The following is a 70,947-nucleotide window of genomic DNA, read 5'->3' as shown; positions in this document are numbered from 1 at the left end:
TTTGAACCCGCAAATCTAATTTAAGATTGAAAAGAGGAAAACTATAGCTTTTTTCCGCAAATGGCTGCTGCACAGCCACGAAGATTGGGTTGCATTTCGCCCTGATTTGAAACTTGCAGGCTTGTAAATAGGACCCAATACACTTGTACATTAGGGCAGTTTAGACAAGATATTTCTTTAACATTTTGAGGGACTTTACTTGAGTAATTAAATGTTTAAAAAAGTTTGCTTCTTTTTACTTCAACTACAATTCAGAGGTATATCGTGTACTTTTACTCCACTACATTTATTTAATACCGTGAGACTCGTGAGTTACTTTGCACATTTGGATTAATAATGTGACTTGTAACAGAGCATTCCTACATTCTGGTACTTTTACTTTTAGTACAAGATCCGAGTACTTCTTCCACTTGTAGCTAATTAGCAAGTTATGCAATGGTGCAATATGAAGCTGTGTAATTGCAAAAGCCAATGAGCTGCAAACTAAATAAATACATTTTCAATGGGATAGCCTATTATGTAAAGCATTTGTTGACACATATTGTCTTTTGTAGCAGGTAAACAATGTTGACATTAAAAAAAGGAATCCAGAAACAATTATTTTATTATTCTGAGAGTTAATTCAACTAATCAATTGCTGTTTATCTTGATGTCATTTTGCCACCCCTTTGGTAAACTTGTGAAACTGATTGAACTAAATACGAATGAATAAAGAAAAGTACTAATTTGGCTGATCGAATCGCGTAGTTTGGAAATGTATGATCTATGTTAATGTGTACTAATTATTGATGCAATATTGTGTACATGACTTTAATTATGCAACTGTTGAAAGTGGAGCATATTTAAATGTCTTAACATACTGCAGGGTAGCTTAAGCTATGGTATTATTGTATAATGTAAATTATATTTACCACTTTGTATACAGAATTATATTTGACCTTTTAGATGAAAAGCAGAAAAGAAGAGTCTGAATGTAGGGTTTACAAATTGTATTGTCTATACATACATTTTCAATGCAACAATTATATAAAGAAAAGATGTTTCTAATATGCAAGATGTAATAGAAATATGAAATGCTTGGCAAGCAAACGGATAATACATTTAGAAAGGAGCACTATGGTTTATTTATAATGCTCTGCTGAAAGGATGAAACTCCCTTCAAGACAACACTCAGGGCACAGTGAACACAGGCTTCTCTGATGCCATTCCTGTGCGACGGGCCTCAGCACAGAGCAGTTCCGCTGGCTGAGGCAGGAGATGGGTGAGTCGCTGCTGGGGACCACCATGGTATCACTGAACAATAATCTACGGACTTGAATAACGCCGGTAAAGACAGTCAGCTGTTTCCTCCTGCAGAGTCACGGTGTTTGCAAGAGGACGTTTTTACCGACTCGCGTTTTTAGCTTTAAAGCTAGCAGGCTAATGTGAGCTAGCGGTACCGGGGCCCTGCGAAGAGTTCATTGTTTTTGTCAGCCACGCCAGATAAACATAACTTGGGCAGATGTAATAGCGGTTCGTTGTTTTAATATACAACACTTGCAGGATTATTCCAGTTGGTCATAATTTTAGACTGTTTTAATAGCTCATCAGACGTTAGCATAGCCTGTAAACGCTAGCAAACTGCATTAAAGCTAACTTTAAAATCATGACTGCCCGGAGGACAGGCTATGCTGCTGCTGGCATGGTCTCCACTCCCTCTAATAGCGGAAATGGAAATCGTAAACAGAGCTTAATAGACAGGACCGGGGTCGACTCCTGTTATGACCGGAAAGGAGCCCCGCAGGGCGGCATGACCGTCACGTCGCTGAAGACCCGGCTCGCCCCGACCATCCAGACCGCCATGTCCGCTGCAGTGGACACTCTGCTGGGGGAAGTGGTGCTGGTGCTCAACGAGACCCAGCAAGAGCTGCTGCACAAGGAACAGGAGAATGAGAGACTCAAGGTGCGTCTGGAGGTGTCTGAGAGGGAGCTGAAGACTTTACAGGAGTGTCTGTGCAGCGCTCAGAAGCTCATAGACCAGCTGCAGATCTCCTACACCGGCTCTCCGTCCATCGGGCAGTCCGTGTTCGCCCCGTCTCTCTCCTCCATGGCTTCAATGGCCTCAGGCTTGGACCGGGACCACCAGGGCGGCCGGAATGTGAACGGAGCCGGGGTGGACTTGGGTCTCGGTGGGTCAGTGGATGACTCCCTTCACGGGTTTGAGACAAGAGATGACTACAAAATGTGCCAGCTCTCTATCCAGCCCGACGGCTCTGTGACCAACCACGCGCTGGACACCTTTACCTCCAACACATCGCATATGTGCTCCGATAGACCAGGTAAATATGCAATTTGAACTGTGTGTATTAGGGCTAAAACTAGCTGTTATTTCCATTATGGATTAATCAGATGTTTACTTTGTGTTGTCAGTCCCAAAGATTAAGTTGAATATGAAATAAACCAGATAAAAGCTGTACCTCCACATTTGAAAGGCTTAGACCTCAGGTCTTCTATTTTGCATTGAAAATAACAATAATCAACAAAGAAGGCAAATGCTTTTTTTCTGGTTGACTCATTGATTAATCTAATAATCCATTAAACTCTATTCTGTTTTATTTTTTACGGTGTCCTTTGTCTTTGATTGTGAGTCAGAGCAAGTAAATCAAGGAGTTATTTTAAATGGACATATGGATTCATAGTTGTGTTTTAATATAGTATTCCTTTCACATTAACCATCTCTGCATGTTTGAATTTGTCTTTCAGATGAGAGGCAGACTCAGGGACAAGGTGGAGCTTCCAGTTTTGAGATTAAAGAGGAGCAGTTGCCCGGTTCAGGCTCCGGTCCGCCCGGCAGGAAGGACAACAGGGTCGGGGAGAGCGATCTTGGCTACGTTCAAGTTGGGGACGAGGGTTCCCAGCGTTCCTTTACTCATCCACTGCGTCACCAAAGACCTGTGCGAGAATGTGGCAGTGACTTGCAGCAGGGAGGACTTGATGGACAGAAACAGTTGGCTCGGACTCCTGGAGCCGGGAGAGTAGACGGCGTCTCACCGGGCAGAGCAGACGACTCTGCTGGACCTTCAGCCTCTGACACCCCAGTGGAGCCCTCTTTAGACCGGCCTCACCACTGTCTGGAGTGTGGGAAGACTTTCCGTCTGATCTCCAGCCTGAAGAAACACATCCGCATCCACACTGGAGAGAAGCCTTACCCGTGTGCAGTGTGCGGCCGCCGCTTCCGCGAGTCAGGGGCGCTTAAAACCCACCTGCGTATTCACACGGGTGAGAAACCATACTCTTGCTCAGAGTGTGGGAACTGCTTCCGCCACTTGGACGGTTTGCGCAAACACAGGCGCACGCACACCGGGGAAAAACCGTACGTTTGTGCCATCTGTGGGAAGCGCCTGAGTCGCCTGCAGCACCTGAAACACCACCAGCTGATCCACACCGGGGAGCGGCCCTGCTGCTGCCCCTTCTGCAACCGCAGCTTCAAGGAGCCCGCGGCGCTGCGCAAACACATCCGCACGCACCGGGAGGAGGGCGGTCACATGGGGATTGTTCCCGTGGACGACACGGAGCAAGAAACTCTGGACGACATTAACAACCTCCACCCGGCAGCGCCGTCCCCTCAGATGAGGTTCGGGGACTGGGGAGCTGACGAGGACGACAGCTCGGTGGTGGATTGTGTGTAGGAGCTTATACATATAGGAATAACTGTCTGCTGGCATTTTACCTATGAAACCTTCTCCGGGTGAAAAACATGGAACAAGGTGTTTGTGTGGTTTGTAAACACGATGGATAAGGTATCTCTGTTACATGCTGTCGAAGTGTGAGGCTACATATAACCCAAGCCTTGGAGCCTCGTTTATATCTGGTGTTTCCATACTCTTAGATGTAATTATATAACGTTTTAAAATATCCCACGGTACATTCTTCAACAACAACTATATTTGTTGGGACATTCATCAAGCAGCAGCGCAGGGAGATGCAGGTTTGCTAACTTCTCCTGCAATCATTTAGGAAATTGATAGCAGAAGTGTAGAGCTGTTTTCTCATTTAAAATAAAAGTGCCTTGAACACTCAGTCAACCATCAACTGCTGTTCAAGAGTTAAGTCAGGACAAGAGTTAAGTTACCACTCTGGTCATGAGTTTTTTATAGTTTCGCACATTAGAGATTGGGTAGCTGTTGAATTGTCCCGCAGTTAGTGATTAGGCACACTGGTTGAAATGGATCCATGCGACTGGTTCATGTTTCATGTGTGGACAAACATGCAGGAGTTCAGACCGTTTGCATTATGTTGCTTGTCAACGTTGACTAAACCAAACTTTACAGTATTTTTGGTCAACCTTTTTAAGTCTTTATCATATTTAAATAAGGTTGCTTGTGCTTTTAAACAATGTAAGAGGTGTATGAACAAAACAATGTGAATTTGTTTCACTTAATTGCGTCTTTAAAGAGCAGGAAAACAACTTTTTAAATGGTGGCAATTTGAACCCTTAGAGAATATCTGTCTCCTTTCAGGATAGCGATGTTTTACTACCTCTGTTTTTATCTTTGTTGCACTGCTTATCCTGCGTGTAGATATTTCAGCACTGTCTTTTCAAAAGTGCATAATGGCCGTTAAAAAATACAACAAATATTGAACTATAGTTCTCTGGTATTTTCACCAAGTTGAGATTAAAATAGCTATAATTGTTGTAAAAGATACGTTTGCTGCTATATGCATACACAATAATATTGAATGACTACAAAAATAGCATTAATAATGGATTCATTCAATTCAAAAGGGTTGCGTGTCCTCTCTCACGCTACCCAAATCCGTTAGCTTTAAAGCTATTTAAATATAACTACCTTTGCTCTCTTGTGTTTGTGTCTTAGGCGCCGTTTACACGAGGAGAAAACTGCTTGTATCTGCATAGTTTCGCGTGCGTATAGCCCTATTATTTACACGAGGCCGATAGAAACTGACCCCACAAACAATAACGGGTCCCAAGGTGGATAGATTTGCAAACGAAACGCTCTGGGGGGTCAACCGAGTCCGTGTAATCACCTCTATACGAATATTTCCTGAAAAAATAACGATAGCCCCGCCTCTCCCCACCTCTCCTGCTCACTGCTGTAGCAACTATCAAAAATAGCTGTGTTAATTAAACGCACAAGGGGTTCTTGAATGAAATAATATTATAAAAGGCAAACCAGAATTGTTAACGCCCAATATACTCCTTAAACAAAATAAACAGAGTCAGATTTCATGCATTGATCCATTATATTGACAAAGGAGGATCTCACCCGGTGTTTGTAGAGAATATCTCTCTCTTTCTGAGCCGTCCTCTCCACGGAGACGTGCTTCTTGGTCGGGATGCAATATCCACAGATTCGGTTTCTTTCAGTTTCTTTCAGTTTCAGTTTCGGGGCTTAAACAGAAGGGTAGCCATGGCAACATTGCAGCGGGGCTGCTCGGTTGCTCTTCTTCGCGGCTTTTGGTGTATTTTGGCGGAAGTTACAGCGCCACTTACAGTCCCAGCATATGTACTACAGCGTTTCCAGCGGCCTCGTTTGAACAGACACGTTAAATGAAACAAATGCATGTGAACGGAAGACTTTTTTGAATACGCATACTGTGCATAAACGCAAACGGTCCCGTGTGAGCGGGGCCTTAATGAATCCTGAACCAGTCCTAATCTTTACCTCTCACCTCTGCAGAGCTCCTATCAGTGACACAATCATAATGTGGTAAGTGAAGCTGAAGTGTGAAGAATATCTGAAGACATCCGACATTTATTCAGTCATTTCCAGAGCACCCAGATCAACAGCTTAGACTTTCTCTCGTTCTCTCCAGCTTTGACTCTAATTTCTCTCTTATGGACCATATGTTAGCATTCCCTTTTTTTTTTAATGCTGCTACTGTTTTGTCCGGAGAGCCTTAACCTTTTCTGGACTTGTATTACTGTAACCGGCCAGTCACTAGCGATCACTAGCGGACAGATTGAGGTGCTTGCATGTGCATATCTGTTCTTCCGCTAGCGTCTTATGCCTTCCGGCTGTTTCTGTACATAAGAATGTAGTCTTAGCCATTTTATCTGGATTAATGAGGGTTAACATTTGTTGAAAAGTTTATGTGCGAAAAAAAAATGAAAGAGTATGTGCTTTAAAAAGATGCTAACATGCTGTGTAATAACTTGTAATGTCATTCTTCCTGATGTTCTTCCTGTTGTGACACGACTGATGCATCAGGGTTTACAGCAGAGCATTAATCTTCTCGGCCTTTAAACGTAGGTCTCTGGTGTCTTTTACCTTGTATACTACTATAACAATCTTCATGTAACGATTCTATGTACATTTACAAGTGTAGGGTATTTTTAAAGGCACTCAAAATGTTAAATATATTACTGTATAGCCAGAAAAAGATTTGCCAAGGTAGTCTTGACCCCAGATAATCATATTTATTGTTTTTTGTATTACAAACAAAAGGGGGCCTTTGCATGTAGGTTTGAACTGTAATTACATTCTTCCTTAAAAGGTCAGTATTAAATGTGAAAACATATTTTTTAATGCATCTGTGTTGAACATATATCCCCCCTCATCACATTCATCCCGTTACCTGCTGTAAATGTTATTATATTAAAGGGCCTTGTTTCTACTTCTTGTCTTTCTGTGGCTTTCAAAAAACTAAATTAAGTTATCAATTTCCTCAACGATTCGGCAACTTGCTGAAACTTGATAAAGCCAAGAGTGCTTCCTAATTTTAGTTTATCCTAGCGTTATGACTTCAGTCTCACTCCCTTCGTATCGTGACAGGAGAACCGCGTTAACCCCGAAGGAGAGTTTTCTGAAGCTGTGCCAAACAGATTGTGTAGGTGCTGTCGACACGCCCAAAGGCCGGTCTCAAATAATACCCTTCCCTTCTCCAGATGCTGAGTAATGGCAGCTGTGTTTATACTATTATGCTATTTAAGGTGGCTCTTGGTATGATTACAGGAAACTGTAGTTAAACCTTTTTGTCTCTGTTTTTTGCTAATGCACCCTTCCCAGTGTTGTTTTAAACAATCTCATGTGATTGTAATAATGCTTGTGTAATCAAGTAATTTAATATGAGACAAAACTATTGTAAAAGTGAGTCTTTTAGGGGGAGAAAAGCTGCTGTATTACATGTTGATAGTCTGATTGATTTTATATAAACATCAGAGTTGCTGTTACCTACATGTGGATTATCTTTAAATATAACATATTATGCTTATTTTCAGGTTCATATTTGTATTTTCTGCCTCTACTGTGACATGTTTACATACTTTAATGTTCAAAAAGGTCTTTATTTTTCTCATTCTGCCTGTGCTGCAGCTCCTCTTTTCATCCTCTGTCTGAAACCAGAGCCCAGTCCTTTGCAGACCATTTAAAGGTCACCTATCTTGGGTATAAAAAAAAAATTGATAACAAACAAAAAAGGAGGGGTCTGAGCTCATGCGGGACCCGGCAGCTACTGTCTAAACTAAATACTGCCGTGATGAAACGCCATATCATGGATTATCAAGGATTATTTCTGAAACAGTATGGAGCTCAAAGGCTTTCTCTCTTGCCGGTTATACCACAAGGTGAGTTCCTTTTTATTTCCTGCTTCTTCACACACATGCTCTCCAGTACAGGTTAGCTCTGAGTGTTAGCGATGCTAATGTAAACATGCACCGACCATATTACGTCCAAAACAGTCGGGCATTGTTTCTGATAGCAACGTTTCTGATAGGGCCGTGGGTGTAAAGCCAGCCCACATTCCCGATATTACCTCATATCGGACGCAAATCTGGATCAGCTCCGTTGTAGCCCCGTTTTTAGAGATGTGGGTACGGAGGAAAAGAGAGGGTTTTATTTTCTGACGCTGCGTGAGTTCCCTGACACACCGGGGACACATAGTTATGTATAAAAGACATAAAAAAGTGCATTTTGTATGATAGGTCCCCTTTAAATGAAGAAAAACCTATTTAAAACGAAAGAGAAACCCCCCCCCCTAAAGAACCATAGGATAGGACCCCTATAAACTCTTCCCACTAAAACTGAATTGATTAAACCTGAAGACTTACTTAAGGGATGCAAACTTGTCCACAACAGAACTGATCACAAATGGGAGTTGTGACATCAAGTTGAAGCAAGTGCTGCAGAGAGCCCATAAACATATTTCCCTAAACGCATCAGTGGAAGTTCACACCTTGCAGAGCTTGTGATTCCTGAGAAAAAACAACACGTTGGTTAGTGAGAGAGAAGCATCTAAACAAGTCACAACAGATAGAGAGAAATTGTAATCTCACAGAAAATACTGCTAAAATAAATGCTCTTCCCTGCTGCAAAACAGGCCTCACGCTAAGACTCCATATATTTCCAACTGCAGTATCTGATGGCTATTATGCTCATAGAGAGTGGCTGATGTAAAAAGAAAACACGCCATCTTTAAATAAACATCTAGTACATTGCAATTCTGAAGTAGTTCTCTACTGAAATTGAGAGGGATATAATTCTTTTAAAACTACTGGTGCATATGAATACAGTTGTTAACTTCAACAATATATAAAAATGTTTATTTAGGGGCCATCAGATGTACGGTAAGTACTTTTATTTTGACTTTGACACTATGAAAACATCTTGATGATCTTTCTTCTGCACTTTTAATTTTGACTCGTAATGAAGTGTTATTACATTGTGCTGGTAATACTTACGCTATCGAACTCAGATAAACAGAGTTCCTTCTCTCTGTAAGCAGCCGTTTTTTATGGTGTGTAATTCAGATGCTTATTTCTCTTTTCTGTTTGTCATCAATCTCTGCTGCAATGACTGACATTGTTTCAGGTTTCAGGTTTCAGTTTTCAGAAGGGAAGTAATTCAATTGCACTAATAATAATCCTCCGGGAGGGTTTATGTGTGACCTACAGTGTGTGTGTGTGTGTGTGTGTGTGTGTGTGTGTGTGTGTGTGTGTGTGTGTGTGTGTGTGTGTGTGTGTGTGTGTGTGTGTGTGTGTGTGTGTGTGTGTGTGTGTGTGTGTGTGTGTGTGTGTGTGTGTGTGTGTGTGTGTGTGTGTGTGTGTGTGTGTGTGTGTTCCTTGGCAGCGGATGATGCAGTGATGGCTAGTAGCGGAGGCGGAGAGAAATGTGAGAGCGGCCTGTGAACTCTCTGCAGGCCCATGCAGTCATTTCCTCAGCGACTGAAGGTAAACACTTTGGAGAGGAAGTGACTCAACTCTCTCTTTTGCTTTCTCTCACTTTCTTTAGTCTCTTCCTCACTCTCACCCCTTGTCCCTGTGACCCCAACATTTTCACATTTTTTATTGTTAACGTCGTGTGATTGACGTTTCCCAGGCATAAGTTTAACATATGACTGAAATTAGGTTTTTAGAGGTCTTTGGAACTTTTCACCCTCTGTCTGAAACCACAGCCCAGTCTGCTCTGATTGGTTAGCTGGCCGGCTCTGTTGTGAGTGGACGACTAAAGCTAGCTACACACCAACCCGATTTTGGGAGTCAGAGGCCGTCAGAGGCAGTCGGGCATTCGCGGCGCCCTACTCAGGTTGGTGTCCCCCGCACCGTCGTTTCTTTACGGCACCTTTTCACACCTCCCGCGGCCATTCAACATGTTGAATCGGCCGCGGGAGGTCAGAGAAAGTCGGCCCAAGCAATCACTCTGATTGGCTGTTCACACTACCGCTGCCTGCTGGTAAGGACAGTTATTGCCACTCGTCGACTGAAGTATTTGCGGTGTGTTCGTAGGCGGGCGGCGTAGCGGGCGACGCAGGCGACGTAGCTGACGTAACATTCGGGACGCCTTCGGTACGCGTTCTTTGGTCTCAGGTGGGTGTGTAGCGGCCTTAAGAGATTTCCCTTAGCTTAAAATGTGTTGGAGCGCTAGCCAGTAAAAGTGCAGGTGTTACATAGTGATGTCATTATGTTACGGAAGAATGGAGGCGTTTCAGGCAGGGGAGGGAACTTTTGGATTTTAGGCTTTGCAGACCATTTACATGCATACAAACCTAGATAATACTTCACAGGAAAGGGAAAACCCCAAAAAGCATAATAGGGCCTCTTTTAAGTGTTGACAAGGACAAGAAAAAAGCAGTTTCCTTGGTATCTGATGGTGAATTTGTACATTTAAAGTGCAACATTTTCGATAGATGAACTGACATGATGTGTGTGATAGAAACTGACCTGTGGAACTCATCACATCGTGTAACACACATCTGTAAAGCTGTAGTGCAGATGTCACATATTTTTCTCACTAAGGGAATACCTACATTTTGAACTATCACGAGACAGAAACCAGATGTCCACCTAGCTGTGTCCTTACAGGTGGAGTAACCCCTGATGCTGACCTCAGCACGAACCCCATGACCTACCATAAAATGTCTACACATTTTTCTATGTCTGAAACTTGGAAAACGTTTTTATTGACATGATATAGTGATATAGTTACTGTAGTCTGATCAAATAGTAAGTTATAGAGATAATGCAGGGTCTATATTGTATCTGATATATACGTTTCCATAGCTAAGACAAATGCACATTGTAATACTTGTGTAGCCTATATCAGAAACTAATCAAACACAATACAGATCAGTATTTCTTAATTCTCAGAGTGACACACACAGCTTTACAGACTTGATTTGAAGAGTGTGTGTGGAGAGGAGAGGAGGGGGTGTTAGTTAGTATGGAGAAATAATCAACAAGGAAACCACTTTCAGCTTCGCTGCTGCACCGCCTGGCTGGCCCGCTGCCAGCTTTCTCCAGAGAGGGTTGGCTCACCCCTTCTCCTCCTCTCCTCCTCCCTTCTTTCTCTCCCAATCCCACATACGCACTCTCTCCAAAGCAACTGGCGAGAAGAAGGAAGGAGCGACACAAAAAGCGAGGGCAACTTTTCAAAAAAGTACTGCAACGAGGGAAACTTTTCTTAAAGATGTCCAACGTGTCGGTTTTGCTGACGGATCACTTGCGAGGGAATTGATATATTTTTTTTAAGGAGAAATCAGGAGGGGACGCGCTTTTTTTCTTCTTCTTCCACCGTATGAAACGTCAAAAATCTGCCTGGGTTTTTACAGAGCAGGCGCTTCTGAGCTGGAGTGATTTAATGTCCCCGGGTCTCTGTGCAGGGCAGTGAAGGATGCCAGGATGCCCCCTCTGATCGCCCATCTGCTGGTCATCTGGCTGAGCGTCCACAGGCTGGTGTGGTGCACGGAGCGCTCCTCCACCCGGGAGCGCTTCAAGGTGGTCATCTCTCCTCTCATCTGCAAGAGGATCTGTGTGAAGGGCCAGTGTCAGGATACCTGCGAGCAGGGCAACAACACCACGCTGATCGCAGAGAACGGCCAGGTGGCAGACACGCTCATCGGACAGGGCTTCAGGGTCGGTGAGTGGAACACTGTTTATTTACAGGCGGATATAATGAGGCCGCCGAGATTAACTAATAGTGCTGCTCTGACCTCTTAGTTTATCCTCTGTGGGGAGAAAAGGGAGTCCTGTTTGGTTTGCTTATAAATGGTGCTTTACTGTACATTTATTAAAAAAAACGTGACATAGCCTATTAAGATGTAGCCTACGTTATAACTAGCTTTTTAACACTTTCAGACATTATTATTGGACAATAACTAGCCTATACTTTGAATCGTTAATGGAAACAATAAAAGTGCCAACCATGAAACTCTCCATAAAATGCTCAAAATGGGCCCTGTTATAACAAGTCAATGGTGGAAAAAGTATTACAGCAACTTCCTAATTAACTAAAAAATAACTACTTGACTCTATTGCAAGGAAAAGTCTTGCTCAATGCTTGTGGATTGTTACTTCAGAAAAAGTACATTAGTGATAGAAAAAAAGTACATTAAAGCGAAAGTATGCTTCAACAAATTGACCCCTTATAATGTCTCTGACTTAGATTGTCTAGCATTTTTTAACAGTTGAGGAGCTGTTTGGTTTGCAAAATGTTAGAAAATGTGTTTTGACATGTGTTTCCCAAAGCCCAATATGTATTTCCCAAATGTTCTGAACAAGTCAAACATATACAGTTTACTGTCACAGTCACAGAAGAGTAAAGAAACCAACACATATTAACATTTGAGAAGATATTTTGGACTTTTTCAAACAAAAATACTGCATATGACCATGAACTGCAGAGTTGTATCAACATATGTTACAAAGTCCTTTAACATTGAAATAGAGTACAAATACTGCCACATAAAAATGACAATGATCCCTTTAAAGGTCATTATCTTCTTTATAATTTACAGTACATCAATTTGACACCAGCCTATTAATCCACCTTGAATACATGTCATTAAAATGTATGCTGAGTGGGAATGAACTCTGCTCTGCAAATAAATAGGTGACTACTATGAGGTGAGCTGGGTTTACCCTCCACTGCTGGAAAATGTTTCCATATTACACTTTAATTACTGAGGCATGGCTCATTACATAGCATATAAATGTACTCCTAAGATATATACTTCCCCTCTGACTCCAGTGTCTAGTTGGCATGAGAGGAGCCTTTCTGCCGTATCAGATCAGCTGTGGTGAGACGTGGAGCCACACAGTCTACGTCAGGCTCCGGCCCAGAACTGAATTTCACTGCTCCACTTCTCTCTTACTCGCTCAGTGTACAGAATAAGAAGCTAAATAAGAAAACGATGTGTCTGAGTTGGTCTGTTGTGAGTAAAAAGGAGCTTCTTCTGTGGAGGACAGGAGTGGATGTTGTCTTTTGTTCACCTAATTTGATATAAACCCCATATTCAGATAACATTTAACCCATCGCAGCATAATGTGATCAGGCAACAGCTTTATTTCTGTGGTCCTCACACTGGCGTCTTCTGTTTCTGGAAGATAAAAAGTACAATCAACTGAAACACTCCCAAAAGTTATATCCGTCTAACTTAAAAACAACTTGTTTTTCTCCTAAACTGTCGGCGGTGATTGCGTCCAAAGTTTAAAGCGGCTCTGGATGCTTACACAGGTTTGGATTATAAAGGGGAAGCTAAGATGCAATGCTACTGAATGAGGAATATATAGATATAAATAGGCCATCCAAGGCTATGGAAAGCCGGGAGAGGAAATCATCAGCAAATATTTGATAATTGCTGCGGGGTTGTGTTGCTTTTTCGGTCATACTTGGTCATACAGATCTCCAGATGTTTTCATTGGTTTGCTGTAGTGGAAAGAAGCAGGCTGCATTTAATCGAGGTCAAGTGAATCCTCCTTGTTTTGCCTTGGCAGGATTCTTCCTCCTTGACACCATGCAGTGCTGTGGAGTCAGAGCATTGGCTCTGCTCCCTCTTCTCCCCCGACTTCTTTGTGGTGCATCACGTTTTGGAGCTTCTGTGTCAAATCATTTAGGAGAGACATTTTAGATTCCTGGAATGCCTCATGCTGCTTTACATTGGCTCTGTGCAGTGAAGCTCTTCAGTCACCTGTCTCCTGGGTTTCACAGGCAAAGCATCTGAAAGAGATTTTAAATGGGTCTATTAGTTTTTTTGTGGCAAAGGGGATAGAGGGTTCATCTTGGATTGGAGAGGAGATGTGTGTTGTTCAGTTTGAGGGCTGGAATGTGGTGTGGACAAGTGGAAATGTCTCTCTCCCGTGTTAAAACGGCCATGCCTGTAGCAGAAACAATATGAAGACTTTTCCATATTTGTGCTGTTGTGACGTCAGCACCGCGAGGCCCAAACTAAGTAAACCTTTCCTCCACAGAAATGTATTTCCTGTCAGTGTGTGCAGAATGCCTTTCAGTGCATGAGCTTCAATCTGTTCACGGTTTTTCACAGACGGTAAAGTTCAATACTGGAATTTAAGTGGACAGGCAGGCGAAGGATCAAGAAACAGTCAGTTTTGAGTAGATATCTGGGATTTCTGCCAGCAGATGAACTATTTTTTGGTCCATTACTTTGAGTCATAGAGAGAGACTTCATTGGGCAGTTTAACATGGAAAAGTGACCGAAAGCTTGGGAATAAGAAACTGGGGACATTGCTGTTACATGGTATACATCTGCTCCGAACCATTTTAAATCCTAACGGCATGTTTACAGGATCATAAATAAATGTAACCTTACATTTAAGTTGGATGGGGGTTAAACATCTGTAGAGCAAAGTAGAGGAGTCAAGATGTCCGTGTTGGCAGATGATCTAAGGAATTGTTTTGCCATTGTTCACGTATTCATCCACAGCACATTCTCTTCACTGTGCTATGATACAGAGACAAGAAAGCAAAGATGTAATGTTTACATATCTTTTTGTCATGCTAGCCGCTCTTTGTATTGCAAATATTTGTCTGTAGGTCAGTCCTTTTGGATCCAAACTCAAATATGTCAACTATATTGAATGGATTGCTATGAAATTTGGTACAGACTAGTGTTTGAAGGGTTTGTGTTTAAATGGACTATGCAGATATTTAGAAAGCAGGGCGGACAATGTATAATGCTGATATATCGTTACATTTTGTTGCCCTTTTTATTTATTTAACACTCACTGTCTGCAATGTCTCTGTTTTCTTAAGTAGATCTGCACTCTGCCTGCCGTGCACTTATTTTTTTTAAATTAACAATGTGCACAGGTTGTCAAAGCACCACACTTTATGAAAAATAACAAAAACTCATGAATGAAAAATGGGTTTAGGTCACTTAACAACAGAACTTATAACCGGAAGCAACATCTCTTAGTCACATATGTAACCCTGCATACATAAATAACACATTATCATTGTTAGTGTAATGGACTTTATTGGTGTTGGCACATTGACATTTTTAAATAGTGAGGGTGACATTTGTGGTTATGTGTAAAATACCTTCATAACAATCTGATGGGTTGCTATGAAACATAGTATTCAGATATTCGTGTCCCCCTCAGGATGAATTAAGGCTTTTTAGAGGGACCCTAAACAGTAAATGATTACATTAACAACATTCACTCGCTACAGGTACATGAAGACAAATCGGCAACTCTTCTGCACTTTGTGTCCTATGTGAGAGATCTTACACACACACAGTCAGGGATTACAGAATATCTGTTCTGGTTAAGTAGGTAGCAGTTAGACTAAGTACTTGGCTATTTAATATATAGTATACAGCATACATCATAGCATAATCATTATTTTACACATGTTCTCTGAGCTCAAGCATACACTGCAAATAACATACTACATGCTTTCTCCTTGAGTGAACACTCACACAACATATGTAATCTACATTCTGCAGTGAAGATGATATATGCCTGATATGCTCCGGTCATATGTTTCCAGGGATCCACATGACATGTCATTGATATATCCATATATCAAAACACACTTCCTAAAACTGATGAAAGCACGGAAACTTGAAAGCCTCCCAGCCATGTTGGCAGGCAGATTCAAGTTGGCGTTTACAGCCTGATTCGACTTTTTCTTGGATTCTACATCATATCAAGTCATCTTCGGATTCGGTGGGGGCAGTATCAGCATTTATGTCGAGAATAGGATGAATGATCTTGCAAGTCTCATTAGTAAAACATTGTAAAAATCTTATCGCATGTCCTCCTCCATGTCTCTACTGTATGCAACCTGAACCTGTTTACCGACAGATAACAGGCCTGTCTTTGTAATTATGTCCATGTGTTTGGCTGACAAAATATCCAACGGCCAACCTTTTCAATCCTTAGCACGTGGAAGCTTGGTGTAAATTGCAGGATCGGGTGAAGTAGAGAAGTTTTTCTGCTCCTTGGAGACTGAGTGTTTTTGTTTATGTGCGAGCATCTGCCTCACACTTTGACCACTTGTAAAAGAAGTAGTCCATTTTTTTTCTTGCCGTTGCCAGCAGAAAGGCATCCCATCCATCAGCCTCACTGACAGCTGCTGCTCTCTCTTCTGCATCTCAACACCATCTCTTTTCTATCGGGGCTCCAGACATCCAGGCTACTCTAGATTATCCTTTTTTTTCTGGAATAACTTAAAGCATGGGGCCTCACGTTGCACAGGAAGTGGTCTTGTCATATCCCGGTCTGGTCTGGTCTCCCCTAAAATGGGCATCATGAGAAGTGGATATGGCTATTTCAGGATTTCCCATGTGGTTCTTTATTTAGAGTCAAATGACAGTAGTAGCCCTGTGGTTTGTTTTGGTTTGCTGTTGGCATGGGTCAGAGGTCCATGGGAGCCTGAAAATATAGACAAGTTCCTTAAATACAACAGACATAGCCGGTTGTGCTTTCTCTCTGTTTAGAGTTTATTTTACCTTTCATAGCCCTCTGCTCTTCCCCACACACTCTTCTTTCTCTCATGCCAGAATTTGGAGAAGGCGGTCTAACACAGGCAACCAAAAACCTGCAGCACTCCGTATTTCTGCCACAGGTTGGACTGAGCTCAGAGGAGAAGCTGGGCCCGTCTCCCATACTCACAACCCCTCAATCACAAACCCATGTGCGAGAGGTTCGTGCACATTCATATGCGCCTTTGAAATTAGGAAAGCTTCCACCTTTTGATCATATGCGCATTTATCATGACTAGTTATATGCTGCTCATTACCTCTTGTTAGGGGAGTTAGGGAGTTTTAATATTCATGGATGCACATTCTGTCACCTATCCCTGTCTATTTATGCATGTTGTGAAAATAACACAAGGGTATTTGTGATCCACCAACCTCATTAACCCTTCTATCACTGTGTCGAAAGTGGACACTATCACTAAGTAGACAAACTATAAATGCTATGGGTGTATGCATATGAACACAGTCTTGTATGTATGAATAGTTGAGTATGATCTTCTTGGAAATGCTCCAGGTGCTATTCAAAGAATAATTTTCATGTGAATAAATAGTATCTCCCTCCATACTTTAAAGCAGCCCAACATTGTGATATATGAATTATGTTGTTAAAAGGGTTAAATCCACAGTCTCGTCCATCAGGATTAGAGAGAAAATCCCCCTGATCTGAGCAGGGGTTTCTTAAGATATCATACTCCTCTGTCATCACATCCTGCCCCAACAAATACATTCATTACATTATGGAAACAAAGCAACAATTAGTCGTTTTTTTTGTAGCGTCACAAGGGAACAGTGTGTATATTTGCATGTGTGTGTGTGTGTGTGTGTGTGTGTGTTTGGTGCTCAGGAGCAGTGTACTAAACCCGGCTCAAACAAACAGCCTTCTTTGCCATCTTTAACACTCTCCTCCCATTTGCTTAGCGAGGGGGAGAAACGGAGCAGTTATTTAAAGCCGCGCAGAGGAATGCGAGAGCTAGGGACTGCACCCACACCGTGCAGGACCTTGTAGCTGTAGCGATTAGCCAGGGTAAACAGAAAAACATGAACTCTGCCAGCGCCTGGGAGTGAGCAGCCCAGAGACATTACCTGCCACGCGCTGCAGTGCTGAGTATCTCTCAGGGCAGGTATCTCACATAATCTCAGCAGAGCACCGTCAGCACTGCTCTACCTGCCTGCCCTCCAGTTCCTTTCACTGAAGCTTTGAGACACTCATTATATGACATCATCACTATCTGTGCCGAGATCCTGTCTGACTCTCTGGCTCTCGGAGTGACAGGGTAACGCTGGACTCGTGCCCACCCAAGAGCTATGGAAGCCATGCCGCATATTTCCATGACATGTGAAAATCGCATTGTGCAAGTTTGATTTTGATTTGTATAAATGCAAACCTCCTTCCTGAGATTCCTTCTTCCTCATGATGGCTGCTTCGGTTTCTCAGGATTCTCTGCTCATCGTCCCGTTTGTGTTAGGGTTAACAAACTGTTGTTTTAGGCGCACTGGGAGAGGTAATGGATGCCTTTGGTGACAGTGGTGGACTCTGGCGAAGGGCTGCACCATTGTTTGGATAGCCGAGGCCAAGGCCGCTCAGCTTTCTGGGGGTTGACAGAACGTAGAGAGTTTAAGGGGAGGAGGAGTGTGTTTGCAGGTTTGTGTTTCAAAAGGCAGTGATTATGTCATTTACTCCCAACGTCTGGCTCAGCTGCAAGAGTCCGACCCACTTCATGCGTCGCTCTCTCTCTCTATCGCTCGGTGTGGTATGTGGTCTTTCGGTGCCAGTTGATGGTAGGCGTATTTGGGGATGCGGTTTCCCACTTGGAGCTGATGGTAAAGGGAAGCACGTCATATGATGATAGCCATTCTCTTTCTAAACAGAGACTCCAGCAGCAAAGTGTTTACATTTGTGGGACTCAGCCGTGGCTTAGTCACGGTAGTCTAAGGTCATTAAAATGGCGTTGGATAGCATAGAAAGACTGTTTATAAAAAGTAGAGATACTCACTGTGACGGCATTTTGGCTGTCTCCATTTTGTGTTTTTGAAACAAGAAATGCTATGAGAGGATCCAGCAAGTACTACTGTAGATATGTTTAGGCGACTAAAATGTTACAATGAATCTTTATGAAGTGAAAACACTGTGAAAGGGTTAAAGTTCAAAGACAAAAACACAGAGAGCTCCCAAATAACACTGTGGTTGGGAAGTGTCAATCACAAGATAGCCACACCCTACAAATATGTAGACTTATTATCAATTTTACTGGAAATTCCCAAAATGAACACCATGCTGAATTGAAGAAGACATACAGCTACAGAGCAATACAGCTTGAGGCAATAAACTCTTTGTTCAAATGATTACTGAGGTAATAAATCAAGTAAGAAGCATTTTTTCTTTTATACAGTATTTTCAAGCTTCATTTCTTCCATTACAACATAGGTTGCCGATTCCAGCAAGCTCAGAAAGGTTGCATTTATGGTACATGTGCCAGAACAAAAGCTGAGGGCAGGAATCAACAAAGATTGCAGATATTGTTGTTGAAAATCCGACAAAAGATGGCTTTTCATTCAACAACTCTCTAAAACTCCCTTATTAACAAGATAATATCTTGTTTGTTTTAGATGTATAAAACTTTAAAGGTGGGGTAGGTAAGTTTGAGAAACCGGCTCGAGATACACTTTTTGTTATATTCCATAGAATGCTCTTAACATCCCGATAGCAATGAATATCTTAAGTAAAAAATCCATAACAAAATGTCATCTGTGGAAGCCGTAGTACTGTAAAAGCACGACCAATCATTTTAGCTGGCTAAAATAACTGGATGGCCTACCTGCCTGTCAGCCTTCCATCTGTGCACAAACTTATCTCGTGCCCTCATTGGTCATGTGCGCGTTCGTGTGTGTTGGAGGAGGGGCTCTGTAAGGAAGTGGCAGATTTTTTCCGGCTGTGTATTTTCAAATTCTAGCGATCTCGAGCCAGTTTCTCAAACTTACCTACCCTACCTTTAACTTGTCAAAAGAGTTGTTGAAGTTTTATTGGGTTATATTTGTCGAACCTCTTCTTGGCCAGGAACAGTGACTTCCTGGAGACGACATGTAAAAGTGAATATTTGTGGAAGTATCATATCAAAATATATGTATCTCTACTGAAGATTTTAACTACTGTGGACCAAAACTCTTATGGCATCCATTTTTTAATTTCAGAATGGGGTGGTTCTGACTGAATCAAAGTGAAACTGATTGGTCAGCATCATCCGGTACATTTCAATTGTTGCCCCAGGGTTGAAAGACAGCGACAGATCAGGCCATTGTAACATCTGTACGTAGGGAGATATTGTCTGCAATAGCTTTCAGCTCTGCATGCCGGGGAGCTTCTGAGCTGTGGTTTGTAGGACTGTAATTTGTTGTTTCTGAGCTGGGAGGGTGCGGCTGCGGCGAAAAAAGGCCGCTGTGGAGGGAGGGGGCTGAAGATGCGTCATCTCCAGACAGACTGACAGACAGGAGTGGGTGGGTGGTCACAGGGCACTTAGAGGGCAACCTTTCCCCCCTTTGTCTTCTTTCTTACTAAGTATACTCATATTCATGGCTGTACAAAGACATTCTTCTGTTCTGCTTGCAAAAAAAAACACAGATCAGTTTAATTTCCCCCACTACCTGTATTTGGTAAATATACTTTAAAAATCGTTCTCTTACTCTGTCTCCATGTGGCATGCATGGTATCTTTTTGTGTTACACCAGCCTAGCTTACATAGCAGTTGAGGAATGCACAGTATGTTTTTCCTTTAAGGAAAAAAGAAAAGGTCTGGGAATCACAATGATCCCACTGAAACGTCACATTATTTTTTATTCCACCGATTTTTACATCTCTGCCTCGTTTAGCTTCATTCACCCACTTTCCCAGATGTATTATACAGTCTATGAAACAGATATGTTCCCACTGTCATTTCATGCTGTGAGGAGATCTGTCTTTCTCCTCACTCGGTGAATAATGACCTCATGAAGAAGGGGCTCTCACTCGTATGTCACATGAAACACTCTGACGTGAAGAGATGGAAAACAAAGACTTTTCTTCCCTAGTCTTTTTGTCTCGTTTTTCACTTCAGTTTTCTCTTGGAGTGAGCGCTGCATGGGAACATTATACGCTTCCTGACTGTCTTGGAAAATACCTTTGAGCCAACGTTCAATATTATATTAGGTTTCGGCAGACAGAAAGGATAGTGTCAACTTTGAGTATTTTCTTAGCTAGTTCACGTTATTGAATCACTTTGTGGAGCTCTAAATACCACAAATGAAAGATGAATCATCTTCAAATGAGATGCTGGATTTTTCTTAACTTTCTCCCTTTTTTTTCATGGAAAATAATACTCATAGTAACAAAACTACTTCACTCCCTCTCTAATCCACTCTGCTTTTTCATGCCACAGTCATTCAGACCACCGAATAACTCTTAGGTGCGTTTGATTTTTAATAACACACCACCTCTAGACTCAGGAATGCGTTAGATCCATAAAGACAAAGGCGTGGTATGAAAAGAGTGAGGCGCTAAGCTGACTGACGGCGAGAGTCAATGAGCAGTTTCTGATCATAAATCCTGCTAATGAACTCTGAGTTGATGATTTAAAGGGAAAGTCCGCTGGAAAGTAAAGTTCTTGTTATGATCTCAACTTTAAAGCGTTTTGCTCTTTTCAGTATGTAATGTGGTGCAGTCGTCCAACCACAGCGGCGCTCCAGGAGACAGTACACCCTCCACTTAATAGCTCTCTCACACACATGGAAGAACACACCCGTTCACATATGAGATCTGCAGAAAACATTAGCCGCTGCATTGCCAGTATTTCTCAAGCTAAAATGAAGGAGGCAGATGTAAGGGGGATCGGCCATTGTGTGTTATGACATCCAAATGATTTATTCGTCTTGGAGCTCTGCAGAAAAACCGACATGAGACACATATTTTATATAGCATCCAATAATCAGGAGAATAAAGGAATAAAGGGCAGTGGTATTAACTCCTGTTGTTGAGAGATTTAGTTTGATCTTGATTTGAAACAAGAAAAACAGTAACAAAAAAAGAAAAATACAAAAAGTGAAACTAGCTTATTGATATATGAGAAGTGACTTTATTTGATTGTCTAATTCTGGGTTAATAACAGCATTTAGAACTTTATCAATAATGTTAAAAAATATACAATGGGTAGCTAAGTTGGAACAGTTGGAATATAGGTTTGTGTGCATGTAAATGGTCTGCAAAGGCTAACATCCCTGTATTTCCTCCAGATGGAGTTTCTCTCACACACACAAACGCCTCCATTGGACTCCTTTGTTTATTTCTGTAACACATTGACATCACTATGCAACACTGGCGCTTTTATTGGCTACTATTCCAACACAATGTACGTGCTAAGGGGCGGGATCTATCTAAGCGGTTGACCAATCACACCGGAGCCGGCCAGCTAACCAATAGAGTGGCGAAGTCCCTCCCCTTCCGGTGGACCTCCATGGGACCTTATTTCGGAAAAAGTATGTATTGAAGTCAATGGGGAGAGAAAGATTGTCTTTCGATCCCGTTTGAATTGTGCCACGAATTACACATATGATGTTTGTCAATTTAAAAGATAATTTTGCAAGTCAAAAAAAAAAAGATGTGTCGTAAAACTGTGAAGTAACACATTTGTTTGTGTGAAACGCTCAATGAACTACATCTCTGGTCTCACAGAGCAACACACATCACCAAGATGGCCGTCACTACTGTCTTGTCAACAAAACGATTGACTACCCTCACTATCACCACAATGAAACACGTCCTGAAGAATGTCATGCAAAGCTGCCTGCCTGCCTTCCTTTGATTCTCTCTGAACTGCCTGGTCGTTTTAATGTTTAATGTCAACCATTTGTGCAGATAGCATGAAGTAGAGAAGATCGCCGATGCTAGCGTTAGCGTTAGCATTTCTCCCCCGGGCTTAAATTGTGTATTATGGAATGATCACACCGGTGACAGTACTATTTAAAGGGTTCACGAAATATGACTACTACTCTTACTGTTTAACATTTTGGGTTACTTAATGTTACTTCATGTTAAGGCTAATAAAAATGACAAGGCTGTAATGCTAACTAACGTGCTAGCTACTAGCTAGCTTGATCCAGACACTCCTGGTCCTTTCATCAGACGGGAAGCGAAAGAACGAGCAAGACCCATTGCTGGTATGATAACAACCTGGTACTAAGCACACAGGCATCTTGTTAAAGTTATCTTATCTTAGCCAGCTGCCAGCTGATCTTAGCTATCTCTTAGTGGAGGAAAACAATTGTGACATCACTTACGCGACTCTGGGATTTGTAGTCTTTCTAGTTGCGTATTTTTCATAGTCTTATATTTCAACAGTTTTACGACAAACTGTGACTTTTTTGACATGGAAATGATTTTTTAAGATTGACAAACATCATATGTGTAATTCATGGCACAATTCAAACCGGATCGAAAGATAAGTTTTCTCTCTCCATTGACTTCAATACATTATTTTTCCGAAATAAGGTCCCATGGGTCGGAAGTAGATGGGCAGGACTTCGCCACTCTATGAGAGCAGACGCCAATGCAATGGTTTTTTAAACAGCACTTTCAGAAGTTGGTCTGATTTGATAGAAGTCTATGAGAAAATTAGACTACTTTTTATTTATTTATTACCTCATTAAACATTTTCCTAATGAGCTTTTGGTCTTGATTGCTATTTTCAAGTTTTCTTCAATAAAGTGTAATGTTTATTTTTTAAATGATGTTCCAATTTTAGAGTACAATAAGGATAACCCTGTAAATTGTTTATGGCGGGGCTACCTTGTGAAGTGTTGTCCCGGTCTGGGTGTTGTCCCTTTATCTTCCTAAACTTGTACCCTAAAAGTTAATTAGAACATTTTAGTGGCATAACACTAACTTTAGCTGTACTCCACCCTCTTGTCTTGGGATGTCATTGACAAACTCAAGGGCTTAAAAAGCATTGTTCACAAACTAATGGCTGCTGTCACAGTGACTATGTCCACTTCTTATGTCGTTTTTGAATGTTACTTTAGATAATTAAGTGGGTTCCAGATTTTAATTTTGGGAAAGAGAAAACAAGGGTATGAGATTGACGCTCTGTTTCTGCAGAAGCTGGTGTTTGTCAGGATTGTAGAAGGAGGTGTGCTGGCAGCTGTGTATTGTACTTTGCACTATGTTTCATGTCATCAAAGTGACTTCATTTCACAAACAGATCTCTTTCTCACGGCCCGCGCCCCTGACTCCACCCATAACATCTGTAATATGATTCCCTTATTTTCCTTTTTGTTCATTAGCATTGACCCTGACCGTTCTTCATTCAGACACCTTTTCATCCAGACGGGGCCTCAGCCCAGACTTTCCTTACAGTGCGTCCTCTCTCCAGTCTCTGTGGGTTCAGATTGTGTAATCACGTTTGGAAAATACTTTATTTTCCTGACTTTCTGTCTGCTATCCTTATTTTCAACCCCCGCATCTTTCCCAGTTTCCTCTCGTTCTAAATCCAGTACTGAGACGAAATCTGAACCCTGGAAACAAGCTCTTAAATGTTCCGCCTCCACAGTCTGTTCTGCTCACCTTCTTTTCTCCGCCATGCCTGAGACTTCAGTCTGATTCTGCATGTTGCTGCCTGCTCTCAGTCCTGGCGGTTAAAGACCACTGTCACATGCTGTTAGGCAGTGAAAGGCTGCTTCTGAAGTATCCATTTTGCTTCAGATTTAAACATTTTAACCCACCAGTCGGGTGTTTCATTGATGTCCTTTTAATTTTCCTGCCAGACTTTCACTATGCAAGGATGTCCCTGCTGTGTTTAAAGTGATCTTGTCCCCCAATTACGCCACAGCCCAGACTCCCTGGCAGTCCATGTCTAATAACTTCCATGTGCATACACTTGGCGCAGCAGCAAAAAGAGGCCTCCTATCCTATTTCTCCTCACCTCTTCTCTCCTCTCCTCACCTCTCGCCGTCTCCCTCACCCCTCCTCTGTCAGGATGAGGTTTTGTGTGCGTGTTAAAGCTCAAACTTCACCGATTAGCAGATCGAAATGGCAACAAGAAGTACCAGCTTGAAAAAAGTGAAGATGCTAAATGTACCTCTGTTTAGAAGTGTTTGTTGTCTTATGGTGCTTAATTGGAATGCAGATAATTACCTGAGCATTGTCAAAGCAGTCGACTGGTTGTAAAGCAAGTTGTTGTTAAAGTCATAATATTTTTGTTTAAAACTTGAGAGAAACTCCCTCTGGAGGGAACTTTGGGATCTTTTTAACCTACATTTTAAGAAGGAAATTTTTCTCAGGGATAATGGCTCAGGTATCCCAAAAATGTTGAATGTATGTGTAATCTCACATACTATGAATGCCGACATGTCGTGGACTTTAGTAGTGCTATAGTAGCATTGTTTGGTTTCAGTTTTTTCTTTTTCTCTGGATTCCTTCCCTGCAGTTTCCCCCACAGTATTGCTCGCTCTCAATTTCCTCTGATTGTTCTATTGTGGATATTTCAAAAACAACTGGACTCAACAAAAGCTCAATGGGAGACCCCATAAAACGGCCGTGAATACTGTACTTGCCATGAATCTCTCTCCAGCTAGCTGCTTTCCCATGCATTTCTAGATCTCTCGCATATGTCAGAATAAAGCTGTTGAACAGATCCATGGCTCTACCTGCTGCTGACTGGCTGGAGGGACCTCTTAGTCTGTTAAGCTGATGTGACTTTTACAGTGGTACAGCTCAAAGTGAATCATGCCACAAACCTTTTTATTTTGTCTGTCTGCCGTATTTGTGTGATATATAACACTAAATCATCAGCCTGAGTCTCTCCCTCGGGTGAATGGATACAAAATCAGCAATTCCACTCAGACGAGACTCATTAATAACTTCCTTTTTTTGTGTTTCATAACTTCTTATTTACTTATGATGTTCGAGTGTGTGTAAGCCTTTCCTTTTCCTCTCAACAGATGTGATTCATAGCTCTGAACTGCTCACCCCTCGGTATGACAAATCTCCCCCTGTCTCTCTCTGCAGTTGTGTGTCCCCTGACGTGTATGAATGGAGGAGTTTGCAGCTCGAGGAAGCACTGCCTTTGCCTGCCTGGCTTCACCGGGCGGCTCTGCCAGTTTCCACTCCATCACACGCAGCAAGCTCAGGCAGCGCGGGGCAACAAGCAGCCCATCTACCCCCTATCTTTGAAGCCAGACATCCATAAGCAACTGGAGCATTTAAGCATATCGCGTACACAGTTGATGCAAACCCACTCAGTTTTCACCCTACCCATGTCACACTCTTCTGAAGGTATCTATCATTCAATAATACAGATAATGTTAGAGCTTTTGCATCTTCCAATTTGATTTAGTTAATGATTAAATATGTGTTTGTGATGCATTTTGTTCTCCCAATGTCTTCTTTTCCTATGTTTTCAGTGCAGTTAAATGTACGTGTTCACCACACGCCAGACACCTCTGTAGTCATTCAAGCTCTCGACCAATCAGATGTCAAGCCTCCTCACAAGACAGGGCCTCGTCCGATCCCCTCCAGACACAAACCGAAGGGACGCTGCTTCCAGGAGACCACACCCAAACAAGCTGTGAGTTCACGCTGCAGTCATAGACAAAGTGAAAAGGTCTTTTATTATTTTTATTTCCACTAATAGCATTTCTGTCTCGTCTCGCTTTAGTGCAACAGCACCCCACTTCCTGTTCTGACCAACCAGGAGGATTGCTGCGGCAGCGTCGGGAATTCATGGGGACAACACAAGTGTTACCAGTGCCCCAAACTGCCAAGTGAGTTACAGTTTGGTTTGAGGAATTCATCTTTTGTGTACCTTTTAAATTTCAAGCTACTCTGATTCACTTTTTCCAGCTGTTTGGAAGTTTACACGATCTAGTTGTTTTATTCCAATGTCAAAGAACAGCAAATTGTTTACTGAAAGAAGTCCTTTGTTGTTTTTTATCCGGTCTACATCTCGTGTGTTCCTGGGAATACATTATTGTTTATTGAGCCAAACATTTCAAACATTCCCTGCAATTGATCCATTTCAGCTTATAAAATGATGGCCCTTGATTAAAACAATTTTCATACCTATAAAAATATGAACATGAAAGTTAGTGGTGAGGCGGGGTAGGGTGTGTGTGAACGGTTGGGAATGAAAAAACCGGAGAAATTACGGGAATTACACACAGACGGTGAGACAGAAAAAGAGAATGTGGAAAATAACCCTCCACTTAAGCGTGTTCCTTTGGGCCTGCCCAGTGCAGGACTGTCATCACATTGCTGGAGATTGGATTTCAAGAAAATCTTGGCTACTCACGTTTTTCCACTCCGCTATTATTCCGTCTCTCAGTTCTGACTCACACAATGCAGCCTTTGACAAAACCTGATATACTGTACGTCTGGTTAGTCTTCAGACAACTGGATTCCTGCCCGGAGTAATGTCTGTTTTGTTACATTCATTGAAAATGGTTGATGTGATCTTTACCCTCTTTTCTTTGGCCTTTCACGATGTGTGTGTGGGTGCAGGCTTCCCACAGCGCTCTAATAAAACTGCCTTACATGTTTTTACTCCCTCATGGAGAGAAGAACAACAGTGTTAGATGTTCAAAGCTCATTTAGGGTTAGAATAATAACATAATATTGCATTGTTAGTTCAAACCTCATGAAAGACTTTCCTAATCTTTGACAAGCTACATTTCAACAAAGGCCTCATTAAAGCTGGCATTATTAAGTACAAAGAAAGGCAAAGACAGAAGAAAACAAAACATTTGGTGAAATTGTCCAATCATAAAATCAAGCAGAAGTGCTTATTCACATTTTGGGAGGAGATTTTTAAGAGAATAATGTTGTCATCTAACTCAAGCAAGTGTCTTCTCAAGATGTCAACTATTGCTTGTCAAGGTTGACATCTTGTGAAGCTTCTACACTCAATGAAAAAAGGAATGGGTGCTTGAGAGAGAGGTTCAAGCCTTCTTTTCTTTAACATCTCTGGAAACGTAGCCAGTGATTGTGTAAATTACTTGTTGTTCAATTGTCTGTTTCAGAAAGTTATCAAAATGGTTAGTTTTACCTAAAATGAGTCTATTCAGGAAAACACCATGTGGAAACATCCTGTAAAGTTTTCTGAGATTGTCAAAGCTGAATACTAACAAGAGCTGCAATTCAATATCTATTGTGTTTGTTCAACAACTATTTTTCAAGGGAATTATCGAGTAGAGCTGGTTTGTACGATCCAACCTCAGGCCTCCCCATTACAGAAACTCACTCGCGTTTTTCTCCCCTTCCCCTCCTGTGCTTTGCCTTGTCTTCTACATCCTCAGATGCATCAGTCAAGCATACCATTGTGGAAGAGTACGGCTCCACCTGTCCACAGGGCTATAAAAGATTCAACAGCACTCACTGTCAAGGTAAGGATGAAACTAAAAGCTCTGTAGCAAGTACAGGCTGAGTTTGAGAGTTGTTTCTGCTTTATAGAGGTCCTATTCTGCTAATTATCAGGTTCATAATTGTTTGTTGTGCCTCTACTGTGACATGTATACATGCTTTACTGTTCAAAAAGCTCCCTCTTCTCACCCTCTGTCTGAAACCAGAGCCCAGTCTGGCTGGCTTTGTTTTGATTGGTCAACAAGTTAGAGATTTCCCACCCCTTAGCCTATCATGTACAATGTGTTGAAACGCCAGCCAATAAAAGCGTGAGTGTTACGTAGTGATGTCACTTTGTTACGGAAGAAAACAAAGGAGTTAAAGTCAGGCCATCAGGCAGTCGGGGGAGTGTGTGAGAGAGAAACTCCCTGGAGGGAACTTATGGATTTTAGCAGTGCATGCTCAAAGCCTATATAATGGCGCATTTCCACTACACGGCCTCGCTCGGCCTCGCTCGGTATGGCTAGGCCTCGTTAGGACTGGATCACTTTATGGCGCATTTCCATTACAGTTTAGGAACTGGGGTAGTATCTATAGTAACGCAGTGTAGGCGGAGCCGTGACGTCATCTTCAATGAGAACCCCAGAAAAACAACACAGCCGTTAGCTGTTAGCCCTCAGAGCTCACAGCTCCTCATATATGTTCAGAAACTAGACAAAAGTTAAACAAGTACAAACCACAGACTGTCTGTGTCATGGCGAATACAGTCGCTGCTTTATTTATGTCTGTATAGGCCGTTGTTGTGAGTGTGGACGGTCGGAGCATATACTGCGTTAGCTTAGCCAATCTCCATTTAGAAAACACGCATTTTAAAAGGTTTTTCGCCTGCCGTCTGTCTGCAGACTTGTCAAAGCATTAATTCATGGTTTTTACTAACCGGTATCAGTATGTTGTTACTTCGGCATCATTTTGAAACGTGTATTACAATTCAATCACGGTCAAATATGTCCATCTTGTTGTAGTTGTAGCCCCCTTGCCAGCGATTCTCTCTCTAGTTTAGCATACTCAGCCCGACTCAGCCTCGTTGTCTCTGGCCCTAGAACCACGATTTTATGAGGCCAGAAAAACTGTGAATTAGGACCCGCCGGCCGGTACTAGGCCAAGTGGAAACGCAACCAAAGACGGGCCGCTGACGTCACAGCCCTCTTAAACCGTGCTCCGCGCTGTAGTGGAAACGCGCCATAACACACCCCAGAGAGCCTAATAGGGCCCATTTAATTTTAAAGTCCCGATGTGACAAAGATCTTGTAGCAATAATAAATATTTATATTTAAAAAACCTTTTTCTTCTTTTTTTCTCACCAACCTGGTAGATATCAACGAGTGCTCGATGCAGGGCGTCTGTCAGAACGGAGACTGTCTGAACACACTGGGCAGCTTCAAATGTACCTGCAAGGCGGGTTGGGTGTTTGACAGGAGTCGATGTGTTGGTGAGAAAAGAGGCCTCTCACTGGAAATCCACTTGAATAACATTATAGTTTAGTTCCATAGTGGGATTCCCAAATGATTCCCTTTTGTCTCTCCTGTCAGAGTCCCAAGCTGAGCAGGCTCAGTGCTTCCTGATAGCGTCTGTTGTCCGGGGCTGCGAGCACGCGCTGGCCACGCCCCTCACCCAGGAGATGTGCTGCTGCACGGTGGGAAAAGCCTGGGGCCGCAACTGTGAAAGATGTCCTCAGGTGGGCACAGGTGAGTGGACGGAGAGGAGAGGTTACTGACTGAGAAAATGTCCTACTTATTTTAAACAATTCATCAATCAAACTTCATACATAAAAGGAAAACAAAGTGCTTAAAAAAACTATTCTAACTTCCCCCCTTCCCAGGCACTGAATAAAATAAATAAAATAAATCAAATAAATCAATCAAATAAATCAAATAAATCAAATAAATCAATCAAATAAATCAAATAAATAAAATAAATAAAATAAATAAAATAAATAAAATGAAATAAATGAAATAAATGAAATAAAATAAATACTCAATATGTCGTAATACTGTCCTCTGTCATACTGTTCATTTAAATGGCATATTGGAAATGTTTTGATGTCATATTGGAATATTTATACAATTAATGTATTGTAAGAAACAAGGAAGTTGAGCAATTCAGTAAAAATCTGGAATATCTTTAAACTTGCTTCCCTAAGAATTGAGATTATATAAAAGTGAAATGAATTTATTGTGAACTCCTCTCCTCTCTCCACGTGATGCTCAGTGGCCTTCAGTAAGATCTGCCCTGCTGGGAAAGGATACTTGCTCCAAACTACAATAGAGACCATGGCCTTCCCTCCCATCATCTTCCCCCCTAAGCCCGAAAAGGAGGGTGAGTCCTTAAATATGCCTCACACCACTCACTCTTCTCACCTCTCAAACATTTCTGCTTCTGGTTTGTTTAAGACGGATTATGTATATTAACAGTTGCTATCTCTCATTTATTTTAGATCCACATCCAGAGAAAGTGACTGAACAGCCTCCTACCAGCACTACCAGTCGCCGTGTGCCCGGTAAACTCCCCTCTTCACACTCCATATGGACAATATTAAAAAAAACGCTAAATAATTTATGTTAACTACTGGTGCTTAATGTACTCCACCTGTCAAAATAAGGGGAATGTTTTTGCAACTACTAGTGTAGATAAATGTTCCCCATGTGTGGTGAAGAGAAAAACATCAGGGACTAAAGATCAACATGTCATATTTCCTCCTAAAGTCTGCCCACTTCATCTCTCCTCTGTTGAATCCACAGTTGTTAAACCCACCCCGCCAACAATCGTGAGAATGACCCCAGGCAATGACCCCTTCGAAACACAGACAAAAGTCTTGCGTGAGTTCCTTGCAAACAGACTCAAACATGTATTCTGCTTTAACCTCAGAGAGTTTCTTCTGTAAAGGCTGGTTCATGTTTCATGCGCCTCGAAACTGGAAAACCCAGCTCTCATATTCCCCAGTAAGAGAAGATATTGTGGTCCTTCACTCACAAATGACATGTTGACTTTTTCCATGTAACAACATCATTTATGAAAGCATGCAAAAGAGTTTTTTGGACCTTGAGGCAATGTCTCCTGATAGAAATCAATAAAGCAAGTCTAGCTTAACAGTGAGCAAAGTGTAGTGTGATGCATGCTTCTTAAATCCCTAACAGACGGTTGTGCATGCCTCGTGCATTCAACCATGAAGCATGAATCAGCCTTAAGGCAATGTTCACACTCTTCATGTTTAAGTGTTGACATAACTATTTTTTCGTGCTGGCATTAAGAAGCAGGTTATGTGAGACACTTCATTTTCATAAAAAGAAAAATACATTCTTAATTGAGTGTTGGATTTCTTGTCTTCATCAGCCTCTCTTTGTATTTCTGACTGACACCTGTCATTGGCTTTGATACAAAGAAGCCAGATGCTTTTAAAAACTTGAATAGTGTGAACATGTTAGCAGCTGAGTGTTACCAGCTTTATATATATATTAAATAATGATAATATATATTCCCACATACATCTGCTATGTATCTATATATATGTATGTTTATATAAGATGCATGTGCTCCCTCCTTGAAGCAGAGGCAGATGAATGCAGGCTAAGCAGGAACATTTGTGGTCGCGGGGAGTGTGAGAACAGCCTGAACGGCCACATCTGTCACTGTCACCCTGGCTACCATCTCAACCCGCAGAGGAACATCTGTGAGGGTAAGAGACAATGGTAGAGACACGGTGATGGATAGCAAAGAGACATTTCTCCTGAGGTTTCTAATGCATGGATGTCCCCTGGCAAGCATACTCAGTTAGATATATCATTTATAGAGAAGGGGGAATTGTAAGCAGTGGCTCTCATCCTGTCTACTGGGTTGTATATAGATAGTGCTTTTAGATCAGCATTAAAATACTTGTTCTGGCTCTTGGGTGTAATCACTCTCAGTAATGGTTGTTTTCTGAATCAAAAATAGATAAATTATAAGAAATGCTGTGTTTCGGCTGTGGAGGCCCATTCACTCGTGAAATCAAAACTAAAAGTATAAATAATAATAAAAGCTCCCATGGAGAATACCTCATCTTACGAAAAACAGTAAATGCATTTGGTGGTTTTGAAGTAAGTTTTTGAGGTATAAAACAAGCTCTCACCTAGGACTTGGAGATGCATCATGGGAAATGTAGGATCCAGCGATGACAGAGTCTCTAAGCTGTATTAGAGACTGAAAGTCATCTGCTGCTTTGATTTGGATGGATTTAAGAAGTGTGACCCCTTTTAGAAACACAAATGTTATTTTAAAACAAGAAAGTCATTAAAGGTCCCATGTCATGGCCATTTCTACTGATCATTATTCCATTGTTGAGGTATACTAAAATAGATTTATATTGTGCAATTTTTCAAACTCACATTGGTTTCTCATACAGCATCTCTGTATAGTATGTGTATTCACTCTCTGTCCTAAACGGCTTGTTGGAGCTCCTGCCCCCCCCCCTCCCTGTGAGCCCAGTGGCCGTCTGCGAGACAGCGAGACACAGCGAAACCCAGCCCGAACACACACACACCCGCAGCCTGGCTGGGAGTTTGTGTGTGTGCCCAGGCTGAGTTCCGCGGTGTCTCGCTGTCTCGCCGACCCCACACCAGTGAGCCAGCTCACAGTGTCCCGCTCCTCGCAGCAGCGAGCCTCGCAACGTCCTGCCAAGTGTGTGTGTGTGAGGAAGTCCGCGGATTGGTCCGCGGAGCCGTTACGTTACGTTACGTCACTATACCCGAAATACGTCACTATACCCAAGAAGTAAACAATGGAAAAAGAGAAATGTCCAACGAGGCGTTTTGGGGCAGCATAGACAGGTATTTTCTGTCTTAGAGTTTTACTCGCTACAGGGTGTACTTTGAGGGTTTGTGACTCTGCAGACTGTTTACATAACACACAAGGGGACGGGTAATAACCAGAAAAGCATGACATGCGACCTTTAAGACATAAATCACATTTATAGTTAAACAGTGAATTCATTTCTTTGACAGCTGTAATTTGATTAGTTAAACATAACGTCCCAGCATGTAAAATTCCTACAAGACTTAAGCAAATAGAATTACAGTTTTGACTGATAATGCTTCTTCTTATGTCTTCTTAGAGTGCAATATATTACTATTTAAACTTAGCTGTGTGTTTTTTATAACATATGTGAATGGATCCGGTAGTAGGTAAGAAGTACTTGATCTAATACATGACACATACATAATCACTGAAGAAACAATGCTACAGTCGGTGCTTAAAAACACTTCCTGGAATCGGGGCATTGTTTCCCCTGAGCTCTCCATCCATCTGTTTTCTGTCTAAAGTATTCAGCATTTTTTTCATCATGTGTCATCATCGCCCTTCTCTCCTGTTGTCCAGATGATAATGAATGTGATTCAGAACCGTGCGGCCACGGCAGAGGCCTTTGCGTCAACATAGAAGGATCTTACAAATGCCACTGTCGTCAGGGCTATAAACACATGGTGCAGCATGGGAGACTCAAGTGCGTCGGTAAGTCAGGTTGGCTAACTTCCATGTTAAAATGTTTTGATAAAATTAGATCCTGCATTGGCTCTATACTTGCTGTTTTACAGACGTGAATGAATGCTCCAAGCAGGACATCTGTGGTGTTGGGGGAAAGTGTGTGAACCTGCCCGGCTCTTATAAATGTGAATGTCATGGCGGCTTCAGGAGCAAGTCCCACCGTCAGCCAGCATGTGAAGGTATAAGACACTGATTATTAAGACAGCTGTGATATCAGTGCACAGGCTTTCCACCTACAAAACACCTATTATTCAGTGTGTCACTATAACATGCTTGCGTCTGGTCTCTGCGTGTGTGCTTGTCAATACTTCTTCAAATCATGGGTTTGTGACACTTCTTCCCACTTATTTCAGACATTAATGAGTGTTTGAGCCCTGACACGTGTCCCAATGAGCAATGTGAGAACACACCAGGCTCATATGAGTGTGTTCCCTGCTTGCCTGGACACGAGGCCCGCGGGGGCATCTGCTATGGTGAGTGCATCCCTGCCGTTCAGCAACATTCATCACTTATTAGCTGTTTTTTATTCTTCATGTGTTGTTTTTTGAGGGGCACTGCCACATTTAGGGCTTTACTATCATGCTTAGCATTTAAACAAAAAATGTACTTGCTCCATCAGCGGATGGTTTTGCTTTTAAATCAACCCATTTTGTTATCTGATTGGTAATAGTCATAAAAAAGGGCTCTGTGGGAAATGGACATCACTGATTTATCCACCCAAAGATACTCATTAGTTACAGAGCAGGATAAATCAGTCAGTTTATCAGTATGGTGTAAGGCATATAACAGGGATTCTATTTTAAAAGAAAATGCTATACCTTAAAATGTTATGTAAATATTGCGCATTTTACGGTTACACATTTGAACTTCTTCAATGGTTTAATGCGCTGTGAATATTGACATCATGTAGGGTTTGTTAAGACTTTATATGGCCATAATCCAGACAAAAATCTGGTTTTCATGTCTCGTTCATTCAAAGATTATTATTAAGGCATTATTGTCATATGCACGATGGCTACAGTGTAGTTTTGACAATGACATCTAAAGTGCCAGGCTCTTTTAACAATGCAACATAAATATACGTAAGACATACAACTTTATACACTTTTTTCAGAAATAAAATAGTGCAAGAGAATGTTGCAAGTAGCCAATATGCAAGTACATTCAGAAATAACATGTAAATAAGAATAAGTAAAACAGTAACTGTACATTGCATTAAAATACTGCTTATTGTAATAATAAATAAATAAGTAAGTCAGCTGTTTTCTTTTTTTAATTTAACCTGGAAAAATCTAATTGAGATTAAAATCTCTTTTAAAAGGGAGTCCTGGCCAAGAGGGGCAGCAGCATAGTTACAACAAATTAAAAATAACAGAGAACATATCATAGTCATAATCAGAAACATCCTCATACAAAGCTTCTACAGACAGAGTTGCCTGCTTTTTGATCATTAAGTAGTTCTTGCATCTGCTAAGAGAGACCGGCCCCCTGAGTTTCAGCTCATATTACAGCTGGTTCCAAGCAAATGGAGCAGCATAACTAAACACTGTAAAATATGAATGCTGTAATCTGCTTCATTTTCCACCAGACATTAATGAGTGTCAGAATCCTGGCATCTGTCCTAACGGCCGCTGTGAGAACCTCCCTGGTTCGTACCGCTGCATGTGCAACGAGGGCTTCTACAATACAGACAGCAAAGGCTGCAGTGGTGAGTAAACCTAACCTTTACATCACATTAACCTGACGTTACATGCTGTTTGGTGCTGAAGTTGTAATGAGGGATTTTGAATCACTAGTTTTTGGGAAAATACTGAATGTACTCTTTCAATAGTAGCACATGATAACAAAGGCCCTACGTAGCTGTGTACATGACAGGATGTATGATTACCTAGAAGAGCATCAGGACTGCTTTTAGGAATATGATAGCTAACACGATTAACATGATGATTCAGCTGAAACTGAACTAAACATTGTATACTCCTTTGAACCGGTATTCCTCCACCTTGTGACTGTGTAACACCCTCTCTTGTATATAAGCATGTGAAGGACACTGTTCAGCTAGTTGTCCCATATGCTCTGTATGTGATGACTACTTCCATTCTTGCAAGGATAATAAATACATGTATCCTGATTATTGAAACTCAAGCCGGTGACGAGTGATATTTTTCTAACGCTAGTTCAAAGTTCACACATTTTGCCTTCTCCCAAACAGACATTGATGAGTGTGAGGACTCCAGGCTGTGTGCTAACGGCCGCTGCATCAACACAGAGGGGTCCTTCCAGTGCCAGTGCCACCCGGGGTACCAGCGCACACAGGAGGGCAGCCACTGCGAAGGCATGAAATATTCAACAAACCATTTATTTTAATAGTGTTCATGCATTAGTGGAAAACAGAGTACATTACAGTACAGTACTGTACTTAAGTACAATTTTGAGGTGCTAATACTTTACCTGAGTATTTGAATTGTATATTGCCTTATAATTCTACTCCACTACACCCTAGAAGACAATTTTGTACTTTTTATTCCAGTACATTTATCTGACAGTTTTAGATTTAGATTATATAGAGATTCAGATTATAATCTAATACAATATAAATAAACACTTTGCTGCCAGATTATATGTTAAAATACCCAGCAGCAGGGTATAAAGTAATACAAAAATAGATCTGTCTTTACCAGCTAGGATAAACACATTAATGAACCAATAGCCATAATCCAGTCATATGATATTTATGATTCTGAAATGGGCCTTAAAGCATAATGAATACTTTTACTTTTGGAACTTTAAGTATATGTTGACGCAAATACTTTTGTACTTTTTGAATGGAGCCCTTCAAGGTTCAAGGTTCAAGGTTCTTTATTTAGTCATACGAACATAGATACAGTGTAGTTATGCCGATGAAATTCTTAGGTCACAGGCTTCTCCAACAGTGCAACACAAAACACAGATAAACAGAAAAATATAAGTAAATAGTAAATACAAAAAGAAAAATAGTTTAAAGAACCAGGCCCGTGAACGAGTATTTTTACAATTTTATATTGCTACTTTTACTTAAGAAAAATATTTGAGTACTTCTTACACTACTGTTACACTACACTACACATGGAACAAAAATGCAATACTTAAAGCACGAAACTGGTTTTACTCTTGATAAGTAATCAGCACAGGGCTATCTAAACAGAGTGTGAGTGAGTGCAGATCGGTTTGGATCCATTCGTAATATCCTGCTCACATTCCCACATTGTTTTTGTTTCCTTCCCTTCAGATATCAATGAGTGTGAGAGGCCATCGAACTGTCAGAGGGGCCGCTGCATCAACAACATGGGCTCGTACCACTGTGAGTGCCAGAAGGGCTACACACTGGTGGGAGGAAGGAGATGCCAAGGTCAGCCTCTACACATCTTATTCGTTACCTCTTTATTATATTATAGGATGTATTCTATTGTTTTGCTATTAACATGCAACAAATCACATTTTTTATAATCTCTATCTTTTGAATTATCATTGTTTTGCATCGTCACGCTTATTTATGCAAAGTTTGTTATTTTTGTATTGCCACATAAGTTGAGGCATAGCACCAAAAATTGCTGTGGATATTTTAAGAACAAAACGAACAAAATCTATTTGTTTGCAACTCAGATGGTGTTTGAATTTATACAAATACCCAGAGCGCCATGTGTGATTTCCATTACAGACATAGACGAATGTGCCGAGGACAGGAGTCTCTGCAAGCCCTTCGGCTCTTGTGAGAACAGACCGGGCTCGTATTTGTGCGCCTGCAACCACGGCTTTGTGCTCTCAGAGGACAAACACAGCTGTGAGGGTAAGCCTGCTCTGAATCCTCCCGTCTTACTGCAGACCCACATTTATCCCGGAGCTTAAACCAGGCCTGAACATTATATCCCTGCTTGTTCCAAACCCAAAACACTTTGGTTCAAACCAATCTGAAGGTCTGATAGTCAAACTATTTTTAATAAATGGTTATATATTGTCAAATCGTATATTCTACTGTATATAAACTAACTCTCAAACTTAACAATAATTAAAAGAAAGCCCAGCTTGGTGAGCCCTTTTCAGTCCAGTTCAGTCATTAGTTGTGGACAAACAATCCTCTGTTTCCTAACGTTCATCATGTTTGCTCCGCAGCAGTTCGAGTGCAGGTGGATGAGAAGAAGGAATGCTACTTGAACCTCGACGACACTGTGTTCTGCGACAGCGTCCTGGCCACTAACGTCACCAAGCAGGAGTGCTGCTGCTCCATTGGAGTGGGATGGGGAGACCACTGTGAGGTCTACCCCTGTCCTGTCTCCCGTTCAGGTACAGTTACAGTACAGAGTGCATTGTGGAAGTAAAAACACATTCAACTAAGTTATAGGTGGGCTTGAAGTTCAGTGTGTTGACAGGGTTCCCGTGGATCATCCAAAGGTCTTAAAAGTCATTTCAATAACCTACGTAAATAAAAATAAGAAAATCCATCTTTAATCATTAGTCATGTGAAGTAACATTTTATAGATCGTTCTTTTTTTAATGGTTCATTGTAAAATCTCAAAATAATTCTTTTTCTATTTTTATAATTTATCTAAAGCCTCTCCCATTAATATAAAGCAGATCCATAAGGTGGCAATACAAAGTCTTAAAAAATGTCTTGAATCTAACTTGTCCTAAGCTTAAGTAACCCTGGTTGAATATGTTTACTTACAAGGTTTTGGACAATAATTACCATAGTTCCTTTCTTTGTATTAAAACATTGATATAATACTGTATACTGTGAGAAATGTGGCCATGACAACTGTATGATTATTTTTGCAAATGTGCTCACACCAATATAGAGATTGTTTTTCTCTTGCGTTAACCAGTGATAAACGCATGCATCTTAGTGAAAGTTCACCACATTGTAAACATTATGTCATATTGTTTATCTACTGTATATGTTGATCTTTACTAACCTTTTCCTTGTCCTCTTCACCCAGCCGAGTTCCACTCCCTGTGTCCTAACGGACAGGGCCTCTACTACGATGAAGGACTCATGTACAGCCTGCCTGTCTACCATGGTAGATATTATACAACTTGAGTCACTATATTAACATGCACCATGGCTACTCAGTGATTGCAAAGATATTCCTGTAAGATGTTCCTGCATTTGCACTCAAATCATTTGCTTACATTTAAAATATAATAAGTTACCAGTTTCTTATGAGATTGGGAAATTGCCCTTGTTACATTATAAAACAAACTTTGGGTAGGTTGGCATTCTGTTCTGAAGAGACTTTTCCTTGGTTCTCCGCAGATATCGACGAGTGTTTTCTGTTTGCTGATGAAATCTGCAAGAAGGGTCGCTGTGAGAACACGCAGCCTGGCTACGAGTGTTACTGTCAGCAGGGCTTCTACTATGACGGCTATCTACTTGAGTGCATTGGTAAGTGCTTAAAAACACAAAGGCCCTAATGCTGTAAAGAAATACTGTAACAAGGCTTTATAACATGTTAATGTTGTTCTGAACGGTTGCACATTCTCCCTCAGATGTAAATGAATGCCACGACGAGTCTCTGTGCAATAATGGTCACTGCGTCAACACCGAAGGGTCCTTCTACTGCAACTGTAACAGGCCCTGGACCCCAGACTCCAACAAGAAGAGCTGTGTGATAGCAACAGTAGCCGGTGAGTTAAACAGTGTCAGCCTGTATGTGGCTAGCTACTGGAGGAATTATCTTGAGCTTTGAGCAAACCTTTTCTTTCACCACAGATGTGAATGAGTGTGAGGACCCAGCCAACTGTAAGAATGGCCACTGTGTGGACACTCCAGGCTCGTACTACTGCTTCTGCGCCGTGCCGTGGACCCTGGCCACCGACCGTAACAGCTGTGTGACCCCTGAGGAGCAGGCTGGTGAGTGCAGACCCTGTGCAATGGGAGGGGGGGACAACATCAAAATGACAGTGTTGGCTGTATGTGCTTATGAAAGTCAGTGTATGTGAGACATAACTGAGTTAGTGCTTAGTGAAACACAGATGGTGAAGATCTGCTAACCTGGAAACAAACTAAACAGACAAATAAACATTTACGTACCCATGTAAGGTAAACATTGTTGCATTCAGATTGTGTACCTCTAATATAACATCTGCAAATAAAACTTTACCACTCTGTTCCAAATGACATATCTGGGTTTGCTGGTCAAACACCATGTTGTGAAAAGTAGTTGTTGTACTGTACTTGTTTCATGAAACCTGAAGCCAATGCTCTTATTTTGTGTGAGTGAAGATGATCCGGACTGATGGTGATGAGTCGCATTGGATACCAGACAGGACAGGTTGACCAAATATTTCAGGCAGGGTTTTCTTAAAACTTCTTGTGACGAAATCCTTCCTATGAAAATGAATGCCCAGAGGTTTGGGACATGACAGTTTAATTTCCTCATGATTAAAGAGAGGAACGCTGCAGGCCCTATCCTTGCTGGAGCAAATGCAGTAAGGATTAAGTATTCTGAAAAGACACATTTTAAATGGCCCTTTTGTCGGCAGTCTTTTGGGAAGTGTTTGCAAATATAGTGAACTTTTGTCCTCTTACACTTAGAACAGTAGATGTGTTTGAAATGTTCAAGGTGGGTTCTGTGTGTCCTTGTCAACTCTTTGGTTAGTCTAATTGATGGACTTCACCTGAGCCAAGGACTGGAAAGCTCTGGTTTGGTGACAGTGAAGTACCATTGTTGTAATTGCAGATGTTTACTTTAGAAGTTTGCAGCTGAGTTAGGCAAAGTTATGACACAAATCTACTTTGATACTTTGGTTCCCTCCCACAAAGGAAAGCATTACTCACTCCAAGTGACAGCGTAAAGTGTAGTTCAGCTAACTTGGAATGTTATTCATCTTATTTATTGGCTGTTATAAAGCAGACATTGTAGTTGGCTATGATGTTAAAGGCAGAAGAAACATTTTAAGAGCTGATGAATCATTCGGAGCTTCACCTATAGTCGCAAGTAGTGACTCAAGTGTGAAAATAAGCAGCCAAAGCAGGATTTCCTGACTGTTTGGCTTTAGAGGGACCTTCTTATAAAACAGCTGCATCTTGAAATTGAAAGGAGCTGCTTGAAGTGCTAGAGTTGAAAATCCTTATATATTTAGACATGACTGAAATGGAAGAGATTCAAACAATCTGACCTGTTCGTCCAGGATAATTCCTGAAAACACATAGTATGAATGTCTCTGTTCTCCCTGGTTAAAACCACGACATGACCCAAATGACTAGTAATGTGTGAGTGGATAGACCCTATGAGCTTTAAACCAACTTACGTGGACACATGCTTAATTTTAGGGACCGCTTTGTCAACTCAAAAAATGATGAGAACTTCGCTCTCATCATAAACCCTTATGCTGAAGATGGATTCATGTTCGTCAAAGATTTGCAAACCCAGTCCAACCAATTGTTTCAGATTGATATGTTTCAGGGGTGGAACCAATGTGAATATGGCTTATTCTGTAATTGCCTGGATTTATAACGGTTATAAAAGAGTTGGAAAACCCAGTAATGGTTTCTGAATATGTAGTAGACACTCATTATTCAGGATTTCAATCCTTCATGACGCATTACTGCAATGAATGCTGCTTCCTAAAATGTTCCACTTTTGTTGACGTTGTGTCGGAGTTTATTCAAGTCTGAAGTTTAATTAACATATTGAATTACAGTAAACTTTACAAAGGGAGTGTTTATTACAGGTTTATTGTACTGATAAGTGAATGTCATTATGTAGCACAAGTTTTTCTTTTTATTATTATTGTGTCCACCACCTACAGACAAAGAGCTGGCCCCAAGCAGATGTTCATACTGTAACCAGTGTCTGTGGTGCTCTTTGCAGATGTGAATGAGTGCCAGGACCCCTCGTACTGTAAGAATGGGAGGTGTGAGAACACGCCCGGCTCCTTTCACTGTTTTTGCGACCCTCCCCTCACCTTCAGTGCAGCGCTGAAACAGTGCGTCTATGACGGTGGGTAAAATCAGCATCGGCTCCCCTGAGCATGACCAATCAAAATGAGTTTTGGCTTACCTTGACATCTGCCACTCGTGTTGCTCTTTGTAATTCCTCCCAGTTTGTGTCCCATCTGGCCTCTAATGGCTTTATTTTCTCCCTCTTACCAACTTTATTGTGACAGTTTCCCAATCTTTGGAAAAATAGCACACTGTGTAGTTATTAGATATACATATCGATGTTACCCTTTCATGCACACAAAGCATTATCTGAGCATGTTTAGTTTGAGTAAAAGTGATTGCTTTAGGCATTTTTTTCTGCATGTCTTTGTTTCCCAAAAGCTATTTGTGTCTGTGCTGTTAAAGATGACAAACTAATTTCTTCTGTTAGTGAAAAGACAGACTATTGTGATCATTCTGCATCATGATTCACAGTACTTTAAGGCTGTTTGAGTGTGACGCTTTGTAACCAGCAGACCAAAATGACTTTAAACACGCTATTTTAAACACAATATTATACGCTATAATGCATACTGAACTATAAACAAAGAGCTCTTTGCTTAATGAGAGTGAACTGTCAGCTTATCCTCATCATCCATGCTGCCACTAAATCACATTTATCTGAAACTCATTGATGCATGCCTGTGATTTTTCATTGTAATTTGCATAGTTTTGTATTTTACTTAGGTAACTATAACATTTTCCCCTAGATTTTATTAATGAATAGTTTAATTGTGTGAAAGAACTCCATAATGTACAAACCAAATTAAATAGGTTTAGTAAGCCATTTATTTTCCTGTATCTATTACTAACCGAGGACATCTGCTGTATGCCATGCTTGCTAAAAGTAATGGCTTGAGGCTATACAGGAAACCACTGTATTAGATTTTCTCCTGACCTCTCTTACCCCAAATATATTGAGTCTGTGTACAGAAATTGTATATTTATGACTTTATGCCCTTACTTTACTTTAAAATAAACTCAGATTTACAGATTTTTTGTCCAAAAAATATGAACTGATGTACTAATTTTCCTTCAAGCCAAATAGTTTTTTAAAAGTATGTTTTAAATATTTATTATGGCATTCCAAATACAGAATACACCTGCAATAAAACGTAATCCTAAAAGTTACATACTTTTAAAATGTTTCTCTGTTGACATCTTCCACCGACTTGCATACAGCTGTTTTACTTCTTTTTTTTACTGATAATAATCTTAGATTTCAGAGTTCGCTGAACATGTCTTCCTGTGTAAAGAGCTTTTATGAAGATCTCAAAGTGCCTGAATTCTTCTTATGTCACTTTTTAATTGTTGAACTACAGTTTGTTTTTTTCATCCTCGTTTCTTACCCAGATCGCACTGCAGCCCACAAGGACGTGTGTTTCCTGCAGGTGGACGAGGGCCTGATCTGCAGCGAGCCCAGGAACGGCCTGGTGGTGACCTACTCCGAGTGCTGCTGTCACTACGGGCGCGGCTGGGGGCCCGAGTGCAACACCTGTCCCCCCAGAAACTCAGGTAACAGAACCAGACCCCATATGCAGCTCAGCTTTCAAGTTAGAAGTTTCAAGGCTTTATTGTCATATGCACATTATCTACAGTGTAGATATGGCAATGAAAAACTTAAATCACAGGCTCCTCCAACAGTGCAACATGAATATTTATAGGACATAGAACAAATAAAACAGATAAAATAGTGCAAGAGAATGTTTTGAGATGTGCAAGTAAATACAAATACAATTGAAATAGTGCAAGAAGAGTCTATATACAAATAAATGGAATATTAGATAAATAATTAGCAAGATGCAAACAGATGGATGTTCTTTAAAAAGTTCAGGTGTTTATGTTAAAGTCTTATGTCCTGTGGAATGAGTCTGGTGGTTTTCATTACCAGCTTCTGCTTTCCCTTTCTTTTTACCTGAAAATACATTTACTTCTTGTGTTCAGAGATGTTCAGTCGTCTGTGTGAGATGCATCTGGAGACCGAGTCTGATGGGGAGCAGGATTTCCTGGCAGCTTTCGCAAACTATAACCCAGGTAACACCATCTTTGTTCATATCCAATCATATTTCGGACACTCTTGTGTTTTTCCCCCCAACTAAACATTTTTTCTCTCCCTACCTTTCCCCTGCCTGTTTGTATGTAAAAGGTGACAGTTCAGAGGAGGATTCGGACGAATGCAGCTGTGCAAATGGCCGCTGTGTGCGCTCCTACCTCGGCACCATGTGTGAATGTAACACAGGCTTTAGGCTGGACCACTCCCGCACCCGCTGCACAGGTTTGCACAAAAAATGCTTCAAAATACTTCAATAATTCATTTCTTAGGTATATGCAGTTGTCAATAAAGGTATATGGAAAGATTAATGTGTGTATTTGATAACGTTGTGTTTTGCACTGTTAAGAAATGTTTGATCTCTTTCTGCAGCTTACACTCATTGAAAACTGTTTTCCTTTCAGACATCGATGAGTGTGCAGGAGTCAATCCATGCAAGAACGCTCGCTGCGTGAACAACGCCGGCTCATACAAGTGCTACTGCAAAAACGGCTTTGTGGCCACGCGCAGGCCGAACACATGCGTCCGACGCAGAATTCGGTAACCTCCGTGTGTCCCTCCGATCATCCATATCTAGTATGCAATGCACACAAAAACACATGCTGCACACACAAACACACATCTGTCTCACCGTACGAACATGGCGGAGCATGAAAAGGCAGTTAACCCGAAAACATGAATTCTCATCAGGAGCCAAATCATAGCAATATGAAATGTTCAAAACATTGTCAGCTCCTCTTTCTGCCCTCATTTCACATTTAAAGAAGCAATCAATACAGACAAGGAATATCTTATTATATATTTGTTTGTTTGTTAAACTTTTTGTAATTATTGTTTTTGAACTGTACTTGGTAAGTTTAAATTGTGATTTTGTTGTTGTTTTGTTTTCATTTATCTCCTTGTTACATTCATTTGTTATTCCTTATTTGAATATCAGATCTCAAGCCCTCTTCTGTTTTTACTTTTAAATAATCTGGTATTCCGGTTCTCTACTTTTGCCCATTTAATATTTACAATTACAGAGAAGCCATGAGAACATTTACATGTGACTGTATTCCCCTTTACATTCCCTTTTAAGTCTGCTTTCTTTTTATGTTAAAATCTAAATGTATGTCAGCTGATATTGTATTTTCTAAACCACACATTGTTGATTTTGTGTTTTTGTACAGTTTGTCTGATGGATCAACAGCTTCTATAAGAATGGTCCCTGTCCTAGCCCTGTTTATTTGTTGATGTAAAATATGAGAAACCTGAAGTTTTTGTATAATTTGACGTGCGCACCTAAGTGACTTTGAGCTAGAAAATAAATGTCATGCACTTAGCAATGAACATGGTGGGAATATTTGCTAAATGTAGCTTATTCCAGAAAAACAAGAACGTTTGACATCTTTTGTCAGAGTATGAAATATTTAGAAATCCAAAGACGCTTTTGAGATGAGTAGAATTTGATTAAAAAAGAAGAATCTGTCATGCATTTGTTTTTTATTATGGGATGTTTTGTGTTTTCAAAAAATATAAAACCTGAGCAAACTGACATTTACATAAGGACAGCTTAAGGAGTATGGGAGACTGCACTGTGGATCTTTCAGTGCTGCATTTTAAGCACGCCTAGAAAGTAAATAAACCCGGCACATGGAGGGTTTTCAGTGTTCTGTTGGCTTTACTCTCTTGCTTGTTACTTCAATGTACAGATCTGTAACTTTTTATAAACTGAATTAATTTAACAAACGTTGTTGCAAGCATGCCGTCTTAATAAGTGTTATTTTGCTTCTTCAAATATATCCTGAACCACAGCATTGTAGTGGTGTTTACATAAGACATTTTGCAGCATAAAAAGGGGGAGGATTCAATTATCAAGTATGCAAAGGGTCAACATTTGCTGTTCCTTCAGTGCTGCATATTCTTATTTGTAGGATATATTCATACTAATGAGTGCTTACAAATAGTTGATTTTAACTCTAGAGCACATGGCTAAACTGTGATTTTCTTGATTCCGAAATATTGGTACTTTTTTACTAAGATATTTAGGATCAACAAGTCTTACTAACTAACTGATTTAGCCCATGGCAGACACACAAGTCTAAAAGTATACTTTAGATAGATAGATAATGAGTAATGGTGTTTTCTTTATCTTAAGTTGTCCAACACAGCTGAAGTTGTCCTTATTGGTCCATTGGATCAAGTTAGATTCACATTTCCTTGCTTTAACAAGACTGTATTGTTAAATTGTCTGAATGATCTTAATGTCTTTTTAGCAAAGTCCTATATCCATGCCAGCTTACTATTCATTTATACTTATCTCACCTAATCTCAGTGTGCTTTTGACTGCATCCACATGTGGAGAAGTGAAGCATGGAGTGTGTTCGATCGATCTAACTTCCTAAATCAAACCCGAAATATGCTTTTAATTTGACTTCATCAGTCAAAAAAAAAAAAGTTCAAGCCTAGACATGTCAACAGTAACAATATGAATACGTTTGGTTTGGTCAACTTAAAAGTAAATGATAAAAGATTACTGATGCTGAATATGGGAGGGTAGAAAGGCCACAGAGGACATCAGCTACCTGAAGAACAGCACCATCTTGTGAACGTTTGTTACTGTAATTCCCACCAGAAGCCTCAGTAAACACAAGCTGCTGTGTTCAGCTTTGTGGAAGCTATAAAACCCATCTCTCCAAAGTTAGCAGATATTTCTAACCCCTGCACAAGGAGGGCCGGAAAAAATCTTAAGAAATACTTTTTAAGAATTTATGTTTTAATGTAATCTTCTACAGTTATGTTTATAATTGAAAACATCATTATATCCAGTCAATTTCTTAATGAATTGATTTTCCACAATAGGTTCCCCTATGCCACACGTTATGTCATTATGGGCATTTGGATGTCGGAGCTAGGCAATAATCTAGGTTATTTTTCCTGTGAATGTTGCCTAGATTGTTTAAAAATACTAACGCAATGTTTTTTAAATTGTCCTTGATTGACATAACAATTTATAAAGCCATCACTTCTATGCAAATCAATGACTCAATTCACCATTGGGTGTCTTTATCACAAATTGTAATTTGTGTTATGCACACCACACTACAAATCAAAATGTGTCCTTTTCCACCTTTCCTCTTACTCTCCAGTTTCCAACTTTATCTGGTGATTTAGTTACAGTTTAAACTAGTTTCGGGTCAACAAATTAAAAGTAGGCCATATAAAGGCAGACACCTGCAATAACAGAGGAGGCTACACTCCTGCTCAGACATGAGTCACAACACCACTGAGGCATTTTTCAGTTTCTCCCTGAGCTGTGACTTTTTCATTCAGATATTTCATTTTGGGTCAAACTAAAAAGGTATTGTTCTTCACACATTATATCATATTTTGATATGTGTTGTCTATGGAGTGAACATCACAACATATGTGTGCATTGCCCTTACTATCTATAGGTTTTACACCTGCTTTCTGAGTGAAATTGTATTACAGAAGTCCAAAACGAACTTGTACAGCTCAACCTTAATAGTACTGTGACATTGCACAACTACACAGTGTCGTCCTCTTATCACTTATACTTCCCTTTTATTTCTTAAATGTTTTCAGTGAAAGGCAGGCAGTTAATGTTCATATTTTTTAAAGATTAAAAACCAAATCTGAAGACTCATTAAGAAGAATATTTTCTACATAGTGTTCCACCTAGACACTATGCATGCATCATTCATAAAACAACAGAGCGTAAAACCTTTTAATTGCCTCTTTTTGCAGCCCGTTGGAGCATGCATGAGATTAGAGGGAAAACGTCAATGAGGAGGATGCACATTGCTTCCAGCAAGCTTGTTCTTATGGAGACATTAGAGGTGTGAACACAGACCATTTATCAAGTACAAACAAACCTGATGCGCTCAATTACAATTCCTTCTACTCAAAGCTGTGTCAAAAAATCTCTCCCAAAATGTAAAAACTTCATATTTTATTTGTTTAGATTTCTTTATATCGATTTTTCTGACCAACATGTAAGCGAAACTGTAGTCCTCTTGTAGATTGTATCATATTTGTTTCCACACATTATATTTGGCATGTCATAAACAGATATGACCATTTATAAAAAGCGGGGCAACAAGTGATCCTCCACTAGAGGGAGCTGCTTGAGTATACATTACTGATTATGCTTTCCATCAGTTTAACTCGGTCCTCACCGTCATTATGTCTGTGCCATGGTGTAGTCAGTTCAGGTTGCGAATGATAAGGGTTATATATCTGAGGTTTGTGCACAGATAAATCTCATTGATACAGTGTCAATATATTGGTCAACATACAGAATGCTACTGCTCCTGTATTATAATACATGCATCATTACTACTAATTGTTCTTTATTTCAACCTAAAGGAAACTATTTTTTATCAATCAATTAATACAATTAAACCCCCAGCTTTAACAGATTACATATACTGTACACTGCTGCAGTTCCTTTTTGTAGATCTAGCAAAAGCTAACGGTGACTTGTTGCCATATCTACTGTACATGGTCAAAGTAAAAAACGGAATACTATTTAGATAATGTATGAAGTCATGAAGTCATAAGGCATTATCCCCATGCTGTGTTAAATAACTGCATTGTGCAATGGGCAAAAGAAGATAAAAACAACCAACAAACACAGTTTCAATATGAAGATATAAACCTTTTTGAAATTAAAGTATTTTATACTTCTGGGCATAATAATCAAAATGGGTCTGAATCTGAATGCTTTCACGAAACAAGCTCTCAGGCTGATGTTATAAACATTACAGTTAAAGAAGCAAAAAGTTATTAATTACTATTATTTTAAATGAGCATATGTTTCATTCTCTTGTGTACAGGAGCTACTGTATGTGGATTGACTACCACACACCTGTTGTTTCTTCAAGTGCTCTCAAGCAACATGTAGATGAAACCAGGTTGTGATCATGTGATCCATGTTGCATGCATGTGAAACATCTTGTCTGCTGATTTGCACGCCCAGAAATGGGTGCAATAACTCACAAAGCTGTTTGTCCCCCTTTATAGATTATCCTGTGAGCTCAGAGAGTCACGTTGCACCGTAGTGGCACCACAGCTCCTCACTGTCCTGGTTTCATTCCGTCAAATTATTATATCATTTCAAACTGGAACAGCAGGGTGACCTCCAGCAACTAGTTTAGGGAGAAAGAGAGATAAGAAAAGGGACAGAGAGAGAGGGAGGATGAGCAAGAACCTGGACAGAAATAGCATATGTGTCCTTGGGAGATGACTCAAAAAAGTAGTTGGGAGGATATAAATATCTTTTAGTAGGTCGCATTGACCGAACTATAACCCATAGGTACCGGTGGCTGCAGACTGCAGCTACCAAACTTTCTTCTTTGTTGCTCAAATACAGCTTTAGGTGGCTCAAAGTTGAGGGACAAACACTTTACATTGCAAGATAAGGATAATTCACATCTAACAATTTAAATTGAGTCTTGTAGTCACTTCATTTAGGTCCAGTTCAGACATGAATTTCTCTGTCATTGCAATGGTCGATTTATTCAAAGTGTGTAAATAAATTAGGCGGGCTGTTGAATTTAGTAAATTAAGTAATTTTCTTGCTTTTCTCCTTTTGTCTTTCAGCTTCGGAGGTTTTTTTGTGGGATACAAATTCCTGGAACAAAAGAGCAGATAAAACAGGGAATTTCTAACATGCATTTTCAGATGTATGAGCAGATAAAGTGTTACAAACCATTTGAACAATGAGCCAAACATGTGTTGTGTTAACAAGGAAATATTTCCATGCCTGGCCAAATTTGGAGAAGGAATTGCTATCAGAGCATCGGAGGTGTTGCTAATAAGGAAACAAACCCAGCGGGACAGCCATATAGGGAGGAAGCACATCTATTCAAATAAAGCACCATTTAAAGGTGGAAAGTACTCATTGAAACAGGAGTCAGATATAAAGCAATCTACTTAGTGGTGATAAGTATCTTTAAAGTATAGTAAACCTTTTAGGGCTGCAACATTAAGCCACAGGAGGTATGTTGATGGTGTATTATGCTTGTTTCAGTTTGTGTCCGTCCGTGCCTCAGACAGTTATTGGGATCAGCATGGAGACCCCCTCCATTGCCCCAAGATTGGTCTCATGTGATTCAGACTTAAGGCTGGGAATATCAGTCACATTGTGCTGGAGGGGAAAAATAATAGAGTTCATGTCCACCCGGCTGTGAAGCTATACAGTCACATCAACTTTACCAAACACAAGCCCCCCAACTCCACCCTGGTCACTGAACACACTAATAATGACCCCACCCACCCAGGTCCCGTCTATAGTGAGCAGACAGAGAGGGGGTTTAGCTCAAACTGCTGCAATCTGCAGAAAGCACTGTGCTGGACACACTCTGGCAGCCAGTGGCAGCCTTATATCCTGCACTCAGCTCTTTCCCTTTGTCACGGTGGATTGTGGATGAGCTCTCTGCTGGGTGAGGGTCTGTGAGCAGGGGTGGGGTCTGGGGCCGGGGGCGTAAACAGGTTGTGTGTGGCTGCACAGCGCAAAGTGATTTTTAAAGGCCTGGAGGCTTTCTTTTTAGCCTTAAACACTACTGTACAGCTTTGCAGTCAGCCATGTGTATTTTACACTTTATCCTTCAATCATTTTAATGAGGTTTTTTTTCAATTTTACAATGAGAGGTGTTACCAGACATTCATGTCAATGTACTGTAATGTTATTTCAAAAATATGAACTTGTATTTACATGATAAACGGCAATAAGGGGCTTTTTTTAACAATCATTCTGGCAATTAAATTATATTTAACATCACTAACAGTATTTGATGTTTCAATTAATCATTTACAAGAACAGAACAGATTTGCAATAGATCCCAAAATGACCAACTAACTGACCGTAAAAAAAAAGACATACTGTAATGGCAGTATAAACGAGTCATCAATACCGGTAATGCATCTGAGTGTATACAGTTGGGTGATGGGCCCTAAACTTTATATTTGTTATACTAATGGCATCTGCAAACTCTTACAACTATTGCAGTTTTTGTTCTTTTCAGATGAATTGAAGGTTTGATTTAAATATGCTCAGACTTTACCCTCTTGGCAGGATTTGGTGTCACAAAACTTCCCAAATGAATAGTTGAGTTCAAAATGAATGCTGTCTTTGCAGATGAGTCGGATCCAAGCAAGGGCGCAAGATAGGGGTGGCAGGTTAGGGTCAAGGGGCAATTGACCCCCAACTTTATTCCCCTTAACATATTTGGCATTGCAGCTGGTCTGATTCCATTGCAAGACGGTCTCTAGCTTTATTTGAGTTTATGTTATCAAGCTTCCACTGAAATAATTATTTTAAGTGAGCTGTTTATAATGCAACACATCTTTTTCCGCAGTGCTACATGTAATCAAATGTGTTGATAGTTTAAATTAAAAGCAACTTTTTATGATATAACATTTGAAATGATCCTGCCCACACGGAAACCTTCAACTACAATAATACACTCCGAGCAAAACAGTGTGGAACCGCACTAACAACACAGCAGAGCATTTTCATTACCACTAACTGCTCATAATGAGTATCCTGCTCCTTTCCCAAACTGCTCAGCCCTCTCCATGAGACCCATCATCTCGTAAAGCCCTTGCCACTACCACTTTGTTGGTTCAGCACCACCCATGCTCAAAGATACACACCCTATCAAGAGACAGACAGAGAACAAAAAGACACAAATATCATTTAGGTGTTGGAATGTGGGTGCCTTCCTTAGTGCCCGTCTACAGACCACCAGCATGAATGAGGCCCTCTGTATGTGTCTGCATCTTTTTTAACTTAACTGCAAGCACTGGGAAATCACCCCTCACATTGCTATACCATGCCACTGAAAAAAGCACAGAGGAAAACACTTATCTTGGTCTTGAGGGTCTCTTGCACGAGGATCTTCCAAGGCTTTATGAATAACCCAGATCTCTATGACTTGCTTGATGTCACACACCAACCAGGTGCTGTATAGTGTCTCAGGAATAATTTAGTGCAATGGCAGTTCTGCTAAAAACCAATGGAGAATGGAAAACCGTTTTTTTTTTAAAACATCAAGATTGTGGGTTTTTGATTTATAGAAAGTATTTTAATCAAAAACAAGTGCTTATATGGGGGTGATGTATCAATGGATTGCTATAATGTAATTCTGAAGTATGATGCATGGTTATAGCAGGATATACTGTAGGCTACACCATGTATTTTAATAAACTACCAGGGATGATTACTGTGTTTAATGAAATCTAAGGAGATGACACAATCTTACAGTGATAACCCTCACCAGTTAATAAGGAGATAGTTAATGAATTTGAAGCTGTGAGAAATGAGATGCTAAAATGGGCAGCAACCATACAGTAGGCTCTATAGCTGCAGCCCCATGTGGATTGAGAGTGATGCATTCAATGTAAGCTAGAATTTTCCCCTGCTTGCATTTCTAAAATGTCCTCATGTCCATTTAATTAACTAATTGCAAGCAAAAGGCTCTCTTGAGATGCACAACTGAATGTGAATGTTTTAGTTTTAGCACCAGGGACAGCACCAGATACAGAACATGGGGCAGAGCATCCTCTTCTCACAGTGATTGTGAGAATACTAAAAATGTGCATAGGGTTTTTCATGTGACTGTGAAGGGTCAGCACCCACCCACCCACACACACCCACCCGCCCCCACGCACACCCCTAACTACCACCACCAGCACGTCCACTTTTTTTCCCTTCTGCCTGTTTAACAGGACTGAGTGAGAAACGGACGGGCCTTCTGATGCTCGGTCACGGGGAGAGAAGCTGCTGCGGATATCCGTCTCATACCTGCCTCACAACGGGCTCCTCTAGTCGCCGATTTTCCTCTTCCCCCACTGACCGTTTTTTGTGAAAGCGATATAAAAAAGAGGCTGGTTTTGGTTTCGTAACACGCTGCACCGGTAGCAGCGCGCGGAGGAAAATATATGTTTCCGAGGATGCGGATTTAACGGAAATACGTTATGTGTGTTACCTGGGATTCTTAACCGTTAAAAACCGTTACATTTTGAATGAGCTTAGTCGCACGCATCGAGATATTTTACATGTCTGCTGAGATATCTCACACAGTGACGCGGTAGTAACAACATCGACAACAGAAGACAAAATAAGAGGTAAGCTTTATTTTAATTGTGTATATTTATTCTCCACCACCGGTAGGCTACCGATTAATAACAAAGCTAATGACAGACTGTGATATGCAGGTGACTGCTGTTAGCTTCCCACGGCTACTAGCTGCACACACAACGTTATTGTATCTCAGCTAAAGCCATTTTTTGAAACTCTGAAAGAGATGCTGGCTCAATTTAACTCATTTATAATTCTGGTTTGTTAGCTGCCTGGTTGAGAAGTGTATGCTTTCTGAATGCAACGCTACGTTAGTTATTGGGAGCCATCCCTCTGAATGTGTGTCTTCTTGCCTTTGTCTAAACCGATGTCAAACGCAGCCACATTTTATCTGTAGAGCCAGCCTGTGGATCTCTGATTCAACATCTGCTGGTAAAACAACCAAGCCTTGTTGCCTGCCTGCTAGCCAGGTTATCATTGCTTTCTCACCATGGTGTGGTGTAGAGCTGGCGTTTTGTAAAGCTGCAGTTTTTGCTTTCGACATTGTGGGCTGGTTTATGTTATGATAGGACTGAGATTTATACTGCGTGCCCGGCCTAGACCGTGAGTCATGGCAGGGATGCATCAGGTAAAAGTGTGTATAAAAAGGTTGGTTGAAACTAAGGCCAGTGAACACGTTGTTTTGAGGAGTGTACTTTTGCTACATGCCCATCAAGCGTTTTAAGACTCCATCCTAATGTTGTGGGTATTGAGAGCTGACATTTGCCGGCTACCACGTGTAGAACCATGTTTCATTGCCCAGAGACCCCAGCCCATTGAAACAAATGTCATTGTGACAGAGAAGAAAACCACATGGGCGTGCATACTAATGGTATTACATTTTAAGTGCCATTCTGGATGAGCTGTCTGACATGTGAGGGTTTTGCATACAATAGATTGCAGATATCACATGATTAATGGCAGGTGATGTTTGGTTATATTCTATGATGCTCAACTTGTTTTGGTCCTTTTCTGAAATGCATAGGAGAAATCTGAAAAAGACAGCTAAAGTTCTGTAGGACCAAACTTTACAGGTGTTATGGAGCAGTGGCATAATGTGAAAAGCCCCTTTTTACAAGGGTTGACTGACTTTTATCAGTGAAAAATGTAAACATAGTATTCGACTACTCTGTTTGACCATAAAACCTAATAGTGGGTCATGAAACGTTTAGGTGTTTTGTAGGAGGACATTTTAAAGGCTTTATCTGTTTTTTTGGACCTAAACCTATTTCCTCTCCATTACAGGATGGCCCTTACTATCATATGTCAGTGGTTCAATACGAGCATCTCAGGCTTTTAGCCCGCTTTATATTAAGTGACTGATTTACACATTGATGAATGCAATGCTTTGCTTTCATTTAGATTGTGGGATAAAAGCCAGGGATTCAGTCTGTCACGTTTTAAAATACCTCCTCCTTCTTCCAATAACATCTCCTTTTCCTCCATGTTCAGGAAACTGCTTTATATGGAATAGTAGACTTCAAATCAAGGGAGATTGATATTGAAAATAAATTAAATTTACTTTGAAGACATGACTAATATAAACAGAAAACTGAATATTATTTCCAGAGTTACCTATTGCCTTTATTCATTTATATATATTCTCATTATGAGAGTAGGTCATGTAGTAGTAGATGTCCATTTCTATTGGACCGGTTTTATTTATCGGATATACACATGTATGTACAGTCAAATCAAAATAGTAAAATGCTCTTAAGACAAACGATAAAGGAAGACATTGCTAAAATATACACACATCTCCCCAAAGAGAAGCCAGGCCTGGTGTCATTGGGCTTGAATGGAGCCACCAGAGGGCGACATGATGACTTCCCCTTCCTGTTCACCTTGCTGAGAGATGCTCATGGAGCATTGTCTGCAGGCAGCATTAGGTGGACGGTCAAAGCGGGCCACATACAGTATATTTAATAATGTATGTCCCTTAGGAGCTGTGACTGCAATCTAGCCACCGAGGCCTGCTGGGATATGAATCGACTCCAAATAGGGAACCAAGGGGAAATAATTCAGTGTAATTGTGCATCAAAACACGACACCGTGTTCTTGGAATAATTTATCAGACACATGTTTCTTTGTCTTTTTCATGGCTTACCCAATGTTCCTCTGACAACAAGGAGCCTTCCTTAGATTTGTATAGATTGTCTATACAAATCTGAGGAAGGCTCCACACACACACGCACACACACACGCACACACACACACACACACACACTTAATTTTCCTGTGACTGAGGAGAAAATAATTTCATAGTATTTTATAAACTTGCGGTTGCAGATTTATCAAATATATGAATTTTAGCAGCTCATGTCAATCAAACGCATTATTTGTAAGAATATTTAGTGTTGATTTTAAAAGGTGTCTTTCATAATATTGAATGATGTGTTCATTGCAGCGTCAGAAGATGAGCACTTATTTGCAGGATGTCTGTTGTTTTGGTAGCCATTCTCTCTGTTATTGTACATAATGAGAAAATGCGTATTGATATAGTTAACGCTGCATAGTGGTCCCAGGGAAAAGCATGTACCAAAACAAACGAAATGGATGCACCCGCTTACTTTTTATTACACTATATAGTGTGTTTGTTGATAATTGTTGCCTTGTTGTTGTGTTCATGGTTGGAATAACTGAAGAGCCTTTTTGACAGAGAGACAGACGGGTTGTGATGATAGATGGATGAGATATGGCTGTTAGCAGCCTGGCTACATGGGCAGCATTCAACAAAGGAATGGGGCTGTGAATGTGGGCCCCCCGTAGTGCTGATTCTCAAAATCCCTCTTGAACAAGCTTTTTTTTTTCAGTTCCTGCCATTCACACTTTCTTTGTGCTGCAGTGAACCATATCACTAACCCAGCATACGCCTTGTGTTTCTCTCTGATGTGCAAAAATAGTACAGTGGAAATGATAACATTTATTCATTCAGTCTTTTACATGCAGTTGTGTCAAATCTAAACTCCCTGAAAGCAATGTTGTTGGCATGTGCACCCTGTGTTGTGAAGCCAGGGCTGGACAATGATGACTTTAAATGTGATCAAATAACCATTCAAAAGGCATTTGGCATTGGCACGCCATTCTTAACTGTTGAAGGCGTTAACTGTTTAACAGGAAAATATCCACAAAGCTTTAGAAAAATAGAAAAAGTCTGCTTTTGGTTAAGAGTTTTTGCTATTCTGTGAAAGATGCTATTCAAGGTGAAAATCCTACAATCTGTGGGGTTTATTAAATATTTTGATATGTTGGATCTATTCAGATCGGTTTGTCAAGATGAGATTTATAAAGTGTTCATTCTCAAGATACATTTGAGGTTTTCCCTCACTAGACAATACAGATTTTTTTCAGAATTTTCTAAAGTAGGTCATCAGCAGAAATATGACCGCATCTTTATGACAAACGGAGGCAGCGTGTATATCATCAAAAGTAACCCCATACAATTGGAGCTTATTTCGTGTGACATAAGATTTTGTTTTATCTAAAACTAACTGAGGCCAAATAAACAGAAAAATTGTCCTCACCAACTGTGTCATTTGCATAAAATATGCATGTAGTTTCTTTTGGATAGCTGTGTCATTAATATAAATGGCAAATTATCTTGCATCTATAATTAAACAGCAGTCAATTAGAAAAGTAGATCATAAGTTTTTTTAGTGCTTTGAGAGTTTTTACATTTTATAGTAAAAGATAGCTGTCATGTAGTTTTCTGTTCCGGATTTAAATTATTTGTGTGCATCTTCTTTCATAATAATCATAACTGTAGTGAATTGTGTGTGAATCCCACAGAACAGTGTTTTGTGAGAGGGCAGTCCACTTATTTCCACTATTATCAAGAATGTGAGAAATATAGAGCAGGAGAAGAAATGAGAGCGTTACAGGGCAACATCACAGCGGCCTGTAGCTGGACATGTTAAACAACCTTTGCAAACATGCTTGGTTTTCAAATTTGATGTATTAGTTAATCTATTTACTGTATGCCCCTGAGGAATTAATCTCTTCTATTTTTAAACATGAGGTCATTGTAAGGCCTTTTTTTGTTGCATTCAGTGCCTCTTGTGTGGGCAGATCCAGTTTCATGCAGAGGCAGAGATTCTGAGCAGTTGCTGCACCGCTGCTTTACAGGGTCACACAATTTTGCACACCCCCTCAGATATCTAAAAGTCGAATATATCACTGCCAATTTAATATTGAGCGATGCTAGGCAAATCTGACATTCTGATTTATTCATAAGACAGTTTTTCAATATTTTGATACCAAAAAATATCAACTATCTCCAAACGGAATAAACATCAATCATTGTTCGGCTTGTCAATCCTAGCTTTTTTGGGATTGACAGCATTACAAACTACTATTATTACTACTACTACTCAATGCTGCAAGACTAACTTCTTTTTTACCTGCCAACATGTGCTCTGTATTTGGCAGGCGGCAGGTGCTAATTTAACTCTCAGTCTCAACCAATATTTGCTGTTTTATTCTACTGTGAACTGGCAGCCACATTAACATATTCTTTCAAATTGTTAAAGTAGTCATTGTGTGGATTTGATAAACTGTAACACACACCAGCAACACTGGCATTATGTCACTAACAGCCAAAAACTCTTTAATATTGCACTTTTTTTTATTTCTAAAAAAGAAAAAGGGAATGCAGAACAAAAAAGAAAGCACCTCTGACATCAAGTAAAAAAGACCTCCCACACATAAACACTTTTTATGTTGGGTCATGATTATTTGTTGGGATCAACAGATTGTTAGGACAATCAACAATGCATCAGACTCATTACACAAACAGATCAGACCCGTAGGCATGCTGACAGCACTTACTCTTGCACTTCTTGTCCTGTGTGTTTTAAAATGGAAAGATCAATCCACAGTGGATTAGCCACCAGGATTTGCATGAATATTTAATTCACTGATGTTTCTTTAATTTGGATTTCTGGCTGCCCAAGAGATTGATGCAGCCACTGTTACATCCAGCCCAATTTACATCAAAGCACAGGCTCAGAACTGTACTCATTCAGGAACATAAGCAGCACTAGCAGCAACCTTTACTTTTCTCTTGCTATGACCCATGCTGTAGCAGTTGCTAAAATTGCCACAATGGGAATAAGGTTATAAAGATGAGTCATGTGTATTTAAAATTCCCCTGTAAAGTATTGTTACTTGTTCATGTTGTTTATTCATTCGTACCTTTCGTTGACACAGATAAGTAGTGTAGCTTGAATGTAAGGTGCAAGACCAACATTGTTTACAAATCAGATGCTCCTTTATTGTCAATATCGGAGTAGCTACAGGAATACCTCGATGATATATTGAGGAGAATGGTATTGTCTTTGTGACAAACGAGTACATTTGCCACCAATGTTGTTTTCTTGTGATTGATTTAAATATGATGTTGTTTGACGTTCAATTTGTACCATTGAGCCGGTGTCCCAAACTGAAGTAACATGTCTATGTCCGTGCGTGGAAGGGGTGCTGACCGCTTGAGTGTTTGATGAATGTGATGCTACAGGTCAACAAAGGACCTCTGCTGTCCTATTCAGCAGGGCATTCAGGCCGGGATCAGCAGGCTGTGTGTAGGGGCCTCTGATGCATATATGCCTCTGGCTGCCTCCTCTCTGCAAACAGGAAAGGCTCGCCGGCTGGCCTCTTCTCTCTGCTGACTCCTCCATTGTATGGGGCCAGTTTGGCGGAGCAAGCTTTGTGCGATGCATTTTAGGATCTGACTCCCCAGCATCCAGGCCTGTCTGAGTGTCACGTGCAGGCATCACAGAGGTGCCACCTCAGCTTGAACTCAATACATTTGTTTACATAAAGCTAATAGAAATGGATATTGTTTGCATTGGGATTTACATTGAACATCAATATCAAATTTGCATTGGATTGTTATTTGGACAACTGGTTATGTTCGGAGTATTGCATGTGTGAATGAATGGTCAAAACAACAACAGCTTGTTCCTTGTACCATCTTCTGCAAAGTATTACATTTGCCACACGTCAGCCCCCAGTGCAGGCTAACTTTTGCCATTAACTGGCACAATGTCTTTTTTGATTGGTTTGTGACTTCTTATATTGAAACATTATCTCTATTGTATGACATACAATGGTTAAAATATAAATAAGTTGATCTATGGAGAAGCCTACACAATATATAACAATGATACTAGTTAAATGTGTTGATTGTTATGAATATTCAACACTATGGATGGACTGACCAATCAGCATAGAAGATGTTTGCTATATCTTTTAAAATATGTTGAATACCAGTGCTGTGGCTTTTGGTAAGGCTTGATATTGGGTGATGGCTTCTTTGTTTGGCCATACAGGGTGTGGTTGTGTGTTTGTGTGTCTCCCCTATTCCCCTGGTGCATAGTGGCCGTGTGGCTGGCTAATGTGCACAGGCCTAATTCCCTGCGGGCGATGGTGAGCTCTGATTCTTTTTTTCCTCTCTCCCTGATTAACGGGTGCACTGACAAACAGACCAGCTGGGTGAAGAGAAGCAGCTCTGCGAGGGGAGGAGGGGGGTGAGACAGAAAGAGGTGGCGACTGTACCCATCATGCTGCTGGCTGCCCTGCTTTCTTCACCGGTGTCGCTCTGCTCTGAGCGATTGTCTGATGTGTGTCTGCCCAGTCAGAAGCTGGGTTTATTTGCCTTGAGGCATTCCCCTGTGTCCCATTTACTCTTCCCTTTTTGAGAAGCACTTTTCTTCCGAACAGACACACTTATTGTACATGTCCCGCTTTCCTGTGTGAGTTCAAAGAAAGCGTAGTGGTGTAATATTTGAAAAGGTTAGACTACATATAGGCCATGCTTTGTAACCCATCGTGAGGATATTTCATTACAATATTGCAGATTTGACTGAATCTGTGTTGCCTTTTAGTTTACTTACATTTTTTCTAGGTGTTCACACATCTCTGCAAAGTTGACCAGTTATTGCGATAATAGACTGATTGTAAAAGCAGCACTAATTTTTATTTGTATTAGTTTTTGATGGTTTTCAATTCAAGTATTCAGAATAATTTTTTCAAAGGCATATCAACATAATGAAAGATATGTCCCATATCCAAATCTTTCATTACATTAATGTGTGTCTTTGTTATTAGTGGATTAAACCACAAGGGGATTTTCTTTCATCAAAATGCCCGCCCTCTTTTGTGTCACATCTGTCTGACTGACTGTCTGTCTTTTCTCCTGATATGAGCAGTATAATGGTTGCTCTGGGGTTCATGTATGGAGGAAAAATTAATGTCTGTTTAGCTTTGTAGAGCGAGGTTACAGTTGAGGGGCTCTTTTCTGTCTCTGATTTGGTTCTTCTCTACGAGGCATTTGAACGTATCTCAGGCTAGTGTGATTGTAGGCGTTGAACCGACCCACTTTGTGTTCTGAATACTGATACACACATGCTGAGTGGGTGGATGTGTGTGTGTGTGTGTGGCTTTTAGAAGCACTGTGGGCATGTGTGTGTGGGTGAGGTTTGGTGGTGATGGTTGGGGGTTTGATATGTCAGCTCAGTGTGCATGTGTAGTTTTATGCCTGTCGTGTGCGTGTGTATGTGTGTGTGGAGAACAATGACTACAGTAGGTCGTATCATAGTAGGTCACAGGATTGTTTGTCTGATCCATTAAGGGGCGATTAGAGAAGACACTGAGCCGAGACCTTTTTTCCTACAGACAATAAGGGGAGGATTGCCCTCGATTTGCCACTGCCAGACTCTTGTGCCCTCGCTGGTCCCGCCTCCGTCCAGCCCCCACCCCGCTCTACTCCCACGGACAGATTGTCACAGACTTCTTTACTGCCAGGTCTGTCCTGGATAGTGTGTCCTCTTTGTGACTCTTGCTTGCATGCCGTGACGTTTTGGTTAGTTAAGCTGCACGGAAATCCTACCACACCACATTAGCGCATGGTGAAGGCCTGCCTGTGGGTTTTACAATTATTGTTTCATGGTTTGACACGGTGATGTTGAAGAAGATAAAAAAAGGCTGAGAGTTGTCAAAATGTATGTCTGCCGACGTACTGTGTGATCATTTTATTTCAGAGAATATTCAACATTATAAATGAGGTTCAAAAGAATTAGCATACTGACTGCACACACACACACACACGCGCACACACACACACACACACATACACAGGCCACCTCCGGGGGGTCAAGACATTACCCGAGTCCTGGGGGTGCCTGTGGGGAGGAGACCGGTTGGGGGGTAGTGAGGAGGCGTTGCTCTGCCTTCTCCTCTAATCCCTGCATTTAGTTTCTATTCACAGCCACTTCTTAATCTGCCACTAATAGGATTTGCCAAGCTTTTTGTTTTATTTTTTATAGCTTGAATGTTTGTCACTTGTTTGACTTCTCTTAACAATAACAAGGTGTATCCTACTTTAGGATGTGGCTGTAGCACACATAGTCTGACGTTTATAAAAACTAAAGCCATCAGTGATGTTGGAGGAATATAATGCCAAGGTTTGTAAATGTAAGTCTAGGGTAGTAGGCTGTGAATTCATTTTCACATAGCTGTATTGCAGATTGAGCGATGTTTGTTATCCACAAAATGTCAGCATCACTGGTTAATAAATACTGAGCACTAAGCTAAATGGCCCAATGTATCTAAATTACAATGTTCTACACTATGCTCAATGACGTGATTGACTGTCTATTATGCATTTTTACATTTAATGTACTGAGCACTAAGCTAAATGGCCCAATGTATCTAAATTACAATGTTCTACACTATGCTCAATGACGTGATTGACTGTCTATTATGCATTTTTACATTTAATGACGAAAGGCATTATACCGTATATGGGCCCAACACTGGCAGTGTACAGTACTGATGGCTATCAGTTCTGGCAGTTGTCCGTTATAGATTTCCAGGTCTGATTTAGTGGTTGCATTGACTTTCACAACATGATTGTTCCAAGAATGGTCCAAGCAGACACATTAGTAACAGTCCTACTTTCAACCAGATCAATCTCTGTCCTTAGCTGTTATCGTGTCTTTCAATCACACCTCCTGGAAGAGGACAGAGAATGAATACAGTGCCTAATTAATGTGCAATGTGTTGAAGAGCTGGCCTACTTAGACCCCATTTACACGCAAACGCATTTCGCGTTTCCGTTACGGCCTCGTGTGAACGAACGGGCTATACGAAAGAGAAAAGTAGTGGATACAACCGTTTGCGTTCTCGTGGAAACGGCACCTTAATCTCCTCTCTAGAGTACCTTGTTTGTTGTTGTCTTCCTTTCAGGCTCTGACTGTAGTACAACATAATCCAACCTAGACTAGACTAAAATAATGACAAAAATAATAACAATAATAATACATTTTTATTTTCAAGCGCTTTATCAGGTGCTCAAGGACACTTATCAGTGGTAAAAATAAACTAGACCTGACATTCTTGATGAAGAAAGTTTATAATGAAAATGTGACAATTGTAGTTTGCCTGCATTTTTTGTTATCAGTCCTCACAAAACACCAGATGTTTCTACCACCATCCTCTGTCTCTCTCATCATCTCATAAAAGTCAGCTAAAGCTACTAGACACAACAAAAGATAAACTAACAGGTATTAGCAAACAGACTATGCAACATTGTCTATTAATCTCTCTCAATGCTCTTAAACAAATGGCCCCAGTACATTTAATGGATGTCACTGATGGGGGGTTTAATCTTAATGTAGACCACCCATTGGGTGTCTTTTGAGGACATTTTATGAGGACACAATAAGGACGGGATGCATTGTATACGTCATCAAAATACAGAGACTCAGGCCGTAGGAGAAAAGGGGTGGGACTGACCTCCGTGTTTATGAAATATCGATTGTTGCCATATGAGGGTCCTGCTATTAAATCCTGATGCTGAGTAAGTACAAACAGCAGGATAGGAGGGTCGTGCATGGCTAGCAGTGAGTGCAAGGACAGGGACTGAAAATTAAAGTGCAAGAATCTGATAGTATTATACTCTAGTCTACACTATTTATCCAACATGTGCCGTGCACATTGATGAACACCTATGCCACAAGCAGTACATCACCAAAGCACAGCTGGATGATACCTTTACATAATATCGATATTATGGCAAGCGATTGTCTGGGGATTTTACCTTAGCTTACAGGAGCTGATATATTCAATTATTGGTTGGTTTACTGAAAAACTTCATGACAGCTGCTGAACTTATCTCAAAGACACACTGGCAGTTGCAGTGTCTAAGCTGTTATTTGCATATGACTCTCATTTGAGCACATACAACTTGAGTGCAGCTGTGAGGCTTTGAGCAGAGTGTGGGTGATATATGTTTCATTGCATCATCTTGCCTTGGATGAAATAGAAATAGATTCTCAGAAACTTCTCATCTCACACAATGTCCACTCATCTCTGTATGCACTGACCTTGGATGCATTTGTGTCTCTGTGTCTGAATTGTAGGTTGAATGTGTTTTCCTCCAGCCTGGACACCATGAGCACCATCTCGCCGACGGATTTTGACAGCTTGGAGATCCAGCAGCAGTACAATGACATCAACAACCGCTGGGACCTGGCAGCAGAGACTGACTGGGATAATGAGAACAGTTCAGCACGACTCTTCGAGCGCTCACGCATCAAGGCTCTCGCAGGTATGCTACACTTCAGGCCCGACGAACGTAGACGTTTGCAAGGTGTCAACATGCACCTCTGTGTGTAGGTGTGTGAGGATGATTGACAAGTTCTGTTTTGGGGCATTTGTCATTTGTCACAGTTGTGAACATTGTACGACATAAATGACAGAAGTTATCCTTATCAAATTATGTTTGAAAATTGATTTTATTTCATCATTTGAGTAATGAATAACAGTCTCTCCTGCAAAGTTACCATGAGCTGAACAATTAAAGTAGCAAATGAAATGTATTATCGAACTATGACTGATGGACAAATTGCATTGCATGCTCTATTAAATCTTAATGAGCCAAACAGAATGATGTGAATGTTGTGATGACATTTCAAATACTAACACCAAAAGGCAAGTACAATATCAAATGCAAAGAAACATTTAAACAAAATTCAGTAATTATTTTTTAACAAATTAATATTACTATTTGACCATACAAATGAATCATCATAATTCTACATTATAGGATGATGACTTTGTATTTTTTGGAAATCCTTTTGGAATCGTGTTTATTTTTTAAAATCATTTAAATTGTACAATGTTTTATATTTAGGCCAGTATGCTTTTTTAAAGTTAAAGTTTCAAATATGCAACAAAAAATATAACATTTGCAATAATTACAAACTAACTGTTACTGTATGTGCACAGATCTAATAAGGCTTTGTAGACTGAGGAACCAACTGTATTATTCTCTGTCCCAAAAGGCACAATTATGTCTTTGTAGGGCAAGACAGAAATACTTCCAAAAGGAGGACAAAGCCACGCAGCTAGATAGTCAATTCACCACAGAGCAATACGCTGTGAGGGAATAAGGTGATGAGAATAGACTTTAGGTCTATAATAGGTCTCTTTAAAATTCTCCATCAATATACCCACAATTAAACATAAATGCAAGATCTACAATGTTCAATGTTTTAGTCTGTTATCTCGTGCAGCCTATCCTATTGGAGGCTTCCACTGGTTTGATCCAGGTGAAACTCCTGACGGCTCCATGAGTGTTCATTTGTGTTTATCTAACCACAGTGCACCTTCCTAGTTTCACATGTTACAGATACAATCTCTATTAATAGTCAAAACAAGTTGCAGTGTCATACAGACCCCAGCAGAGGGGAGCAACAGGCAGACACACACACACACACACACACACACACACACACACACACACACACACACACACACACACACACACACACACACACAGTGGCTGTAAGTAAAGTTAGATAAACCTAACTTTACTTACAAATATGACCTCACTTATTCCCTCATGCCAACATGTAACACCCTTGAGTGTTGCCTGGTCGTTTTTTGTACTGTATTTAATGATGTACTGTATCTTGCTACCATATAATTATGGAAAGCAACAGACGGCTCTAATACTGATTGTACCAGTATGACCAGAGTAGACTGTGTGTGTGCGTGAGTGAATACCTGTGATACCATCTCCGTTTGACAAGTGTGGACTTGAAGTGCACATTCTCTGACATGCTGTAGCAGCTTTGTCCCCCAGGCATAACTCCTGCCTACCTTAAACAACTTCTCACAAATGTCAAGCCCTTCAGCAGTCTGTAAGCTGCTGCCTACTTGTGCTTCAATCTCTCACAGTATCTCACAAATATTCTCTCTGTGAAATGACAGTCTGTTAGATTAATTTGACTGCTGGTGTGACAGCAGCGGCTGAAGCTCGTTTCACAGTAGAAAGCTAGTCCTGTGTTAAAGATAATTGTAATTTGCTTAAATAACCACCTATCTACTCTCCTATACTGTGTGTGGTAGCAGGGAAAGCAGTGAACATTTGCATTTTGTTAAGCAACGCCTAGCTTGTACTTACTTGTGAGAGCTTACACAGTAGCAGAGCAAGAGTACTTTGAAAGCATCCATGTTCCTTTTGTAACACTACTCTTCATTACATATCCACATCATTATCATGGATAGGACAAGTCAGTTAAATCTGGAATCCAACCAGTTCTAATACACAGACTATGCTTATATACGATGCATACATAATGAAGAAAAACTACACAGAAGCATGAATAATAGACGAACATTTCTATTCACTGTCTCACATTGGGCCACATTTTTTATACATTTTGTAGGACTTCATCCTAAGAAATCAAGCCTTCTAGCTCCAGGGGGATCCCCCTTCAGATCAGATATTTAGTTGAGTATGGTCCAACCTTCCCCCCTCCCCCGTGTCCCTCCAGGACATTTTATCCATCCCTGTTGGATGGATAAAATGTACATGCTCAGCAATAGATCTCTGCTTACTCCCCTGCAGCTTCTATCTTTCCCTGTTCCTCATCTGCGTTCATTCACCACACCAGAACATCCTTAATTATCATTAAATCCAGTTTGCTCAATGCATGAGCTGCTCCCACATCTCCATTTGGCAGACGTTCTCAATGTTTGTTGTCATATTTTACAAGATTAAGAAAATAACTATTAATATTATCCAGAGTGTTTATTTAATAGTTTATCCACATGACTGATGAGTTGTATAGATAGGTCTGAACCTAATATTTTCGGATGCTTTTGCCAGACGCGCAAATCTGCCATCACATCTGCGTCTCGTGGTAATTGGGATTGTGTGTTTCAAATATGCCCAATGGGATCCTAAACGGACATTTCCAGTTTACCATGTCTCTGCTTCTCATTTCTCACTGCATGTGACCACTGCTTGTGATCCCCAGAAGGAAGTGTGTTTGCTTTGGATCTCATTAGTCCAGTCCCCCCTCCATAAACACCCATGCGCAGAAGGCCGGGGGCATTTGGTCCTTTAATGAGATCCATCCAGATGCTGCCGGCTCATCAGGACAAGCACAGATAAAAAGAACCACACATTTTTACCACTGCCCCCTGACCAGACCAAAAGCCAACTTTTGCAAGAAAAGTGGTGACCTTAGTCCTCACAGTGTTTACAGTGTTGTGTAATTTTTTCACACACAGGCAATTATTGCATGTGTAACCTTTACTGTGGCACTTTTAAGGGCGTTAGCAGCAGCAACGACCTTCAACTGGATAGCTATTCAACTTTCAAAATATATTTAGAAGTCTCTTTTAATGCATAGTTTCTGACATCATTTTTGGTGAATATTGCACAGATTTTAAATAAATGCTGCTTTATTATTGGTGTTGCAGAGTGGAGCACAGCCACAAAAATATACAAAAGTGTATTTTCTTCCAGTGTTTGCATGCAAGACACGCTTAAGTTGACAGTGGGAAATCAAATTAAATAAGAAACATTGTTTCCTTCCAAGTTAAGCCATTAATCATTTGAATAGTTATCTATAATCTAGTTTGACATAAAATGTGTTAATTAAGTGTAGTTTTATAATTGTTTTAGACAGGACTTATGACTCACTTCCACCCCCACTCCTGCCTAACCATCTGGTTGACAAACAGACACACAAGTTCATCATTTTAAATCTTGTTCAGACAGGAAGGAGCTTGTCGTGTTGCTGAGATACTCGGAACAACTTCCTTCCTGTCTTAACGCCTTATCACAGGCAGAGCCCGCAAACAGAACAAGGCAAATTGAATCTTGTGTTAGAGAGTGATAGAAATGAGAACCACATAGCAAGACAGCAGGATAAGAGGATGGATCCTTTCGTGATGTACCTTCTTGGCAGGCCACACCCCGCTGCTCTCTGGAATTAAGGTGGCGTTACATAATCCGCCTCAAGCTACACTGGGCAAAGACTTCTAATGGTTTAGTCCACCTCCACACCGCCTCCCTCTCCACTTCAGCACTGTGTTCCTCCTCTGTGCTCCTCCCTCAAACACACCTTGTGCAAATGACACAGTTTTCAGACAGCACAGCAGGCTTTGTTTACACAGCTATCCGACCGCGGCCGGTTAGCCTGCTCTGCTCCAGCAAATGCATGTTCAGAGTTTGGAGGGAAGGGATAGCCAGCCTTGAACCACAAGGGAGTGTAACCAGACGTTTTTACTTTGCGTAGAGGCCACAAATGTGGTGAAATTCTTCACAGGAGGAGGTGAAACAAGAGAACATTTTGTTTTAAATGATTCTTTAGAAAAACCCCTCCACCGTTACACTGCTGTATTTTCATTGGACAAGGTGGGACCTACAGTAGAAGAAGAGAAGAACAGGCGGCAACATTTTCAAGCTTGAGTTGTGCTTGAGGCACAGCATTGAGGGAATCAAAAACAGGAGGACAAACCAAGGCATTTTGGATATACAAAACTTTTATTTTCTGGAAAACCCTCTTAAGGAGTCTATATTTTTTGAGAGGGAAAGGTCGCTTTTGCTGTGCTATGCAGGAGAACTCCCATTCACTCTGTATCTGAGAGGAATACTTAGGAGAGAGATCCAGAAAAAAAGCCATGGAGTATGAACGCAGGGACAGAGAGCCCTGCTTGTCCCCAGCAGCATTTGTAAATCAGGTGCAATATTCCAACATCCTGGAAGGGAGGTTTAAACAACTGCAAGGTAAGAGTCATGATGATCTGTCAATTTCAATTTACTATTAGGGAATGTATTTACCTTTTTATCCAATATTTGGTGTTTCTCTTATGGAAAAGTTGCTAATGTTGAGACCGTCCAAGACTGAAAGGTGTAACCCTTTAAAAATATCCTGCTGTGTGCTAACATCGGATATATATTACATTTTGACCATTTTGCTAGTGCTAGTGAGTCTCCAGCAATAACTCAACATTTTTCTCACGTGATTCATTACCTGTGAGAGGTTGACCAGACTCCTCTCTCAATTCTGCGTTATTGTAGTGCTTACTGTGGAGAGAATCTAAGAGAGCCGTAGCAGACAAACACTAGGCTTCAGCTCAGCTCTAAAGCAGGCAGTCTGGCACCTGATCACTGGGCCACCTGTCCTTTCCTTATCTTATTACAATGAACCGCTCTGTCTCTGGCTAAAGCCTGTGAGGTCCTGCAAACAGGAATCACAGAGACCACTGGTTGTAACATAGGACTTAGGAAATGATGTGGTAACTAAAGTGCAACCCCGCGATTAATTGTAAGGGAATCTTGTAACTCACCCCTCTGTTTCTTGGCTAAAATGCTGGTGTTAAAATTGAAAAACAATATGGAGAAAACCTTTTTTACTTGGTCAAGGTTTTTGTTTGATCAACACATGTATCTGTTAGACTCTATTACTATGTGGCCTGTTCCTGTGAGCTTTAGACCCATTGGTCACTGCCCATGAGATAAGGTATTGGTGTAGGGCAATAGTTTATTAAACTACCAGTTGGTGCTAGTGTGCATGAAGATCATAGTGTTTTGCTAGTTTCCGGTCCCTCCCTGGTTGCTGTCTGGAAAGGAGAGCTCATCTTAGGGTTTACTTGAGGGGCATGTCTATTCTCTCTGCATGTTTGACATTCTTATTTTACCTCCAATTTTACTAATATCTTCATTGCCACGGAGGATTAGTCTGCTAAAGGGCATGTATACATATGTCTGAGTAAATGTGAAGTGATGGATACAAATATGTCTACACCTTCACAGTGACAAGCTCTTGAGTAGAGATAATATCCATCTTTTATTACTTAGAAAATACAAGATTCACAACACTGTCACACTCAGCTGGGCAATCTCACACTCAAAGAAGCTGCGAGTACATGCCTCCACGTCTTTTCCAACTTGTCAGGCAAGGAAACCTTTAACTCATTGTGTAATTATGGGGGTCAGAGATCAGTCACTAAATTTACGCTGACAAGAGATATTCCCACTTCCCTCAAACAAGAATATGATGAAATGAGGTTCATTCAAAAACAAAACTGTATTTATGAATACTATCTTAAAGATGGGGAATTTTCGATGAGTGATTACATACTTTGTGTTTCATCTCTGTGCATGGTTATGTTCTGGATGGAGTTTGCTGTAAATATACTCACGCGCACACACTCAGACAGACACAAACACATTTTGGCAACACCCACTTGTATTTCCAGTTTGACTACCCTTGAGGCTCATTCTTTGTCACTCCCTCTCTGCCCCACTATGTTAAACCACGATGTATGCTGATGCTACAGAAAATGCATGTTTGTTGTCCCATTCACACAGCAAAGCATTCACAAAAAACCATACATTGTTTACTTTCAGTTTAAATATGTTTCCACTTACAAGCAGTAAGTACAAGGTCAGCGGTTACCAACTTCTCAAACATTCATTTGATTTCCATTCTAGCATCTTAACAGAGGGACTTGAGGAGAAAATATAAAAAAAATAAAAAATCTCATTTATGTTTCGTGCCTGGAACTTGGTAAAGACTTATTTTACAGACTGCTACCATTAATGAATGCACTGAACACACTAGCATTGTCTGACTCAGTGGTGAATGATAGGTAACTAAATAACTAAGGCCAAGGGGGAAAGGTTTAATGGAACACTGAGGCACATGGTTATATTGAACTGAGAGGAGGAAAAACCGTCATCTCCGGGAGATTCAAACAGTCTTTATTGACAGATGGAGGGACATTTGCTTTTAGTTTTTTTATAGCCTCTGTTTTTTTCAACCCATAATAACGTCATAGTTTAACCCTTAGAATAATATAAAGAGACGAAACATATTTTTCAAAACCTTGGCTCTAGTTTCCCAAATCACACTATCCACACTATTATGTAATCTTATGGTGCCTCGTGAGTTAAAAAAAAATGCCTTCCTATTGCCTAATACTTCCTAATAATTCCGGTTATTGATCTTGGTGCCAAGATAAATACATTATCAGTTTTGTTTGATGTCCTAGTTAATAAATAAATACAGTGGGTTATGTTAGACTACAGGGTCACCGTCCGGATACCCGCACCCTCTTGAGTCAACTGCTTTGGACTCTAATTTGTTTGAGTCACTCGGCAGGCATTAGCAGTATGCTTTATGAAAATGGTGCGTACTTTGACACATTCAGAAATGTCAAAGTCAACAGTCCTTCTTTCCTTTATGTCCATCTGAAATCTTGGTCTCTAAAGTCACAACTAAGAAGTGATGCTAGCTATTTTTATTCTTTCTCATTGAATGCTCTGCTGTCTAGATCAGGAATGTTTTGTTTTTATACTTTATTAAAGAATTTGAATTGACATTGAAAGGGATCAATGTCAAATTTGGGTAAGGTTTCAAGGTCCAGTGGCCTACTATGAATTGAATGTTGCAACTTAATATTTCTAACACTCCTAGTGAAAGCTCTGACTCTGGTGGCCTCCAGCTGTAACTCAGAGTCACATTACACTGGTGAGGGTTCACTATACGTACACACACACACACACACACACACACACACACACACACACACACACACACACACACACACACACACACACACACACACACACACACACACACACACAATGCCTTTTTTGTTTGTACAGTTTTACCAATATTGACAGTTTCCTTCTTGAAAGGGGTAACTGGATAGTGTTTTGGGGGCTTTAGGACATTTATTGTCCTGTTGACATTTCACACACTTTCTGTGTCCAGATGTTATGGCTGTGAGGTGTCTGTTTCTGTCTCGTTTCTCATGGGATTGGCCTTGGCCCGTCCCCTCCTCCCCTATCTTTTCCATTATCAACCACAGCTGCAGATGGCACAGAGGAGCATGACCTGAAGGGTTCAGTACCTTCACTGCCAATATAGAAGAACGACATATCTTTAAGAGAGGTCTCTATCAGATTCCTCCTGTCTGTTTTGTCATTTTAAGAACAAAGTTAGGCCAAACACAGTGTCTTTCTATACTAGTGACCACAAACTGTTAAATGTGTTCAAATAACTCATGCCACATGTGGCAAGGCGTCGGTTTTACCGCAGGCCTACTTTCAAAGTCATAAGCAAAGGAAGGGCACTTCCGCTTTTTTAGAGAGAAATGTCAAAGCATGTGCATCACAAGTGCCATTGTTCTCACTTTGTTTTGCACACTTTGTCTAATGATATGCAGGCATGTCTGGTTAAATTCTATAGACATGTGTAATATGTAGTAATACACTGAGAGTACATTTCCCATTTGCTGCAGAGATATGTAAAATATGAGTGAAATAATATTTGTACTCAATGATTTGACAT

The 70,947-nt window shown here is 40.6% G+C and overlaps 3 protein-coding genes across 8 annotated transcripts in view; all 3 read left to right on the top strand.

Annotated features, from left to right (window-relative positions):
* Positions 1-1,227: 1,227 nt before the first annotated feature.
* Positions 1,228-4,946, top strand: si:ch1073-224n8.1 (zinc finger protein 16-like). Its single transcript, XM_034140287.1, has 2 exons — positions 1,228-2,318; positions 2,743-4,946. Exons 1-2 carry the CDS (start codon positions 1,646-1,648, stop codon positions 3,666-3,668), a joined length of 1,599 nt encoding a protein of 532 aa, XP_033996178.1. The 5' UTR covers positions 1,228-1,645; the 3' UTR covers positions 3,669-4,946.
* Positions 4,947-10,789: 5,843 nt separating this feature from the next.
* Positions 10,790-44,885, top strand: ltbp3 (latent transforming growth factor beta binding protein 3). Of its 4 annotated transcripts, none has more exons than XM_034140251.1 (28): positions 10,791-11,354; positions 25,250-25,516; positions 25,645-25,808; positions 25,899-26,004; positions 27,535-27,621; positions 28,950-29,066; positions 29,167-29,322; positions 29,846-29,953; positions 30,072-30,134; positions 30,376-30,453; positions 31,185-31,310; positions 32,987-33,118; positions 33,202-33,330; positions 33,505-33,624; positions 34,740-34,859; positions 35,364-35,486; positions 36,420-36,539; positions 36,849-36,977; positions 37,301-37,471; positions 38,125-38,205; positions 38,442-38,570; positions 38,675-38,812; positions 38,898-39,038; positions 41,002-41,130; positions 42,465-42,626; positions 43,056-43,145; positions 43,258-43,386; positions 43,566-44,885. In XM_034140251.1, the coding sequence occupies exons 1-28, from the start codon at positions 11,117-11,119 to the stop codon at positions 43,703-43,705; spliced, it is 3,693 nt and encodes a 1,230-aa protein (XP_033996142.1). In that variant the 5' UTR covers positions 10,791-11,116; the 3' UTR covers positions 43,706-44,885. The 4 variants fall into 4 exon arrangements, with proteins under 4 accessions (XP_033996144.1, XP_033996142.1, XP_033996141.1 ...); XM_034140250.1 differs by having other exon boundaries at positions 31,182-31,310; XM_034140253.1 differs by lacking the exon at positions 41,002-41,130 and having other exon boundaries at positions 10,790-11,354; positions 31,182-31,310.
* A 17,837-nt stretch (positions 44,886-62,722) lies between these two features.
* LOC117490648 (spectrin beta chain, non-erythrocytic 1) overlaps positions 62,723-70,947 on the top strand; it is a 47,643-nt gene continuing 39,418 nt past the window's right edge. The window contains exons 1-2 of one of the 3 annotated variants that reach the window (XM_034140414.1): positions 62,723-62,894; positions 67,266-67,373. In XM_034140414.1, the coding sequence (XP_033996305.1) occupies positions 62,738-62,894; positions 67,266-67,373 (265 nt within the window). In that variant the 5' untranslated portion in view covers positions 62,723-62,737. Of the gene's footprint in view, positions 62,895-66,721; positions 67,374-70,947 lie in introns of those variants that run through there. The other 2 variants (XM_034140412.1, XM_034140413.1) reach the window with 2 other exon arrangements.

The sequence above is a fragment of the Trematomus bernacchii genome, unplaced genomic scaffold, assembly GCF_902827165.1.
Source record: "Trematomus bernacchii unplaced genomic scaffold, fTreBer1.1, whole genome shotgun sequence".
Lineage (NCBI taxonomy): Eukaryota > Metazoa > Chordata > Actinopteri > Perciformes > Nototheniidae > Trematomus > Trematomus bernacchii.
This window is presented reverse-complemented; position numbering and strand designations above follow the sequence as displayed.

What these genes read in the sequence shown, in the direction of transcription:
- ltbp3 (XM_034140250.1), top strand. Translation starts at nt 11,117, where the DNA reads ATGCCCCCTCTGATCGCCCATCTGCTGGTCATCTGGCTGAGCGTCCAC. An exon ending in GCAGAGGAACATCTGTGAGG is followed by an intron (nt 31,311 to 32,986) that starts GTAAGAGACAAT and finishes CCTGTTGTCCAG; the next exon opens with ATGATAATGAATGTGATTCA. An exon ending in CTATCTACTTGAGTGCATTG is followed by an intron (nt 38,571 to 38,674) that starts GTAAGTGCTTAA and finishes ATTCTCCCTCAG; the next exon opens with ATGTAAATGAATGCCACGAC.
- si:ch1073-224n8.1 (XM_034140287.1), top strand. Translation starts at nt 1,646, where the DNA reads ATGACTGCCCGGAGGACAGGCTATGCTGCTGCTGGCATGGTCTCCACT. An exon ending in TATGTGCTCCGATAGACCAG is followed by an intron (nt 2,319 to 2,742) that starts GTAAATATGCAA and finishes TTTGTCTTTCAG; the next exon opens with ATGAGAGGCAGACTCAGGGA.